Genomic DNA, 72089 nt, shown 5'->3' on the forward strand with positions numbered 1-72089 from the left:
GTGCAGTATACTATATGGAGGACTATGGGCTGTGCATTATACTATATGGAGGACTATGGGCTGTGCATTATACTATATGGAGGACTATGGGCTGTGCATTATACTACATGGAGGACTATGGGCTGTGCATTATAATTCTGCAATGGGCCCCATGACTTCTATGTTCGCCCCTTGAGAATATAATTGTTTATCTTTTTCTATACATTAAATAACAGCGGCAGAATTATTATTATTATTTATTATTATAGCGCCATTTATTCCATGGCGCTTTACATGTGATAGGGATATACATAGCAAAAACATTTACATAATCTTAACAAAACGAGTCAGCGACTGGTACAGGAGGAGCGACAACCCTGCCCGCGAGGGCTCACAGTCTACAAGGGATGGGTGAGGATACAGTAGGTGAGGGTAGAGCTGGTCGTGCAGCGGTATGGTGGAGCGGTGGTTACTGGAGGTTGTAGGCTTGTCGGAAGAGGTAGGTCTTCAGGTTCCTTTTGAAGGCTTCCATGGTAGGTGAGAGTCTGATGTGTTGGGGTACAGAGTTCCAGAGTAGGGGCGATGCACGGGAGAAATCTTGTATGCGATTGTGGGAAGAGGAGATAAGAGGGGAGTAGAGAAGGAGATCTTGTGAGGATCGGAGGTTGCGTGCAGGTAAGTGCCGGGAGACTAGGTCACAGATGTATGGAGGAGACAGGTTGTGGATGGCTTTTTATGCCGTGGTTAGGGTTTTGAACTGGATTCTCTGGGCAATGGGGACCCAGTGAATGGATTGACAGAGGGGGGAGGCTGGGGAGTAGCGGGGGGGACAGGTGGATTAGTTGAGCAGCAGAGTTTAGGATAGATTGGAGGGGCGCAAGAGTGTTGGAAGGGAGGCCACAGAGCAAGAGGTTGCAGTAGTCGAGGCGGGAGATGATGAGGGCATGCACTAGTGTTTTTGCAGAGTCTTTACTGATGAATGAACGGATCCAGGAGATATTTTTGAGTTGGAGTCGGCAGGAAGTGGAAAGGGCTTGGATATGTGGTTTGAAGGAGAGATCAGAGTCCAGGGTTACCCCAAGGCAGCGAGCTTGTGGGACTGGGGAGAGTGAACAGCCATTGACGTTGATGGATAGGTCAGATGGGGGATATGAATGAGAATGGGGGACATATACCAGGATGGGGGCCATATACAAGGATGTGGACCAAGATGGAGGGCGCGCACATATATATATTGTAACATACCTGGCGGCGTCCTTGCATGGTGGTCCATCTCCCACTGTGCAAGAGGGCGCACTTGATCTCCTGTCCAGAATGTCTCTCTGGCTTCCCTCCATGCTGTCTGTTTGTGTCTGTTTCTGCTGCTTAAGGGCGGCGCCCGATCTCTTCCTGCCTTTTGTACCTGCTGTGGGTCACACCCCTTGTGCGTCCTCAGCCTATTGCTGTCTGTCACTTGGTATATAGCTCAGCAGCTCCCTTCTATCCCTGCCTGAGCATAGTGTTTCCTTCAGTGTGTGCTTGCACTCTGAAGGTGCCAGGTCCCGTCTCTTGTCTCCTGCTTTTTGTATCAGTTCCCGTGTCTGAACTGTGTCCTGTATGTCTCCTGCTTTGCGGTATCAGCTCCCGTGTCTGAACTGAGTCCTGTATGTCTCCTGCTTTGCGGTATCAGCTCCCGTGTCTGAACTGAGTCCTGTATGTCTCCTGCTTTTCGGTATTAGTTCCCGTGTCTGAACTGAGTCCTTTCTGTGTTCTCTTGTCTGTCCTGTCTGAACACGCTCCTAGCCTGTTCCTCCCGCCTTCTAGGGGCCGATTACCTAGACCCGCTCCTGTATCTTGTCTGTCCTGTCTGAACACGCTCCTTGCCTGTTCGTCCTGCCTCTCTGGGGGCTGTATTCCCAGACCCGCTCCTGTATCCCGCTGCAGTGTCGGTCTCCTCCGTACACTCAGTTCCAGTCTGAACTCTCTCCTATCCTTTACCTGTTTTGCCTCTATGTCCGTTCCCTTCCTTTTTCTGCAGAGTCTGAACTCGTACCTAACTCCTGCCAGTTGTCTCTGTACTCCCGTTTGTGAGTTTGTGGTCCACTCGCTACTTCACTGCAAGTACCCTGTGGGTGTCTGGCTCTGTCTTTCCCTTCCTGTCTGTTCCGTGTGAACAGAGCCCTGTCCTCCCTGCTCAGCCTTGTCTGCACTCTAGCCGTGCTTGCCTGTAACCCTCTGCCTGTATTGTTCCTGAGTCCCGGTGTGTACTGGGTCCTATCCCGCCTGTGTTCCTACCTGCTAGTGCCTCCCTGTCTGCACTCTAGCTGTGCTTGCCTTTACCCCCCTGCCTGCATACCCGCCTGCCTGCATACCAGTCGTGCCTGCCTATACCCACCAGTCTGTGTGCCAGCCTACCAGCCTGTTCCTGTATTCCCCTGTGTGGGTCAACAGCCGTGTCCGGGGTCTGTCCTGGAGTAGCACCTGGTCCCTCTGCTCGGTTCCTCCTTGGTGCACTGGCGTCGTATGCCGTCGTGCGACCCTGGTCGGATCGGGTGAATACTTAGTCACGCCCCTCCAGGCATTCACTCTCCGGCACGGTCCAGTGGAATCACTACCAATCACACGCACACGCCGCTTAGCCCGGGCGTGTGCATAACAGCATGCTCAGGCCATGGTTCCCGTTGAGCCCCACGGCCTTCGCTCTTTGAGAAGTTTTTCCAGCGAATACATGCATTAAAATAAATAAATAAATTTTTTTCCCCCTTTAGCTGAGTTCCAGGCGAATTACGCACCCGTCCAGATGGATCTATCAGCTCTCGTTCCTGCGGATCCGCCACGTTACTATGGGGATCCAAGACAGTGTCGTGCATTTGTGGAGCAATGCATGCTACACTTTAAGGCCTACCCTCTCTATTTTCCTTCCGATTGGGCTAAAGTGGCCTTTATGATTGACTACCTAGCGGGTGATGCCTTGAAATGGGTCACCCCCCTATGGGAAGCATGGGATCCTGTCATCCTTGACCTGCAGGCCTTCCTGGTGGCCTTTCGTATGGTCTTCGAGGACCCTAACTCTGAAGTCCCTGCTGAAGCTTCACTTCCCAATATCCCGGAGCAGCCCCGACGGGTAATGTGTGTGGGTAGCGCAATAGTCCTCCAGCCCAATGAGACTACTGCCCACCCAGAATCCTCACAGGGTGACTACGCTTTCCGGAATACTTCTCTCAACCTCAAGAGGCAGTCCAGACGTGCTAGACTTAGAGGCAAGCCGTCACGCCAGGGTCTGTCCTCCCTGAGACCTCCTGACCCCAACCTTGAAGTCCCTACTGAAGCTTCATCTCCCTGTATCCCGGAGAAACCCCAATGGGTAATGTGCGTGGGTAGTGCACCAGTTCTCCTGGCCGAAGAGACTTCTGCCCATCCAGACTCCACACAGGAGAACTTCCTGCACCCGGCATCAGATGCTTCTTTCTCTTTAACCGGTGTGCATGTCCAAGGATGCTCCAAAGCTGTGGTTACCTCAGAGTCTGTGCACCTCTACTACCTGGCGGAGGATCCCCTGTTGCCTCCTGAACCCTCCGGGATACCACTCGATGACAAATGGAGAGAGACTTCTCTACACCCGGTACTCAATACTTTGTCCGCTTCGTCCTGTGAGCCTGACAATGGGTACCCCAAAGTGGTAGTTACCTCCGAGTCTCTACACCCCTCCGACCAGGCGGAGGATCTCCAGTTGTCTCCTGAACCCTTCGGGGTGCTACCTGGTAGCGAAAGGACAGAGACTCTCCTATACTCTGTACCTGATACCTCGCTCGCTTCGTCCAGTGAGTCCAACCTAGTGTACTCCGAAGCAGAGGTTACTCCTGAGTCTCTACACCCCTCCGACCAGGCGGAGGACCTCCAGTTGTGTTCAGAATCCTTCGGGGTGCCACCTGGTGGTGAATGGACAGAGACTTTCCTATATCCTGGATCTGATACCTCGCTTGCTTCGTCCAGTGAGTCCGACCTAGAGTACTCTGAAGCAGAGGTTACCCGTGAGTCTCTACACCCCTCTGACCAGGCGGAGGACCGCCAGCTGTCTCCAGAACCCTTCGGGGTGCCACCTGGTGGTGAATGGACAGAGACTTTCCTATACTCGGTACCCGATACCTCGCCTGCTTCCTCCAGTGAGTCCGACCTAGTGTACTCTGAAGCAGTTGTTTTCTCTGAGCCTCTGCACTCTTCTGACCCGGCGGAGGACCTCCAGTTGTTTCCTGAATCCTCCGGGATACCACCAGATAACAAAGAGACAGTGACTTTTCCTCATTATGTACCTGATAACCCGTCTATTTCTTCCTGTGAGCTTGACAAGATGTACCTCGAAGCAGAGATTACCCTTAAGTCTCTGTCCCCCTCCAACCCAGTGAACGACTGGTCCTCGAATTCCCTGCGGAAGATTCTGGCAGGCCTGAAGAAGAGGGGGCGTAAGGGGGGAGGTACTGTAACATACCTGGCGGCGTCCTTGCATGGTGGTCCATCTCCCACTGTGCAAGAGGGCGCACTTGATCTCCTGTCCAGAATGTCTCTCTGGCTTCCCTCCATGCTGTCTGTTTGTGTCTGTTTCTGCTGCTTAAGGGCGGCGCCCGATCTCTTCCTGCCTTTTGTACCTGCTGTGGGTCACACCCCTTGTGCGTCCTCAGCCTATTGCTGTCTGTCACTTGGTATATAGCTCAGCAGCTCCCTTCTATCCCTGCCTGAGCATAGTGTTTCCTTCAGTGTGTGCTTGCACTCTGAAGGTGCCAGGTCCCGTCTCTTGTCTCCTGCTTTTTGTATCAGTTCCCGTGTCTGAACTGTGTCCTGTATGTCTCCTGCTTTGCGGTATCAGCTCCCGTGTCTGAACTGAGTCCTGTATGTCTCCTGCTTTGCGGTATCAGCTCCCGTGTCTGAACTGAGTCCTGTATGTCTCCTGCTTTTCGGTATTAGTTCCCGTGTCTGAACTGAGTCCTTTCTGTGTTCTCTTGTCTGTCCTGTCTGAACACGCTCCTAGCCTGTTCCTCCCGCCTTCTAGGGGCCGATTACCTAGACCCGCTCCTGTATCTTGTCTGTCCTGTCTGAACACGCTCCTTGCCTGTTCGTCCTGCCTCTCTGGGGGCCGTATTCCCAGACCCGCTCCTGTATCCCGCTGCAGTGTCGGTCTCCTCCGTACACTCAGTTCCAGTCTGAACTCTCTCCTATCCTTTACCTGTTTTGCCTCTATGTCCGTTCCCTTCCTTTTTCTGCAGAGTCTGAACTCGTACCTAACTCCTGCCAGTTGTCTCTGTACTCCCGTTTGTGAGTTTGTCGTCCACTCGCTACTTCACTGCAAGTACCCTGTGGGTGTCTGGCTCTGTCTTTCCCTTCCTGTCTGTTCCGTGTGAACAGAGCCCTGTCCTCCCTGCTCAGCCTTGTCTGCACTCTAGCCGTGCTTGCCTGTAACCCTCTGCCTGTATTGTTCCTGAGTCCCGGTGTGTACTGGGTCCTATCCCGCCTGTGTTCCTACCTGCTAGTGCCTCCCTGTCTGCACTCTAGCTGTGCTTGCCTTTACCCCCCTGCCTGCATACCCGCCTGCCTGCATACCAGTCGTGCCTGCCTATACCCACCAGTCTGTGTGCCAGCCTACCAGCCTGTTCCTGTATTCCCCTGTGTGGGTCAACAGCCGTGTCCGGGGTCTGTCCTGGAGTAGCACCTGGTCCCTCTGCTCGGTTCCTCCTTGGTGCACTGGCGTCGTATGCCGTCGTGCGACCCTGGTCGGATCGGGTGAATACTTAGTCACGCCCCTCCAGGCATTCACTCTCCGGCACGGTCCAGTGGAATCACTACCAATCACACGCACACGCCGCTTAGCCCGGGCGTGTGCATAACATATATATATACAGTGGTGGCCAAAAGTATTGGCACCCCTGCAATTCTGTCAGATAATACTCAGTTTCTTCCTGAAAATGATTGCAATCACAAATTCTTTGGTATTATTATCTTCATTTAATTTGTCTTCAATGAAAAAACACAAAAAGAATTGTCCTAAAGCCAAATTGGATACAATTCCACACCAAACCTAAAAAAGGGGGTGGACAAAAGTATTGGCACTGTTTGAAAAATCATGTGATGCTTCTCTAATTCGTGTAATTAACAGCACCTGTAACTTACCTGTGGCACCTAACAGGTGTTGGCAATAACTAAATCACACTTGCAGCCAGTTAACATGGATTAAAGTTGACTCAACCTCTGTCCTGTGTCCTTGTGTGTACCACCTTGAGCATGGAGAAAAGAAAGAACCAAAGAACTGTCTGAGGACTTGAGAAACCAAATTGTGAGGAAGCATGAGCAATCTCAAGGTTACAAGTCCATCTCCAAAGACCTGAATGTTCCTGTGTCTTCCGTGCGCAGTGTCATCAAGAAGTTTAAAGCCCATGGCACTGTGGCTAACTTCCCTAGATGTGGACGGAAAAGAAAAATCTAGGGAAACAGTTCTTACCCAGTTTCTGTGGAAACTGTTTGGGTAAGAATACAAGGAGAGAACAACGGAAAGGACACCATTGTAGGCATTTACTACAGGCCACCTGGGCAAGCTGAAGATATGGATGAATTCTTTATGTATCAAATGACCAAGTTCTCCAAAAAATATGACGTAGTGGTCATGGGAGATTTCAACTATCCAGACATTTGTTGGGAATCTCTCTCAAGTAAAACTAACAGGTCAAGCAAATTCTTATCCTCTCTTGCTGACAACTTTATCTTCCAAAAGGTAGGGGAGAAAACAAGGGGATCTGCTACTTTGGATCTAATCCTTATAAACAGGGAGGAAATGGTTGAGGAGGTAAAGGTGGCTGGGACCCTAGGAGGCAGCGATCATGCTATTATAGAATTTTGGATAACTAGAGGAGGAAGACATGTGAAGACTCAAACTTCAAGGTTAGATTTTAGAAAGGCAGATTTTAAGAGACTCAGAAAGAGAATAGGAGGGATCCAATGGCTGGATGTCCTTAAGGACAAAAATGTCCAGGAAGGATGGGAAATTTTTAAAAATGAGATTCTCAAAGCACAATCGTTAACAATCCCGAAAAGTAGGAAGAATGGGGAGCATTTAAGGAAACCAGGATGGATGAACACAGAACTTAAACACATGCTAAAAAGAAAGAAAAAAATGTTTATTAAATGGAAAAAGGGATGCATATCTAAAGAAGATTATAATGCAGTCTGCAGATCCTGCAGGGCACGTATCAGGTTAGCTAAAGCTGACAATGAATTAAGGCTTGCAAGAGATGTCAAAAGCAATAAAAAAGGATTTTGGGGGTATGTCAAAAGTAAAAGAAAAGTCAAAGATGCTATAGGATTTTTACAGGATGAAAATGGAGAAATGGTAAGAGAGGATGTTGAGAAGGCCGAACTTTTTAATTCCTATTTTGCATCTGTTTTCTCTCAGAAAGAAAATGTAACATCAACTGATCTTCACTGTCCTTTTAAAGGAATAGAGGAATCCAAGTTATCTGTAAACAGAAAGATTGTGAGGGAATATTTAGCTAACATAAATGAGTTCAAGTCTCCAGGTCCAGATGAATTACACCCCAGAGTGCTGAAGGAGATCGTAGAAGAAATTTTAGAACCACTCTCCATAATCTTTGAAAATTCTTGGAGAACAGGAGAAGTCCCAGAAGACTGGAGAAGAGCAAATGTTGTTCCTATCTTCAAAAAGGGGAAGAAGGTGGACCCAGGGAACTATAGGCCGGTGAGTCTGACTTCTATACCGGGAAAGATCTTTGAACAAATTATTAAACAACATGTATGTAAGTACATGGATAAGAATGAAGTGATTAACCAAAGTCAGCATGGGTTTGTAACTAACAAGTCATGTCAGACTAACTTAATTTCCTTCTATGACAGAATCACTGACTGGGTGGATCAGGGAAATGCTGTAGATATAGTATATCTTGACTTCAGCAAAGCATTTGACAAAGTATCTCACACCATCCTTATTGAAAAAATGACCAAGTATGCAATGGACCAGGCAACTGTTAGGTGGATTCATAACTGGCTTAGTGATCGGACTCAAAGGGTGGTTGTAAATGGCTTCACATCCAGCTGGATGAATGTCTCAAGTGGGGTACCACAGGGCTCCGTCCTGGGACCTGTATTGTTCAACATATTTATCAATGATTTAGATGAAGGAATTGAGGGTAAACTGATTAAATTTGCTGATGACACAAAGCTAGGAGGGATAGCTAATACTAGAGAAGAGAGAGAGAGGATTCAAAAAGACCTAAATAAACTGGAGCAGTGGGCAGCAACCAACAGAATGGTTTTTAACAGGGAAAAATGGAAAGTACTACATCTGGGCAATAAAAATGAAAAAAGCATATACAGAATGGGAGGAATAGAGCTAAGCAACAGTACATGTGAAAAAGACTTAGGTATACTAATAGATCATAGACTGAACATGAGTCAACAGTGTGATGCAGCAGCAAAAAAAGGCAAATACAATTCTGGGATGTATTAACAGAAGCATACAGTCTAGATCACGTGAAGTCATTATCGGTCTTTACTCCTCTTTGGTCAGACCTCATCTGGAATACTGTGTACAGTTTTGGGCACCACATTCCACATTTTAAAAAAGACATAGACAAACTGGAGCAAGTTCAGAGAAGAGCGACCAGAATGGTGACTGGTCTGCAAACCATGTCCTATGAGGAACGGTTGCAGGATTTGGGAATGTTTAGCTTGCAAAAAAGAAGACTGAGAGGAGACTTAATAGCTGTCTACAAATATGTCAAGGGCTGTTACATTGTAGAAGGATCATCTTTATTCTCATTTGCACAAGGAAAGACTAGAAGCAATGGGATGAAACTAAATGGGAGGAGACACAGATTAGATATTAGAAAAAACTTTTTGACAGTTAGGGTGATTAATGAGTGGAACAGGCTGCCACGAGAGGTGGTGAGTTCCCCTTCAATGGACGTCTTCAAACAGAGGCTGGACAGACATCTGTCTGAGATGATCTAGTGAATCCTGCTTTGAGCAGGGGGTTGGACCAGAAGACCCAGGAGGTCCCTTCCAACTCTACCATTCTATGATTCTATGAGACGGACTCTATAACCCACAGAAGTTGCTCAGGTAGTGCAGCTCATCCAGGATGGCACATCAATGCGAGCTGTGGCAAGGAGGTTTGCTGTGTCTGTCAGCTTAGTGTCCAGAGGCTGGAGGCGCTACCAGGAGACAGGCCAGTAGACCAGGAGACGTGGAGGGGGCCGTAGGAGGGCAACAACCCAGCAGCAGGACCGCTACCTCTGCCTTTGTGCAAGGAGGAACAGGAGGAGCACTGCCAGAGCCCTGCAAAATGACCTCCAGCAGGCCACAAATGTGCATGTGTCTGCAGAAACGGTTAGAAACCGACTCCATGAGGGTGGTATGAGGGCGTGACGTCCACAGATGGGGGTTGTGCTCACAGCCCAACACCGTGCAGGACACTTGGCATTTGCCACAGAACACCAGGATTCGCAAAGTCGCCACTGGCGCCCTGTGCTCTTCACAGATGAAAGCAGGTTCACACTGAGCATATGTGACAGAGTTGAGAGTCTGGAGACGCCGTGGAGAGCGATCTGCTGCCTGCAACATCCTTCAGCATGACCGGTTTGGCAGTGGGTCAGTAATGGTGTGGGGTGGCATTTCTTTGGAGGGCCGCACAGCCCTCCATGTGTTCGCCAGAGATAGCCTGACTGCCATTAGGTACCGAGATGAGATCCTCAGACCCCTTGTGAGACCATATGCTGGTGCGGTTGGCCCTGGGTTCCTCCTAATGCAGGACAATGCCAGACCTCACGTGGCTGGAGTGTGTCAGCAGTTCCTGCAAGATGAAGGCATTGAAGCTATGGACTGGCCCGTCTGTTCCCTAGACCTGAATCCGATTGAGCACATCTGGGACATCATGTCTCGCTCCATCCACCAACGTCACGTTGCACCACAGACTGTCCAGGAGTTGGCGGATGCTTTAGTGCAGATCTGGGAGGAGATCCCACAGGAGACAATCCGCAACCTCATCAGGAGCATGCCCAGGCGTTGTAGGGAGGTCATACAGGCACGTGGAGGCCACACACAATACTGAGACTCATTTTGACTTGTTTTAAGGACATTACATCAAAGTTGGATCAGCCTGTAGTGTGTTTTTCCACTTTAATTTTGGGGGTGACTCCAAATCCAGGCCTCCATTAGTTAATAAATTTGGTTTCCATTGATGATTTTTGTGTGATTTTGTTGTCAGCACATTCAACTTTGTACAGAACAAAGTATTCAATGAGAATATTTCATTCATTCAGATCTAGGATGTGTTATTTGAGTGTTCCCTTCATTTTTTTGAGCAGTGTATATAGATATATATATATATATTCAGGATAGGGGTCGGTCCTAATCTTGCCCGGGGCCCATCAGACTTGTCATGCCTCTGCGCAGCCCTTCCTTGCACAGCTGTAGGAGCTTCTTTCCGCCCATGGTGCCCGCACACTGGGTTGTACTTTCCTCCTCCAGCTGTTCACTACTTTCCAGCAGGCTTCCATTGAAGTTAATAGGAAACCACCTGCAGCCCTCCTCCAGATATCTCCCAAGGGCTTGGCACACCGTGTGAGGGGCGGGGCCGGCAGCCTATGTCTTTCTGGTAAATCAATAGTATGCGGCTCGGTGGAAACAATGCGCCACACAGCCCATCCTGGTGACCCATCTGTCCCGAGCACCCGGAGCCGCTCAGTGTGGAGGCAGGAGAAGCGGCGGGACACCGTGCACACGGACACGTCACGGGCGTCTGGGCAGTGAGCACACAGGTCACCGTGTAGGTAGCGGAAAGCATCGCTGCGCGCCCCCATTCACCCTGGCTACAAACCCAAGGCCACGCCCACCACGGGGCGTCTTTGATAATCCCGCCCTCGGCAGCTCATTGGTTGCAAGTCAGACTTCCGGGTAGAAACACAGTGGCTGAGAGGAGAGCCGAGCAGAGGTGAGCTGAGGCTGAGGGCTTTGTGCATGGTTACCCAGGCTGTCGGGCTTCTCTCCATGTTGTCTGTGTTACCCTCCGTCTCGTTCCCCATGAGTGCGCAGCCCGTGCTGCCTATTGCCTTTCCTGACGACGCGGTCATGTGTCCTCTCATCCCGGGGGCAGAGCCGGCTGTCTCTGTGAGTACACTGCCATTGTTTCCTATGTCCTCCCTCTACCAGAATGGAACTTTGTCAGCTCATTGGTGCTTTCTAGAAAGTGTCCTGTAATGGCCATAGACCGAGCCAGGACATGGGAGCGCCCACTGCCGCCTGCACTTTGGCCAGAGTCATAAAGCAGAAGGTATCTCCAGTGCCGCCCTACGGCTTCTCCATGTGACATCGGTGGGAGCCGTACGGTGTGATACATGCCGAATGTGCATGGAACGGGACACCGGGACTAATGCCTAAGGCTAGCTACCTGCCGGCTGTGCCCAGCACTGTTCTCCACAGCAGGGCCGGCTCCAGGTCTTCGTGCGCCCCCAGCGAAAGTGGCTCATTGGCCCCTTTAACACCTACCATGATTCATGATGCACAGATACCGCAGAGAATATATATATATATATATATATATATATATATATATATATATATATATATATATATATATATATATATATATATATATATAGTACAATGCAAAGGATTTCACTTCTTACATTACATGAGATACAGTATATCTATTGTAAATTCCACAATAGCTCAGAAACCGGCGAATTCTCTCAATGCACAGTGCAGACTGAACATTATAGCCCTCCATACAGTATAATGGGCCCCACATAGCCCTCCATACAGAATAATGGACCCCACATAGTCCTCCATACAGAATAATAGGCCCCACATAGTCCTCCATACAGTATAATAGGCCCCACATAATCCTCCATACAGTATAATGGGCTCCACATAGTCCTCCATACAGAATAATAGGCCCCACTTAATCCTCCATACAGTATAATGGGCCCCACTTAATCCTCCATACAGTATAATGGGCTCCACATAGTCCTCCATACAGTATAATGGGCTCCACATAGTCCTCCATACAGTATAATGGGCTCCACATAGTCCTCCATACAGTATAATGGGCTCCACATAGTCCTCCATACAGTATAATGGGCTCCACATAGTCCTCCATACAGTATAATGGGACCCACATAGTCCTCCATACAGAATAATAGGCCCCACATAGTCCTCCATACAGAATAATAGGCCCCACATAGTCCTCCATACAGAATAATAGGCCCCACATAGCCCTCCATACAGAATAATGGACCCCACATAGACCTCCATACAGTATAATAGGCCCCACATAGACCTCCATACAGTATAATAGGCCCCACATAATCCTCCATACAGTATAATGGGCTCCACATAGTCCTCCATACAGAATAATAGGCCCCACTTAATCCTCCATACAGTATAATGGGCTCCACATAGTCCTCCATACAGTATAATGGGCTCCACATAGTCCTCCATACAGTATAATGGGCCCCACCTAGCCCTCCATACAGTATAATGGGCTCCACATAGTCCTCCATACAGTATAATGGGCCCCACATAGCCCTCCATACAGTATAATGGGCCCCACATAGCCCTCCATACAGTATAATGGGCCCCACATAGCCCTCCATACAGTATTATGGGCCCCACATAGCCCTCCATACAGTATTATGGGCTCTATACAGTATTATGGGCACCGCATAGCCCTCTATACAGTATTATGGGCACCGCATAGTCCTCCATACAGTATTATGGGCACCACATAGCCCTCCATACAGTATTATGGGCACCACATAGCCTGCCATACAGTATTATGGGCACCACATAGCCCGCCATACAGTATTATGGGCACCACATAGCCTGCCATACAGTATTATGGGCCCCACATAGCCCGCCATACAGTATTATCAGCTCCTCAATTTCCACGACTCCCTCACACTTGGCTCATGTTTAAGTGATAAATTTACTGCATCACAGATTCATCTCAGCTAAAAGTCTAGATCAGGGATCCTCAAACTTTTTAAACACGGGGCCAGTTCACGGTCCCTCAGACCATTGGAGGGCCGGAATATAGTTTTTTTTTAAAAAAAACTATGAACAAATTCCTATGCACACATCTTATTTTGACGTAAAAAACAATACAGGAACAAATACAATATTTAAAATGAAGAACAAGTAAAGTTAGATAAACCGGTATTTCAATAGGCAGGTAAAAGTCCCCAATAGGCAGCATACGTCCCCAATAGGCAGGTAAATATCCCCAATAGGCAGGTAAAAGTCCCCAATAGGCAGCATAGGTCCCCAATAGGCAGGTAAATATCCCCAATAGGCAGCATAGGTCCTCAATGGGGAGGTAAATGCCCCCAATAGGCAGCATAGGTCCCCAATGGGGAGGTAAATGTCCCCAATAGGCAGCATACGTCCTCAATGGGGAGGTAAATGTCCCCAATAGGCAGCATAGGTCCTCAATGGGCAGGTAAATGTCCCCAATAGGCTGCATAGGTCCTCAATAGGCAGGCTATTTCTCCCTTATAATGCCTCATGCAAGCTGTTCCCCCCCCCTTATAATGCCCCATGCAGGATGTCACCCCCCCCATATAATGCCCCATGCAGGATGTCACCCCCCCCCATATAATGCCCCATGCAGGATGTCACCCCCCCCATATAATGCCCCATGCAGGATGTCACCCCCCCATATAATGCCCCATGCAGGATGTCACCCCCCCATATAATGCCCCATGCAGGATGTCACTCGCCTGTCGTTGTAATGCCCCATTCAGGATGTCACCCCCCCCCCCATATAATGCCCCATGCAGGATGTCACCCACTCCCCATATAATGCCCCGTGCAGGATGTCACCCCCTCCCCCCATATAATGCCCCATGCAGGATGTCACCCCTAATATTATGTCCCATGCCTCCATACATTTAAAAAAAAAATGCAATACTCACCTCCTCACCTGCTGCCGCTGCTCAGGTCTGTACTCCAGCGTCGCCCCGCTCTGCGCTGCCTGTGATGGCTCAGGGGAGGGCGCGGTGTAAAGACGTCACCGCACCCTCTGACCTGACACGTCACAGGAAGTGTGCACCAGGAAGACAGCGGATCTGCGGAGGCACGGGGAGAGGTAAATATCCGGCTGCCGGGGCCCTGAGCGAGTGGGGGGAAGGGCGGGCGCTGGCACCGCTCTCCTCTGCTCACAGCTCGGCGGGCCGGATAAAAATCCTCCGCGGGCCGCATGTGGGCCGTAGTTTGAGGACCCCTGGTCTAGACCCTTAGATCAGGAACAGGACAGACATTTATAGGACATTTCATAACTTTCCCAAATTCTTATGAAAAAATATTCCCCACAAAGTACATTGAACTACTGTACCCAATTTATTATATATTTTAGGAGTTGGAGTCTGTCCATTTTATACCGACTCCCGATTCCGACTTCACCAAAATGGACATCAACTCCGACTCCACAGCCCTGGTTGTGGAAGACTGTTCAATTTAGTTTTGTCTTCTAAATTCAGAATGTTAAAGTTAGTAGAAAATTGTTTCTGCCCTTTTACTACTGTCTTACTGACCACAATTATTCACTGTTTTCCTTCTTCATCGGTTTCCTAGTCCTGTCTGTGGCACTTTCTCCTTACTATCCTCATGCCCCATTCACTGCCGCCATGAGTAACTCTACGGATCCTGGATCAAGTAATGTGGATGCTGATTCTATGGGAGGAATTGTTTTGGTACCTTTCTTCCTTATTACTGTGATTGGTATCATTGTAGCTGTGGTGAGTATACAAATGTTCTTCTCTTTTCATTACAGGCATGGATGAAGCTTGGCTAGATTTAGGGGCCCACAACAAAGCTTTATAGCATTACTGTGCAAGCAGTAAGTAACAAGTGATGTGTGAGCCTGGATTAACTTGTTACTAAGTGTTTAAACCATTCACTATGTCAGACTAGCGTTCTACATTGTTATTGTGCGTTGTCCTTTCATGACTCGGATTTTTCGGAGGGTTTTTTTTACCCCCCACCCCTCCTTTTTTTTTTTTTCCAACAGCCAAAACTATTTTATTTTTGGGCTGACATAGCCGTAAAGAACATGCTTAAAGGAGTTGGCCACTACTTTTTATGATTGCACCAATCAATGGAACCTGTGACCCTAAGTGTTTTTCTAATTACCTCCTGCTGTCCTTCTTGCCTGTGAGCGGCGCTACCGCTGGCCGCTCACAGGCATTACATGACCTGCCGCTGATGTCACGTCAAGTGAGGCGTGACATCAGTGACGCAGTCCCCGCTGTGGCTGATGGGCTGTGGGCAGGGTTACCCCGTACATCATACCCAGCATCCACCGCGCACTTTCCCAATGAATGGGGAGAGGGAGTGCGCGCGGTGGATGCTGGGTGTGACGCGCGGGGTAACCCCGCCCATAGCCCAGCATCCACCATGGAACGCAGCAATGATTCACCTCCGGCTACATCCGGAACTTGACGTTACATCAGCGGATGACAGAGTCGCCTGCAACTGGGGGTCACGTGATGCTTGTGAGCGGCCAGCGATAGCGCCGCTCACAGGCAAGAAGGACAGCAGGGGGTAATTAGAAAAACACTTAGGAGCACAGGGTCCATTGATTGGGGCAATCATAAAAAGTAGTGGCCAACTTGTGGTACAAGCTGTAGTATTGAATGACACCAGTGTGGGGGGTGATTTATTCGCCAATATTCGTTTTTTATGGCTGTCATCGAGGGGCCTTTTTCCTTAGTGTCACCTCTTGTGCCGATTTAACAATAAGTGTGTAGATCCTCATCCACCCCCAAACAGGGAAAAATGTAGCTGGTGTCGGCCATAAACTATAGCTGACACCCTCCAGTAGCGGCTATGATAAGTGTTGCGGACTATCACGGCTGTTTCAGTCTCTAGATGGCACTGTCGGTGGCACCAGAGGGAGACATCTAGATGGTTAACAGAGTTAGAGCTGTGTTGGCTCTGATCTCAATGCAGAGCTGTGTGTGATTATGAAAACAAAGTTTGTTATTCACTCTGTTGGGGTATGTGCACACGTTCAGGAATTGAAGCAGAAATTTCCTGAGCGTTTTTGCCTCTCCCTGGCAGAAAAAAAAATGCGTTTTTACTTGCATTTTTGAGCATCAATGAATGATTTTTGGAGCTAAATAAAGTTGGTGAGACATTGCTTAAGCCCTTGGATTACCATAAGAGCTGGGGTGAGTATATTGGTTCATTTAAATGATTAATGAACGTGTCTGATGTATTTCAAATAAAGTGTTTACACTGTGTCTGTCTGTTTCTTTACTTAGTTTGGTCATGAAAAGGTCTGTTTGACACCTTGACATCACCAAACAAAAGGGCTAGGTGTCAGCTGGTCCCATTCACACAATCTTCATTAGCATTTCTATTCACGTAATTTATGCGACTGCTGTGAGATGTTTTTTCTTAGCCTGGGAAGGTGCCAATAGGCAAACATTTCCCTGGCCATAATTAACATCTCACAGCTGGTTCGTGAGCCCCTATGTACCCCCGATCAGCACTCTGCAGCGCTTTGGACACAACGTATTTATGTTGCACCCAAACTTTGTGTTCTAATGCCGCACTTTTGTTGTCGTTATATGTGAATCCACCGCATATAATGACACTTCAGTCGGTCAAAATCTTCAGCGGAGACTAGCGTCTTTGCTACAGAAATTGATACGCTGCGAGTGAGTTTGGGTACGTGGCCACGGTCAGGAGCCGCTGCAGGTTTGACGCTGTGTGTATATACAGCGTCAAACCCGCAGCGTCCAGATGTTACAGCATAGTGAATGGGATCTCTAGAAATCCCATGTCCGCTATGCGTGCATCAGAGGCTACGAATCACCCGTGGACATTCACATGCGGCGCGTCTTTCAGGACCGCAGCATGTCAATTTCTCTTGTGGAGTCGCTAGTCTCAACAACAGAAATTTGACCACTAGAAAGTATTGAATGCGGTAAATGCACAGTGAACACGTGGATTTACCTGCGTTCAATAGAATGCAACGTTTTGAACACAGCTAAAATTTGCGTCCAAAGCACTGCTACGTCTGAATTATATGCACAAAGCCTAAAATTTAAAAAAAAAAAAAAACTGGCGTGGGCTCCCGCGTAATTTTTATAACCAGCAGAGGGAAAGCCGATCGCTGGCACTGTTGTCATAGCTGTAGAATACAGCACTGTATACTAACAGGGGTGTAAAATCACCATCAGTATACAGTGCTGCAGGAGAGGTCACTGGGGTTCATCAGCTGATGAGCTAGAGAGCGTGGGAAAATTCTTGTGAATCTTCCCACGTTCAGCATCAGAGACCGATCAGCTGATTACCGGCATGTATAGATATTATACATGCGGGATTGCTGCAAGTCAATGGGCGTGATTTTGCCGCAAAATCGCGCCTAAATTGGTTGTGCTTCGGTTTGTGCCGCAATGATTATCCACAGCGGAAATTTCCGCTTCATATGTACAGCACATGCGGATTATCATTGCTGTACATTGCAGACCTCTTACTAAGCGGCTCGTGTGAACTCTGCCTTAAAGGGTATCTGTCACCCCCCCCTGGGACCTATCAGACCGCTAATCTGGGCATACAGGTGATAGAAATGTGAATCTATACCTACCTGTATGGCCCATATTAGCGGTCTTTTTGCTGTGAAATTGCTTTTTATTAAATTATTTCCGCTAAGCTTGGGGGATGCCAAGAAATCCCCGCCTACTATCTTAATTTACACACTCACCCCACCTCCACAGGGCCCTGTGACGTGCAGTTTCTGGCCGGATCCCGCACCTGCGCAGTTTCCCCTGTACGGACGGCACTCTTCTCCCTGCCGTCTGTGTAGCATTGTGCAGCAGGGAACTTGTGCGCAGGCGCTGGGAAGGCAGAAGACCATTTCCGGTGACTACCTCTTGAATCTCATCAAGAGAATGCCAAGAGTGTGCAAAGCAGTAATCAAAGCAAAAGGTGGCTGCATAAGTATGGGCACCCTTATCATTGTCTTGTTTTAAATACTTCTACCTACTTTTTACTGACTTACTAAAGCACTTTTTTTGGTTTTGTAACCTCATTGAGCTTTGAACTTCATAGCCAGGTGTATGCAATCATGAGAAAAGCTACTTAAAGTTGCCACTTGCAAGTTGTTCTCCTGTTTGAATCTCCTCTGAAGAGTGGCATCATGGGATCCTCAAAACAACTGTCAAATGATCTGAAAACAAAGATTATTCAACATAGTTGTTCAGGGGAAGGATACAAAAAGCTGTCTCAGAGATTTAACCTGTCAGTTTCCACTGTGAGGAACATAGTAAGGAAATGGAAGAACACAGGGACAGTTCTTGTTAAGGCCAGAAGTGGCAGGCCAAGAAAACCATCAGAAAGGCAGAGAAGAAGAATGGTGAGATCAGTCAAGGACAATCCTCAGACCACCTCCAGAGAGCTGCAGCATCAACTTGCTGCAGATGGTGTCACTGTGCATCGGTCAACTATACAACGCACTTTGCACAAGTAGAAGCTGTATGGGAGAGTGATGCGAAAGAAGCCGTTTCTGCAAGCACGCCACAAACAGAGTCGGCTGAGGTATGCAAAAGCACATTTGGAGAAGCCAATTTCTTTTTGGAAGAAGGTCCTGTGGACTGATGAAACCAAGATTGAGTTGTTTGGTCATACAAAAAGGCGTTATGCATGGCGGCAAAAAAACACAGCATTCCAAGAAAAACACTTGCTTACCCACAGTAAAATTTGGTGGAGGTTCCATCATGCTTTGGGGCTGTGTGGCCAATGCCGGCACCGGGAATCTTGTTAAAGTTGAGGGACGCATGGTTTCCCCTCAGTATCAGTAGATTCTTGACAATAATGTTCAAGAATCAGTGACAAAGTTGAAGTTACGCAGGGGATGGGTCTTTCAAGAAGACAATGATCCAAAACACCGCTCCAAATCTACTCAGGCATTCATGCAGAGGAACAATTACAATGTTCTGGAATGGCCATCCCAGTCCCCAGACCTGAATATCATTGAACATCTGTGGGATCATTTGAAGAGGGCTGTCTATGCTCGGCGACCATCAAACTTAACTAAACTGGAATTGTTTTGTAAAGAGGAATGGTCAAAAATACCTTCATCCAGGATCCAGGAAATCATTAAAAGCTACAGGAAGCGACTAGAGGCTGTTATTTTTGCAAAAGGAGGATCTACTAAATATTAATGTCACTTTTCTGGTGAGGTGCCCATACTTATGCACCTGTCAAATTTTGTTTGAATGCAGATTGCACATTTTCTGTTAGTACAATAAACCTCATTTCAAGGCAGAAACATTACTGTGTCCAACAGTTATTACATATATCAAACTGAAATAACTGTTGCAAAAACACCAATTTTTTATAAAACATTAAGCTTAAGATTAATAGGGGTGCCCAAACTTTTTCATATAACTGTGTGTGTGTGTGTGTGTGTGTGTGTGTGTGTGTGTGTATGTATATATATATATATATATATATATATATATATTTATAAAATATGTTGGACAAAATAATGGCAACACCTTGAAACATCAACAAAAGTTTGTTTAATATAGTGTAGGTCCACCTTTTGCGGCGATTACAGCCTCAATTCTCCGAGGTATGGATTCATACACGGTGTGAATTGTTTCCAAAGAAATTTTAGCCCTTTCTTCAGTTAATACACCCTCCAGTTCTTTGAGCGACGATTTCTGCGGAAATCGATGTCTAACTTGAATCTCTAAATAATAATGCTCAATAATGTTGAGGTCTGGGGATTTTGGGGGCCAGATGAGATGCTCAACTTCATTAGAATGTTCCTCGTGCCATGCTTTAACGATTCTAGCTGTATGAATTGGTGCATTATCATCCTGAAAGATGGTGTCCCCATCCGGGAACAGTGCTTGAACCATAGGATGCACTTGGTCGCCCAAAATGCCTAAATAATCTCGGCTGTTAATTCTTCCATGAGGGGATATCATTGGCCTGGCGGATCTCCACGAAATAGCACCCCAGATCATCACAGAACCTCCGCCATGTTTTACGGTTGGGAGAAGGCAGTCTGGATGGAAGGCTTCTTTTGGCTGTCTCCAAACGTACACTCGGCCGGAGGTTGGAAAAAGGGTAAACGATGATTCATCGGAGAATATCACATGTTTCCACTGCTTGAGGGACCAATTCTGGAGGTTTCTACACCACTCTAAATGCTTGGAAACATTTGTCATTGAGAGCAGCGGTTTTCTAATTGCAGCTCTTCCGTGGAATCCAGATTTGTGCATCTCCCGACGAACAGTTTTCGTGGAAACTGGGTTCTGTAGGTGTTCATTGAGCTCAACAGTGATTTTCGGAGCCGTGGTCTTGCAATCCTCTCTCATAATTCGCTTTAGAGTCCGACGGTCTCTCTGTCAACTTCGACTTTCGGCCGGACCTGTGCTTTGCTGCGGACTTTTTTCCTTCTCTTTCAAACACAGTCATTACTTTGGAGACAGTACCTCTTAACACGCCAAGCATTCAGGCACTTTCGGTTACACTAGCGCCTGCCGTACGAGCACCAACAATTTGTCCTCTTTGAAAATCCGAGAGGTCTGCCATTAGTATCAGGTTCTCATCAATGTTCTTACAATTCTGCAAAACAAACAGTTAATTTACATACACATATCACAAATAATCAACTACAAAACATTACCATATGTCACGGGTTGCATGTTTATAACATGTTCAAAGATTATGATGCCAAAACATTAGGTGTTTCCATTATTTTGTCCAACCCCTATCTATCTATATATACATATACACATACACCCCCAGCAACACTCAGACTATAAGACGCACCCCCCATTTTCCTCCTAAATAAATTAAATAAAATAAACGAAATTCCTAGAAAAGGGTACATGCACAAGATGTCTTTTAAACTCCGGTCTCTGGTGAACCCGCCAAGTTTTTATAAGCAAAAGACACACTTTTTTTTTTTTTTTTTGCAAATCCAACCAAATCTCACAAATATCTTTTATTCCCCTTCCAGTTCTTTTCTCCTTTTTGCAGTGTAGTCTTGAGTCCAGATTGTCTCTCAGTTCCCACAAAGGCCAGGCCTTGGCTATCATTTTCCAGATGAACTTTGCTTCAAATCAAGACTTTCCTTCAGGGAGCACATTCGATGCCAGTGTCATGCGAACTCCCCACCTTCTATACCCCTGTGTCCATTGGACCTGAATTGTGGTTTTGTACACCCCTCAGTTCCCACCTTTTGAGGTAATCAAAGGCATCTCTCTGCTCCTGCTTCCCTGGAAGATGGTGTTCCTGATAGAATTGATTGCTATTAGGTGAGTCTCGGAACTGGCAGCTCTCTCCTCTTTTTGGTCCTTCACTTGGATAAGGTGGTCTGGCGCCTGGTACCCTCTTTTCTCCCTAAGGTGGTCTCTGCCTTTCACCTTTAATGAGGTAATAGTTCTTACTTCCGCCTTTCAATCTCTTATCCCTCTGAGAGGTCTTTACACAAGCTGTACTTTTCTGTCATGGCATTATTCAGATGCCTTGCTTGTCATCCCGGAAGGCCTTCGATTAGGCCTAGCTGCCTCTAAAGCTACCATTGTTTGTTCAGCTTACTGGTCATTTTGCCATTAGGTGTCTGTTCAACAACTCTGTAAGGCTGTTATTTGGTCATCAGTCCATACAATTTCAAAGTTTTATAGAGTTCATAACCTTGCATCAGCAGACGCAAGTCTTGGCAGAAAGGTGCTGCAAGAAGCATTTGCTTGGGTGGTATCCTGAGAGATTGATATTCTTCCTTTTAGAACACTGTTGTATTTCCCACTAAAGGGACTTCTTTAAGACATCACTTGTTTTCCTGTGTCCCACCCTCCCCAGTTAAGAATCCTAGAAAAGAGGACTGTATGCACTCACTGTAAGTTCTTTCTCGTCATCTTCATTGGGGGACATTGCACCGTTGTGTGTTTGCATTTCTCTTCTCAGTGGCCATTCTTATTTTGGTTCTCATACTTCTTTCTCTGCTGGTAGGCCTGGTGTGGCCTCCTGGGAAAGAGCCAATTAATTATTTTTTTTGCCAGCCTCCTGGTGGCCAAAGACTTCACTAGTGGTTTTCTGTTTCTTACAATGAAGACTGAGGGATTTTACAGTTGCAAAAATCCTCTAACTGCTGCAAGCTGCTACTGTGACAGAAGACAAATAGCTGAACAAGCACAGTTAGTCACAATAGTGGTACAGAGTAGTAAAATTAAATTCCTATGACAAAGCCACCCTTGAATATACTATCCTCAGCTTTTTGCCTTCTCTACAAAGAATCTAGGAAATGCTTTTACAGTTGAGTGCAGCTACAGTGGCAGGAGAATAAAGATTGACTTCGTATGATTGACCATTTAATATTGGTTACATACACAGATTCAAAAGGCAGTAAGTATTACTAATTCTATAGGCAACATCTTTGTGATAATATCTTTATAATCGTGTATTTTTTTTGTATACTCTCTACCCTTAACATTATTGGCTCCTCACATGGTGCCGATAGTTGCCACGATTCTTTTCAGCTTAAGGATCGGAAAATGGACAGTCTGTTAAGAAAATCCTGGGAAACTTGGGCAACTTTACTGAAAACAAATGTAGTTTCTATATCTGTGGTGATTTCTGTTCTGGTGGCTGCGTCAATTAGAAGGTCCTCTCAGTATGGTCACTCCCAGAGAGGATCTAATAGCTTCCGTGCCATTTTTTTTTCCAGAAGGCCACAGGATTCCGTACAGATGCGTCGGCAGAGTCAGTGAAAGTGACAGTGAGCTCTTCAGTTCTGTCAAACTCCGTGAGGCGAGCACGCTGGCTGAAATCATGGAATAGAGATGTGGTTTCCAAAGTTCAGCTTTGTTCCATTCCCTTCCAGGGAGAACACATGTTTAGCCGGGCACTAGATGATTTAGTAGAAAAGGCTTCAGATAAGAAGAAATCTTTGTCTGAGCTGAAAAATTCCAGAAGGAAATCCTTTCGTCCACCACAGAAGTAGCCCCTTCAATACAGATGGAAGGAAAAATCAGGACGATTGAGTTACCCCCAAAGGGGGACGAGACAGAAATCTTTCTCTTTCTCTCGCTGAACCAGCGACCGGCTAAACAATGATGCTAGAATGGTAGGGGGCCACAGCTCGAGATTCTTTCCCCAGTGGCAGACTTTGTTCACATAAGTGGATCCTGAAATCTGTCGGAGAAGGAATAAGAATAGAGTTCTCCTCCTATCCCCCGCAGAGCCTGAATTAACTCTCCTTTCTTCCCAGGAGCTTCGAAATGCCCTGATGTCCGATCTTTGGGAGTAACCTCTCCAGTTCCAGATATAGAAAGAGGTAGAGATAATTGATCTCCGTTATTCCTTGTAAGAAAACTAAGCAGAGTTTACATAATAACCATAAACGTAAAGTCTCTAAACCAATACATGCAGAGTAGTGAGTTCATTTCATCTACGGTATATACAGGGGCATCTCACTAAATTAGAATATCAAAAAGTTAATTTATTTCAGTTCATCAATACAACAAGTAAAACTCATATTATATAGTCATTACAAACAGTGATCTATTTCAAGTGTTTTATTTCTGTTAATATTGATGATTATGGCTTACGGCCAATGATAACACAGAAGTCATTATCTCAGTAAATTGGAATAATTAACAAAAAGCACCTGCAAATGTTTCCTAACCATTTAAAATAGTCCCCTGGTCTGTTTCAGTGGGCTCCACAATCATGGGGAAGACTGCTGACTTGACAGATGTCCAGAAGGCAGTCATTGACACTAAGTAAATGCAAAGTAAATTTTGCATTTCGTTTGGAAATCAAGGTCCCAGAGTCGGGAGGAAGAGTGGAGAGGCACACAATCCAAGCTGCTTGAGGTCTAATGTGAAGTTTCCACAATCAGTGATGGTTTTGGGAGTCAGGTCATCTGTTGGTGTAGGTCCACTCTGTTTTATCAAGACCAAAGCCAGCGCAGCCGTCTACCAGGAAATTTTAGAGCACTTCATGCTTCCATCTGCCGACAAGCTTTTTGGAGATGGGAATTTCATTCTCCAACAGGACTTGGCACGTGTTCACACTGCCAAAAGTACAAATACCTGGTTTAAAAACAACAGTATCACTGTGCTTGACTGCCCAGCAAACTCATCTGACCTTAACCCCATAGAGAATCTATGCACCTGTATATTTTTTATGAACTAATACATCACCTACAGAAGGTTCAAGATGCAGTCTATAAAATCTACCGTCCCACTGATAGGGGAGAACTTTGTCATGGCAACGATTGTTTTACTAGACGCCTATTATCATGTTTCCATCCAGCCTACCGGAAATTCTTAAGATTTGTGGTTACCCAAGGAAGGTAGTTCATTGTTCTGCCATTTGGGATATAATCTGCACCAAGAGAGTTTACAAAGATGATCGCGGAGGTAGTAGCATTCGTCAGGAAGCAGAACATCTGCATTGTTCCTTATCTCAACAATTTCCTACTTGTGGCTCCTTCTGTACCCCTGCTGTACACCTCAGAACTATTCAGAATCTGACATCCTTAGGGTGGCTGGTGAACTCTCAGAAATCGGACTTGGTCCATTCCACCAAGAAAACCTTCATTGCGTTGAATTCTCTGAAGCAGACTTCCTTCTTACCAAGAGAGAAACCAATTCAGATGAGGTCCAAAATAGCTTTCCTGCGGAGCCAGAGGACTGTGTCCTTAAGTTTTGCAACGTCAGTCCTGGGTTCCATGATGTCATGCATTCAGGCTGTGGCCTGTTCCAGGTCCATAACATTGTTCTGCAAAACTACATCCTTTCAAGCTGGGACAGAACCTCAAAGTCCCTGATCAATAAGATCCCTATCAGTAAGGTCCTCGCTTGGCTGCCTCCACATGACAGCATGGATAATTCCCACCCTTCTGGGTTTTTTTTTTCCTTGTGTTTTAATTCGGTGTTAAATTAAATATTTAAACTATTCATACCTTGGTGGTCCTTTATAGAAAAACACCGGAGAGAGGGTGTGTTAGGAGTTATTTACCCTCTGTGTTTCCTGTCCCTAATTAGGATGGGGAGTCAGTCTCCTGTCATGGAGGGTTCTTAGAATTAGACTTACCGGTAATTCGGTTTCTATGTTAGACTGACCTCTCACTAGATCCATACCCATAGATCTCAAAAGGGAGGTATCCCTTCCATGTACAACTCGCTGAGATACTTCTATTGAACACATTGATGTTGCTGCTTCCTTTTGAGATTTATAGTTGACCTAGTGATGCTGCCTAAAAGGGGTGGAGACTTTGACAGACTATTACTGCAAAGGGAGACTAAATTGGTCTTCCCTCTGCATACCTCCAACCCTCCGGGACTTAATGGACAACTACATTTTAGCTGTTTTCTGTTCCGGTGGGAGAAAAAGTGAAAGGTCATGCAGATGCCCCCACTGTTACTACCACTTTGTCATAGATGACACTGGAGAGATCGACCAGATCTCACCACTGCTGCCATTATGTCAAGGAAATGCAACTCCTCTGCCTCCAATCATCAGGACCATTACACAATTGAGTGATGGACGAGGCCGTGGCTGGTTATTGGGGATCTCTTAGTGAACATATCGTATATACAGCTCCATCTGCAATGCATGGAATACAAGTATATACCCCCGTACACTCACTGCCAACTCCACAAAGAACTACTAGCTGCCACCACGAATCGTTTATACAGGCCGATTGGACACTGGTACAGGTGTATGGCTTCAGGGGTGCGGTTTGCAGATCAAGAGGAACAGAGCTATTAAATTTTATATTTAATCCAGAAAGATAGGCAGTGTTTATAAAACGATAAAATATATATGATGGTACAGAATGGGAACAAAACTATGGGGGCTGTTTGTGGGATGTACTCAGCCCTTCAGAATTTTATGAAATTCCCACCTTACGGGATATCTTCACCCCTGGAGGTTCCAGGCGGTAGATATTGTCGTCAAATTTCATGACCTGTGATTTCATGATCTTCTGCGCTGGTGAGTCACTCTGCTTTCCCAGCGCCTGCGCAGGAGATCCCTGCTCCACAAGGATACACAGACTGCCAGAATTACCGCTCCTTGCGTACCAGGTAAATTGCGCAGGCACGGGATCCGGCACGGGAACTGCACGTCACATAGCCCTGTGACGTGCAGGGGAGGGGGGCAATATTGAAATGAATTAAGTAGGCGGGGATTTCGTGATGTCCCCCGGACGCCAAGCAAAGGTAAAATGATTTTATAAAAAGCATTTTCAAAGCATTCGGATCTCTAATATGGGCCATACAGGTAACTATAGATTCACATTTCTATCACCTGTATGCCCATATTAGAAGTCTGATAAGTCACAGGGGGTGACAGATTCCCTTTAAGTTGGAGGGGTTCTAATGGCCTTACAGTGAAAATATCTCCCATAAATATTGGATCTATGCAAAACCCCCAATATTCATATCTGGACAACAGAGATAAAGTCAAGAACACTCTTGGAAAAATCCTTTAAACAAATGATGCTCCTAACTTGGAACAATGGAAGCCCCTACACTACTGCGCCTCTGTAAACAGAGCTCTGCCTAATTGTCTGTTCCCCATAGAACTTCCTGTTTAATTACCTCTATACTGCTTCAATGGAGGTGTCAGCTCTTTCTCATTTCCCTTGCTTTATTCACTCCCTCTGTTCTTTGGTCTAATTAATCACAGATGTTCAATGTGAGGGGGGTTGGGGATACGTCCACTCTCCGGAGATGTCTTATCGATTCTTAATTTTTCTGACACACCTTCCCACCCCTTTTATTCATATTACATCATTTCTCCCCGTGTCCCACTCTCCTTCGTCAGTCTTCACTATTTAAATTTTTCTTTGGAATTTTTATTCCATTCTGTTTATCAATACTTTCTATTTATACTTTGATTTTACTTTAATTTGGGCTTTCCTTCTTGTCTATATACCACTCTCCATTTAGCATGCTAATAATGCCTTTGGCCAGGTCTGGCTGCCTGGCCAAAGTACGTAGCCTTTCTTTCCAACGCCCACACTTAAGTTGTCATTCATGGGTTACACCCCCACTATGGGGTTGAACAGGTGACCTCTGACGTCGACCTATGCCCCTGTGGGCATTTCTATGTTGGGCCTCTTTAAACAGATGCCTCACTTACGCCCTGTAGACACAGTATCCAATCCACAATGGAAGCGTCACTGGCTGGTGGTCTATGGAGACTCATTGTGGCCATGGCCCTTATGGCAGCATCCATTACATTGGGAAGGACTAAGTGTTACATTTAGTTTAGGTCTATACTTGAGCACTGCTCTTTTGAGGGCAGGAGCCATTACATGGGGCACAACAGGGGACAATGGCAGATGTCCAGTTATCCCCTGGCCTCAAGCTTCTGCCTACTGCACATTGCATCCTTACCAAAGGATACGAGTGAGACCTTTCCGTTTCTCTCCTGCACTGGTTGTTTTTGTGCACTTTATATATTGTACATGGTCCAGATCATATATATAATACATTTATTCCATTTCAACTCGTCCTGCGATAAGAAAGACAGACCTCGCACACCTCTGTTCATAAAATATAAATAAATTAAAACTTATGGCAATGAAATTCTTTAAAAAAAAAAAAAAAGTTTGATCGTAGCAGAACAAGATATAAATCTGTAATCTCACTGACCCGTAGAATAAAGCTGTCTTATCACTTATACCGCAAGAGAAGTGGCATAAAAATATAAACTATTCTTGTACTGCTGTTTGTTCATGTTTTTATCCTTTGCTGACCGCTTATGTTGGGGTTTGTGTAAATTCCCAAAACCCACGATTCAGACAAGGCTCCCGACATAAGCACTCATTATGAGGCAGAAGGTGCCACTTTGGAGGCCGTCTGGTCTCTGTTCTGGCGGTGTCCCATCATTTTAGGTGTCTTTTGTAGGCCACAAGTGTGGACAACCACAGTTCTGAGAGCACCTAAAAAGACGGACAACCAGAACAGAGTCCAGAGTGTCTCCACTTGCCTCTTTATAGTGAGGGAATTTATCTGAAACTAATTTTTGTACGATTTGCAGAGAAACCGCATTGTAAATGCACAACGTAGAACACAAGAATCTGATCCAAGCCTTATGCCGAAAGCGATTGAAAATAAAAGTTATGTACCCCAAAATGTTGTTTATAAAATCCCTAATTTATCCCACACAAAACCAGCCCCCACTCTCCTCCTTCATCTGTAACTGGAAATATAGGAGGTTCCCATGTTACTGGTAGAACCATGGCTCCCAACCCCTTAAATAAAAATTCACTGACCTCTGCCCTCCCAAATTCCCTTCTGAGCCCCAGTGTGCCTAAACTGCTGTAAACTACCTCATGTCAAGCATTACTATAGCGGTGAGAGCCCAATTAACATTTTATCGGGTGTGTGTCTCCAGAAGCACAAGCTGGGCACTAAACTGGCACAAAGTGAAGGCACTTGTGGGGTCAAAATAGTCACTGCAGCTCTAGATGGATTCATTGAGAGGTGTCCTTTCTAAAATGCTTGGGTTAGGGCCTCCCCACCACTCCCCTTCCCCATTAGTGCATTCAGAGCTCAACAAATGTCACCCTCAAATTATTCCAGCAAAATCTGTGTGCTTCTTCCTTCTTAGACACTACAGTTAGGCCACCCAGCAGAACTGACAACATATGGGGCATCACCGCATTTGGGAGTAGTTGCGCAACAAATTGTGTGGTCCAGTTTCACCTATTGGCTCTTGTGTAACGGAAACATTTACAAATTTAAAAAAATTGCATTTTTGCCATTTAAAATGTTATATTTCAATGTCTGAATTTTATAACATTCTGTGATCTAGTTTGGGGGTAAAAAGTGCTCACTATACCCCTAGATTACTTCCTAATGGGGTCACATTTGGGTGTTTGTGGGTTTTTTTGGAGCACTTCAGGGGCTTGGCAAATGCAACACTGTCCAAATTTTAGATTTCAGAAATGAAATTGCGCTCTTTGCTTTCTGAGTTTTTGCCATGTGCCCAAACAACATTAATTTTTGATCACATATTGGGTATCCCTCTGTTCGGGAGAAATTGCATAACAAATTATGGGGTTTATTATCCCTCGTGGAAATTATAAATTTGCAGCTATAACAATATTTTGGTGGGGAAACAAACTTTTTTTTTTTTTTCAATCCATTTTGCCTTAACCCTTTAGATGCTACACAGAAATGAACAAATTCTAACAGCAGTTGAGAATAATTTGAGGGGTGCAGCTTTTAAAAAATCACTTCTGTAGGTTTTCCGATAAAAGTACCTTTAAAACAGAATAGGTTCGTTTTTAAAAAATAAATGTATTTGTAAATTTCCTTGAAAAATTGCTTCTAAATTTTACCCCTTCTAACTTCATAACAAAATTAAGGAAATGATGTAAATGTATGAGAAATGTTGTTTAACTATTGTGTGGAATGACTATCTGGTTTTAAGGATTTAAGCATTGATAGTTAGGAAATCACCTAATGTTTTCTAAACTTTCATCAAAATTCAGATATTTTCACACAAAAAAAAACTGAAACTTATCTACCTAAATTTACTGTTAACCTAAAGTACATATATGTCATGAAAAAGTCTTAACTCTGCAATGCTTCTCTATATCCCAGTGATTATTACCACATAGTGAAATTGGTCAGATTTGAAAATCGGGGCTTGGTCATTTAGCTGAAAATTGACTGTCACTAAGGGGTTGCACTTATATATTTGTGTGGGTCCCCCTCTTAGGGAGCTTGAAACAGTGATTGTTTGATACCAATACAGTGTACTTGACGTTCAGAGGCTGGGCTTCATATGAGGACTAGGTTGGCAGCCATAGGCACCTTCAGCTGGCCCCCAGACCCCTGCTAACCGATTGACTTCTCTCGCTTGCATTCCTGGGGACTGATGAGAGCTGATGCATGCATGCGTGTCCTGTCAAGCAGGCCTTTTAAATACGGTGGTCAGGGATTGACAGTGACATTTAAATGAGTGATTGGAGCTTTCTCTGGTCTCTACTGGTACAAGCGGATGCTGGCTGGGTAAAACTGCCAAGATCTAAACATTATTGGGTTGGCTCAGAAGAGCACACTCCATACACACCACACACGACCTGTGATGAAAATGTACGTTACAAGTCGTAAGGGGTTAAAAGGTTGTTGGCATCTTCTAGCTGCAGTGAACGGACCAGCTACTAAACATTGTGGTAAAAGCTTTCATGCACTCTGCTGCTTGTCTAGTAGACTGACTAGCCACCATTGATAGTCTACAAAGGTAGCTGGTAGCCTTGCAAATAAAGTACCGTATACCTGCATGATAAAGGAGAAAAATTACTGTTTGCTTGAGGGAACAGGGGCCTAAGGCTGGGGCAGACATATCATTGGTGCAACCTGTGCAGCTGCACAGGGCCCAAGCGGTTAGGGGGCTCATTTCCACCTCCAAAGCTGTAACAGCCAGTGGTCTGAGGATACCGTTTTGACGTGGTAGCTTTGCTTTCTTAGTGCATATGCCAAATATACACTGCTCTCCCTTCTCACAAAACACAGAAGCCACAGCAGATTTTACAATAGACACAGCTTCACTTCTCCCCACTCCCCTTCTGTAAAATGTGTCATTGCAAGCCCTTTTTAAAGGAATTGTTCCCTTTTGAATTATTTCTCCTATGGACATAGTGGGTGTACCTATTTTATTTACACACAGTGCTGTACTCCCTCTCCCCAGGCCCACTGGAAAGTCTACGCCATTCTTCTCCGTGTCTGGTGTTGGCCGCTGATGTCACTTTGACAGTGCAGCAGTCAATTGGTGAGCTCAATAGGAAGTGCACCAGGGGAGAAACTTAATTGAAAGGGAACAACCCCTCAATTCACATTTATGCTGACATAATTTGAAGGATTATCGACCGTTAATGATTCATTGGTGACCATTCGCCCTGCCAAAGACCGGAGTGGAAATTCAAATCCTAAATGGGTATGGCTTTCAGCGATTGGTTGACTGTGTTCCAAGGCAATAGTTCAGTAGCAGTTGGAGCATTGAAACAAGTACATAATCATGTAGTTTCTTTCAGCGTTATTGAAAATGCTAATGTTCATATAAAATGTTGAAATCAATTAGTGAATTTCTCATCAGTATTTCAATTTAAACATTTCCGTTGATTTTGAACAAGTAGAATTTAAGCTATTTATGATGCAATCTTAACTTAATAACTAAGGATTATTTTCTCATATAAATGAACCCTTAGTTTAACCCACAATCTCAACCTGTCGTCAATAACGTGTATTCCTGTTGCTGTCTATTGTATGTAGCCCAGTATATCTCCCTGCTAAGGAGGAGCGAATTTTGCCATTAGACAAATGCTGGATGCTGTCAGGTCCATGTACTGTGCAGAATTATAGAGCTGCTGATTGGATAAATGTCAGGAAGCAAAAACTGGTTCCATGGGTGACTGAGCGTTATCTAGCCTTGTTATACTGTTTTGTAATTCCTAATTCTGTATGAATATGTTGCTTTAGAACATGAATCTGTATTAATGCTGATAAGCTTCTAATATTTCTTCTTTCTCACTTAATAGATCATGTATGTAAAGAAGAGAAAAAGGTAAACACACAAGGTTATAGTATTCTTGTTTTCTTGTGAACCACAATCTGCTCTAAAAGATGGTTGGCCACCAAGATACTCAAATTGTAGGGATGGCATATTAAATGTTAAGGGCAAAAAATGAAATATTTAGAAGAGTGACAATAAAAAAAATTATATCTGCCAAATTTTAATGCTTTATTAGTAATTGAAAGAAAATGCATAAAAATACATAATTGTAAATGGAGCAACAACAAATTTACCCACCCTTCCTCCTACAAAAAAGAGGGAAATAGCGTTGTGTGCATGACCAAATCCGCCTGAAAAAGCATTGCAAAAATAAATTTATGCACAGCAAGGTGAAAATGATATTACTATGTACAATTTTTTTTGTTTTTCTTACTACTTTACCAGCTTCAGGGTTTACAAACTGTGAAGCGATAAGAGTATGTGCCCACGATCAGGCTATAGCAGCACTTTGGATGCATCGTATTTTCGCTGCGTCCTATCCCGCAGGTAAATCCGCATGTGTTCATTGAACACATGCAGAGTTACCGCACACAATACATTCTATTGGGGAAATTTCTGTTATGGAGACTAGCGCCTTCGGAACAGAAATTGACATGCTGCGGCTCGTAAAACTGCGCCACCAGTGACTTTACGCTACGTCAAATAGAAGCACAGTGGGCATGGGATTTCTATAGAAGCACAGTGGGCATGGGATTTCTATAGAAGCACAGTGGGCATGGGATTTCTATAGAAGCACAGTGGATGGAATTTAATGTAGAACGCAGCGTTTCAGACGCAGCGCAGGTGAGCTATGTTCAAAACGCTGCAAATACTGATCATGGGCACTTGCCCTTTAAAAGTAGCCTGTTCAATCTTCATGTGGCTTCCTCTATGAAGCTACTCACTGGTTATAGTTTGAAATTGCAGAAAGAGGATGGTGACTACATAGCCTCAGCAAAAAAAGATCAAAACTGCCAGTGAAGCTACTTAAGGAAAAATGCAGCCTTGCCTAAGAAAGCCTTGGTGGGTCTGCCAGCATTTTAAAAATGCTGTGTGCACATATCCTAAAAAGTGTTTACGATGAGCTGGACACCCAAACTTTCTATAATGTACAATAACTAAATCCATTTTCTTACCCTCCCAAGGTCCAACGTGGAAATTATACAACCACCCCCCTCCTCCACCGCTCTAGTCTTTGTGTTTATGATGCAATTTCAACAGCTCACATCACTGCTGCAGCCAACCAGTGAGCTCAGTGGCTTCTGCTGTCTCCAGTGGAACGCCATCACTACAGCCGGAGAGGGGAGAGTATTTATCTGAGGGTTTTATGATTGTTTTTTTAGATTACTGTAAAAGTTTGGAGTCCACTTTTCTAAAAAATAAATAAATGTCCACCGTAGAAAAAGGAGGAGAAAGAAACAGAGAGCGCACAGATCTAAATGTAGCTGCCTCACTAAAATGGGTGCATACGAATCAATATTGTACTCACCGATTTATGGATCTTGCAGTCTTGCATATCGATCCTTAAGGATCTCAATAGTGAGTTTTCCTTCTCTGCTGGTCTGCTGCACGTTCCTGGTAGCTATTGAGAACCCCTTCAGAGTTGTCATAGGAATGTAATGGACATCAATTTCTCTCCAGGCTAAATGCGCTCCCAATAATCGATAATACAGGGAAATATAGGCAAATATTATTTCTGTACAATTTTTATTTCACCATATGCGTTTCGACATAAAATAGTCTTCATCAGGTATATTTATCTAAATGAACAAAAGCCATGACTGCTTTATATAGGAAGCAGAAACACGTCAGATGGGGCGGAGGCCGTGTCTAGCAAATCAAGGCACACCCATTTAAAATCCCTCTTACATGGGTAGTCTAGTCCTAAAAAACTCCATATCTTTATATAAACAAAAAAACAACCTTTTTTTTTAAAAAAAAAAAATATATGTATTCATATTAAAACGCCAACATCAACATGCCGTTAAATATTTTTCTTATACATAAAACACACATAAATAAAATCTTATTAAAATTATATTTCTTCATATATGTCAGAAACATTTAAATCTGATAAACCCTGGAATTATTTATCGTACATTCTTCATATTCCTTCTATGACATCATTTAGCCCATCAGGGTACAATGTCTCCAATCGGAAAATCAAAAACGATGCCTTGCGATTTAATTTTTCATCTCTATTTAAACAATTTGCAGGAATTTGTTCCACTGGAGTAACAGTTCTATTGAATATTTTATTATGTTTTAAACATAAATGTATTGACAAGCTATGTTTGAGAAATCCATTCTTTGCATTGTGCCTGTGGCCATTCATACGTGTTCTTAAGGTCTGTGTTGTGCGACCCACGTATTGTAGACCACAGGCACAAGTTATAACATATACTACATATTCACTATCCCATGATGGTGTCTGTGTGATCGGGATTTTTTCTCCGGTGTTTGATATACATAGTGATACATAGTTTGTAAAGCCGAATAAAGACTTGCGTCCATCAAGTTCGACCTGTAAGTTCTGTAGTTGCTAAAGTTGATCCAGAGGAGGGCAAAAACCCCAAATGATTTAGCCAATCTTCACCTGAGGAAAAATTCCCTCCCGACTCTGAAACCAGCAGTCAGAATAAATCCCTGTATCAACCTACTATTTTATTTTATTTTTAAGTATATGCTGAAATCTGCCTGGTATCTAGAAATGCATCCAGTCCCCGCTTGAACTGGTGTAGTGAATCCGACATTACCGTCTCCTCACTCAGTGAATTCCATATTCTCACTGCTCTTACCGTAAAGAACCCCTTCCTATGCTGGTGCTGGAACCTTTTCTCTTCCAGTCTTAGTGAGTGCCCTCTTGTTACCGTAATATCCCTCCTTTTGAACAAATCCCGGGCAAGATCTCTATACTGTCCCCTAACATATTTGTACACATTTATTATGTCCCCCCTCAACCTTCTCTTTTCCAGGCTGAATAGTCCTAGTTTTGCCAACCTCTCTGGGTATTGCAGTCCCTCCATTCCCTTTATTAATTTTGTTGCCCTCCTTTGTACCTTTTCAAGCTCATTTATATCCTTTCTATATATTGGGACCCATAACTGAGCACAGTATTCCAGGTGTGGTCTGACCAGTGCTTTGTACAGTGGAAGAACAATGTTCTCATCCTTTGCAGCTATACCTCTTCTGATACATCCCATTACCCTGTTTGCCCTTACAGCAGCGGCCTGACTTTGGGCACTCCAATTTAGTTTGCTATCAATCAAGATGCCCAAGTCCTTCTCCATCTCTGAATTCCCCAATGATTTCCCATTCAGTGAGTACTGGTGACTTCCATTTTTCCTTCCCATATGTATGACCTTACATTTCTCCTCGTTAAACCTCATTTGCCATTTAATGCTCCACCTACCCAGCTTATCCAAATCCCTCTGAAGGTCTTCACTATCCTCTTTTGTATTAATTGTTTTACATAACTTTGTGTCATCTGCAAATATTGATATTTTACTATTTATCCCGTTGACTATGTCGTTAATAAAGATATTAAATAACATTGGGCCTAGTACAGACCCCTGTGGTACCCCACTAGTGACGCTTACCCAATCTGAGTATATTCCATTTATAACCACCCTCTGCCTTCTATCCTTTAGCCAGTTAGCTACCCACTTGCAGACATTTTCCCCCAGCCCCATCATTCTCATTTTGTATACCAACCTATTATGTGGCACGCTATCGAACACTTTTGAGAAGTCGAGATACACGACATCCACTGGTTCCCCCTGATCTACTCGAGAGCTAACCTCCTCGTAGAAGTCAATCAGGTTTGTTTGGCAGGAGCGATTCCTCATGAATCCATGTTGGTTCGGGGTTAATAGATTATTAGCGTCAAGATGCTCCATGATTGCCTCATTAATAAAGCCTTCAAAAATTTTGCCCACAACGGACGTCAGACTCACCGGCCGATAGTTTCCGGCGTCACTTTTTGCTCCCTTTTTGAATATTGGCACTACATTCGCCTGTCGCCAATCAAGTGGTACAGACCCAGTCTCAACAGAGTCCTTAAATATAAGATATAACGGTCTGTCTATCACATTACTTAGTTTCCTTAGTACCCGTGGGTGTATGCCATCTGGTCCTGGTGATTTGTTTATTTTAATGTTACTGAGGCGTTTCTGTACCCCAGCTTGGGTTAGATTTGTCATACTTAGTGGAGGATTAAGCTTGTCACTTCTCATTTCGCCTGTTAGTTCTTTTTCCTTTGTGAAAGTTGACGAAAAAAATTTATTTAATAGATTAGCTTTATCCTCATCTTTCTCTATGATTTTGCCTTCATCACTTTTTATCGGTCCAATTTTATTCGATTTAATCCTTTTACTATTTATATACGTAAAGAACAGTTTGGGATTTGATCTACTTTCCCTAGCAATACGTCTCTCTGTTTCCTCCTTTGCTATTTTTATTTGTTTTTTGCAGGTTCTCGTTTTTTCCTTGTAACACATTAGTGCCTCCTTGCTGTTTTCCTGTTTTAATCTCTTGAATGCCTCTTTTTTGCTATTTAACGCCCCTTTTACGTTCTTATTCAACCATATTGGTTTCCTCTTATTTCTGGCCCTTTTATTCCCATACGGTATATACCTCTCGCACTGAGTATTCAGAATTCTTTTGAAGGTTTCCCATTTACTATTCGTATTTCCTTGATTAAGAACTTTGTCCCAGTTTATAAGTTGAAGGTTTTCTTTCAGCTGATCAAACTTCGCCCTCCTAAAGTTTAAGGTTTTAGTTGTTCCCTTATTGATAACCCTACTGAAGGGCATTTTGAAATTGATAATATTATGATCGCTATTACCTAGGTGCCCCCCTATCTGTACCTCAGTTATTCTATCAGGCCTATTAGTCAATATTAAGTCCAACACTGCCTTCCCTCTCGTTGGTTCCTGCACTAGTTGGGAGAGATAATTATCCTTGATATTTGTCAAGAACCTTTTTCCTTTCTGCGATCTACAGGTTTCTGTTTCCCAGTCAATATCCGGGTAGTTGAAGTCCCCCATTACAATCACCTCATTATGTTTTGCTACTTTGTCTATTTGTCCTAATAGCAGTTTCTCATTCTCCTCTGTTATATTGGGTGGCTTATAGCAGACCCCCAGTAATATTTTATTATTATTTTTTGCCCCCTCTATCTCTACCCACATGGACTCGACCCCCTCTTCTCCCTCTCCTATATCTTCCCTTAGTCTGGGCTTTAGACGTGACTTTACATATAAGCAGACTCCTCCGCCCTTCCCCTGTTTCCGGTCCCTTCTAAATAAACTATAATCTGTTAAATTTACCGCCCAGTCGTAGCTATCGTCTAGCCAAGTCTCTGTTATACCTACGATGTCATACCTCTCCTCCGATATAAGCGCCCGCAGCTCATCCGCCTTATTGGTCAGGCTTCTTGCGTTGGTCAGCATGCAAGATAAAACTTTGGGGTTATTTAGCATCCTATTCTTCTCTAACGATCTAACTGTACTATCCCCACCCCCCTCTCCACCCTCATTATATTCACTTCTCCCCTTCCCCCTTGCTTGCCTCACATCCCACCTATTTCCTTGGTTTCCCCCCCCCCGTCTCTAGTTTAAAAACTCCTCCAACCTATTAGCCATCTTCTTCCCCAGCACCGCTGCACCCTCCCCATTGAGGTGCAGCCCGTCCCTACGGTAGAGCATGTAGCCGACAGCGAAGTCGGCCCAGTTCTCCATGAACCCAAACCCTTCTGCCTTGCACCAACTCTTTAGCCACTTATTCACCTCCCTAACCTCCCGTTGGCGCTCCTGTGTGGCTCGCGGGATTGGTAGTATTTCTGAGAAAACTACCTTGGAGGTCCTTGCCCTAAGCTTCCTACCTAGATCCCTGAAATCATTTTTAAGGACCCTCCATCTACCACTCGCTTTGTCATTGGTGCCAATGTGGACCATGACCGCTGGGTCTTCGCCAGCCCCACCCAGTAACCTGTCAACCCGATCCGCGATGTGCCGGACTCGAGCGCCAGGGAGGCAGCACACCGTTCGGCGATCCCGGTCTTTGTGACAGATTGCCCTGTCTGTCCCCCTAATAATAGAGTCACCCACTACCAGGACCTGTCTAGCCTGCCCTACACTTCCCCCCTCCCCCTCATTACTGGAGCATACACTCCCCCGGCGGTCAGAGGATCTGTCGTGCTCCAATAATGCCGGTTCTGAACCAGCCTTCCTATACTTCTTCCCTCTATCCCTTCTAACCGTTACCCAGCTCCCTGCCTGTTCAGCCTGCGCTTCCCCACTAAGCTCCACCCCCAGTGTTGACCCATTGAGTGTCTGCTCGGTGAGCAGCAAACTCCGTTCCATGTTGTCGATGCTCCTCAGTACTGCTATCTGAGCACTTAGATCCAGGATTTGGGCTTCCAAGTGCACGATATGCTCACATCTCTCGCAGCAGTATGGATCCCTGAGCGGTAGCTCAGGGAATGCATACATTGCGCAAGATGTACACTGCACGGCTCCGGCCAACATGGACGTCATTCTAAATATGGGGATAGGGACTGGGGATGAGTAAAAGTGGACAAGGGGGATCAATCAATTATGGAGTTCACATTATGACTAATAATCCCACAACAGCAGCATTTTCTAGACTGACATTTTAAAACACCTTTTTTTTTTGGCCCTTTTGATCAGCTTTTTTTACTGTCCTTTGGGATTAGCTGTAAATTGCTGGGGGCGATGATGCCCTTTATAGTTTGTCCTCTATGGAAGGTGATATTCGGTTTTTCTGGTATTACTTTTTTCAGATACACATCTTTTTTAAGTAAATACCAGTATTTATTCAGGATTTTTCTAATATCGTTATTACTTCGGGTATAAGCTGTTATTAAATTATACCGCCATCTGTTTTCCATATTCTTAATTTTCTCTGACATTTTTGTTATTGTTTTTATTTTTAATAAGGCACTCATCCTGCGTTTTTTTTCAAGTTCACTTTATATGCACCTAGAAAATATCCTAAAAAATTAATTATCGTTGAATCTGTCTGAGTATTTTCGATTGCTTAATATAATCCTCCTTTGTCGTATTGTTTTTTTTCTTATGCGATGAAATTGACTAAAGGGAATATTGCATTTCCATTTTTTATAGTGCGCACTACGGTAGTCTAGAAATCCATTTGTATCTGTTCTTTTGAAATAAGTTTTAGTAATAATTTTTTTTATAAACAAGATATAATTCAAGGTCCAAAAAGTCTTATTTTTTTTGTTCACATTGGCAGTAAATTTGATACCCCACTCATTATTATTCATAATGTTTATAAATTTAACCCCTTAAGAACCTTGGGTTTTTGCGTTTTCGTTTTTTGCTCCCCTTCTTCCCAGAGCCATAGCATTTTTATTTTTCGGTCAATATGGCCATGTGAGGGCTTATTTTTTGCAGGACGAGTTGTACTTTTAAACGCCATTACTAGTTTTACCATTTCGTGTACTGGAAAACGAGAAAAAAATTCCAAGTGTGCTGAAATTGCAAAAAAAAAAAAAAATGCAATTCCACAGTGGTGGTGTTTTTTTATTTTTTTTTACCACGTTCACTGAATGCTAAAACTGACCTGCCATTTTTATTCTCCAGGTCATTACGAGTTCGTAGTCACCAAACATGTATAGGTTCTTCTTTTATTTGTGGTGAAAAAAATCCAATGTTTGCTATAAAAAAAAAAAAAAAAAAAAAAAAGCGCAGCATTTTCCAAGACTAGTAGCGTCTCCACTTTTCGTGATCTGGTGCCGGGTGAGGGCTTATTTTTTGCTTTCCGAGCTAACGTTTTTATTGATGCCATTTTGGGATAAATCAGATTTTTTGATCGCCCGTTATTGCATTTTATTGCAATTGCGACGACCAAAAAAACGTAATTCTGGCATTTAGAATTTTTTTCTCGTTACGCCGTTTACCGATCGGATTAATTCTATTTTTTTTTTTTTTATATATTGATCGGGTGATTCTGAACGTGGCGATACCAAATATGTGTATGTGGGAAATTTTTTTTATTTTATTTTGAATGGGGCGAAAGGGGGATGATTTAAACTTTTTTTTATTTTTTTTTTAATATTTTTAAAACCATTTTTTTTACACTTTCTGCATGCTTCAATAGTCTCCATAGGAGACTAGAAGCTGCAGTTTCCTGATTGTTTCTACTGCATACAAGCAACTAGCAGATTGCCTGTATGCAGAAGAAATGCTCCTGTGCTATGAGCGCCGACCACTAGGTGACGCTCATAGCTAGCGAGACACGACAACCATAGGGGTCTGCTGCAGACCCCGGGTTGCCATGCCCACCCATCAGTGACCCGCGATCACGTGACGGGGTCACTGATGGGCAGGGCTAACGCTGCTGTTAAATGCCGCTGTCAGAGATTGACAGTGGCGTTTAACTGGTTAACAGCCGCGGGTTGATCGCGATTCCACCTGCGGCTGTTGCGGGCACGTGTCAGCTGTAAGAATCAACTGACATATATGCCCGGTTCAGTCCGGTCTCAGCGCCGGAGCCCTCACTGAATCGGGGGTGATGGCCTGGGGCGTACTAATACGCCCCAGGCTTTAAAGGGGTTAATTGCTTCTTCTTCAATGCCCCTCCATATAAACACTAAATCGTCTATGAACTGACGGTACAGCACTATATGTTCACTGTAAGGCTTATGATGTGCAGGCGATGAGGACTCGAATAGCCCCACAAAAAGATTTGCAAAACTTGGGGCTACCTGAGTCCCCATTGCGGTACCAAGCTGCTGGAGGTAAAGTTGGTCCTGGAATATAAACAATTATGTTCAAGTATGAATTTTAAACCCGCTAATAAAATTTTCTTTTTATTTTTCAGGCATATTTGTTATTTTATCTAAATAGTGCGCTACTGCCTGTAGCCCAAGGTCATGTTTTATGTTTGAATACATAGCATTGGCATCCATCGTTATGAATAGCAAATCCTCTTCCCATACAATATTTTTGAATTCTTTAATAAGCTGATTGGAATCTAATAAAAATGAAGGAAGATCTCACTAAATCTTGCAAAAAAAACAAAACAGGTCAATATAGTGTAACAATTGACTTGTTAAGGCCCCGCCCGATAGGTCGACCTGGTGGGTTTTCCAAGTTTTTGTGAACTTTGGGGAGGTGGTAAAACACCGCTGTATTTGGATTTTTATTTGTAAGGAACTTTTTTTTTTTCTTTTTTCTTTAAAATATTTTTTCTAAATGCACTTTCAATCAACCTATGATATTCTATATATTTCTTAGAAGGGTCTTTATCTAACTTTTTATAGTATTTTTCATCAGAGAGGATATTATATGCTTCTTTTAAATATACTTTTTTGTCCTAAAGCACAATCCCACCCCCACCTTTATCGGCTTCTCTTATCACAATATCTTCATTTTCTTTTAATTTTGTCATAGCCTGTCTTTCAGTTTTGGCATATTATTTTTATACGCATATTCCTTTTTGTTTTTCCCTCCCAGTTTGTTTCATTTTTACACTGTCTTGTGAATCCCTTGTACAAGCACCTAGGTTCCGAAATTCTTCCACAACCAGGGAATAAAAAGTATCTAAATTACTACCCCTGTGATAAACGGGGTTAAAATTAGATTGTGGACATACTTCCTTATGCAGATATTCATTAATTTTTTCAGACCCTTTTTTTTTTTTTGTACATATTTGCAACCCATTGTGCGTTCTTGTATAGCAAAGTGCCGCACTAATGTCAGCTTACTTATATATATTTGTTTAGCTCTATAAATAAATCAAATGTGTTTGCTTCCTGTGTTGGGCAAAAGCCAAAACCTTTTGAAAGAATGGCATATTCTGCGTCCGATAGTGAATATTTTGATTGAATATCTTAATTGTATTCTTATTATCATCCTTATTTTTATTTTCTATAGTTTCTTTTCCTTCTCAGTGTTCAGCACTTTTTTTCTTCCTTCTCTAGACCCCCTGGGCCTCCTTTTTCTTTTTAATGATTTTGTTGTAGTTTGAGGGAAATACTTTAAGATTATGTTTCTTCCTCCCTCTTGTAATTGCATCGGAGCCGCTATTATGGAGCCTTTCTCTATACTGGGTAGTAATATTTCTGTGAGTGGAGGTCGCTTTGGTACCATTTCTAAAAAAGCTTGCATCACTGTACTGAATAGATTAGGTGAACCAAATCTATCGGGTGTAGTCAATTCCCTACATATTAGTGGAATTTCAGATATTTCTTTTTGAGGATACACTGTTTCCTGGGTCCTCGTAAGAGACGGTACTGAATTCAAAGAGAGGGTTATAAAGTGAACTTGAAAAGAAACGCAGGATGAGTGCCTTATTAAAAATAAAAACAATAACAAAAATATCAGCAAAGAGAAAAGAATATGGAGAACAGATGGCGGTATAATTTAATAACAACTTATAACCGCAGTAATAACGATATTAGAAAAATCCTGAATAAATACTGGTATTTACTTAAAAAAGATGTGTATCTGAAAAAAGTAATACCAGAAAAACCGAATATCACCTTCCGTAGAAGACAAACTATAAAGGGCATCATCGCCCCCAGCAATTTACAGCTAATCCCAAAGGACAGTAAAAAAAGCTGATCAAAAGGGCCAAAAAAATCAGGTGTTTTAAAATGTCAGTCTAGAAAATGCTGCTGTTGTGGGATTATTAGTCATAATGTGGACTCCATTATATCAAACACCGGAGAAAAAATCCCGATCACACAGACACCATCATGGGATAGTGAATATGTAGTATATGTTATAACTTGTGCCTGTGGTCTACAATACGTGGGTCGCACAACACAGACCTTAAGAACACGTATGAATGGCCACAGGCACAATGCAAAGAATGGATTTCTCAAACATAGCTTGTCAATACATTTATGTTTAAAACATAATAAAATATTCAATAGAACTGTTACTCCAGTGGAACAAATTCCTGCAAATTGTTTAAATAGAGATGAAAAATTAAATTGCAAGGCATCGTTTTTGATTTTCCGATTGGAGACATTGTACCCTGATGGGCTAAATGATGTCATAGAAGGAATATGAAGAATGTACCATAAATGATTCCAGTGTTTATCAGATTTAAATGTTTCTGACATATATTAAGAAATATAATTTTAATAAGATTTTATTTAGATGTGTTTTATGTATAAGAAAAATATTTTTATCTGCATGTTAGCGTTTTAATATGAATATTAACAGGCATCTATATACCATATTTTTCGGACCATAAGACGCACTTTTTCCCCCCAATATTTGGGAGGAAAATGGGGGGGGGGGTGTCTTAAGGTCCGAACGTTACCTGCGGTGGTGGTGAAGTGGGATTGCAGGGCCCTCCAGGATCGCGTTGGTGGTAGGGGCAGCAGAGGTGAGGCAGAGCGGCTGGGACCTTGACCTGTGCCCGGCCGGTGTCGGGCTGTGAGCGGCGAAGCAGTGCAGCCTGCGCAAGTTTCCGGTGTGCACAGCCATCTTCCTAGAGCTGTGATCTATAGGAAAATGGCCGCCCGAGCCGGCGTATGCGCAGACCGGTGGCTCCAGCGGCCATTTTCCTGTAGATCACAGCTCTAGGAAGATGGCCGCTCACACCGGAAACCTGCGCAGGCCGCACTGATTCGCCGCTCACTGCCCAGCACCTGCCGCAGCCCGGTACAGGCCCCAGCCCGAGGTCCCGGCCTCAGCACGGTAAAGCCCCGGGCTCAGTCCGGCCACAGCCCCGGCCCAGCACAGGCTCCACAGCATGTGACCTCTTCTGCTGCAGCCGCCGACTTCCTGAGGTACCCTGCCTCCTGTGACCCTCGCTCCACTGACCCCCCCCCCCCAGGTAAGATACTGTACCTATTCAGACTATAAGATGGACCCCCATCTTATAAAAAATATTTTTTTCTGTTTTCCACCCCAAAATATGGGGTGTGTCTTAAGGTCCGGTGTATATATATTTTTTTACAATTTTTGTTTGTTTATATAAAGATATGGAGTTTTTTAGGACTAGACTACCTATGTAAGAGGGATTTTAAATGGGTGTGCCTTGATTTGCTAGACACGGCCTCCGCCCCATCTGATGTGTTTCTGCTTCCTATATAAAGCAATCATGGCTTTTGTTCACTTAGATAAATATACCTGATGAAGACTATTTTATGTCGAAACACATATGGTGAAATAAAAATTTGACAGGAAATATTTGCCTATATTTACCTGTATTAGCGATTATTGGGAGCGCATTTAGCATGGAGAGAAATCTATGTTCAAAAAAATAAACTTTTTATATGAGCCCCTAAGTATTTTAAGGTCTTATCTTCCATCTTTAAAATAGCTGACTCTGTACTGTAATCTTTCTTTCATAGACATGATCTGTGGCTTCCATAACATCCATAGTTTCCTTACATTTTATTTTTTTAAATTGTTCACATTCAATATTTTTTACTGTCTTTTTTTCCCCTCACCCATGACAGCACCAGAGTGAGAGAGAAATCCGCCCTATCGCTGGACAGGAACCCAAGAGCAAAAAATAAAAAGCCACTTCCTCCTTTTAATGGTTTACGGTCCTGTGTAAAGACTCCTTGAGCAACCATGGATCATCGATCACCCTTAGGGTGCTCTGTAGCAAGAAGTGGGTACATTGGCCTAGTTGGGCACTGAAATTTTTTTCGTTTAGGAAAGCTAGATTTCAGGTTTACAGTACTTGCTGCCTCAAATTTGATATCTGGCCTACATATTCATGGTATGGGGAGCCTACATAGCTGGTGCCTGGCCTGCTCAGTGTTCATGGTGGCCTTGTGTTGGCCCTTGTTTACCTGCAGCCTTGTGTTTTGGCCTGCAATCTCTGCCTCATGGCTAGGCTTCATGTGGCCTTTGTCCGTGAATGACCCTCAGCGATGTGCATTAACTTTGGGCTATGTGGCTTTCCCTGGTTAGGCAGGTGCCTCATGGCCTGGTAGGTTTCTTTTGTTTTTTTATACTGCCTCACAATGTTTTAGCTTCTATTTGAGGAGTTCCAGATGATACCGGAAATCTGCTTAATTAAGGAGGGGGGCCAAAAGGCAGTCCTGCAGGAGTCATCAGATTCCCGATCTATCCCTCCTACTTGGTAGTGCATATTGCACTGAATCAAATGTAACTTGTCAGCCCAGTCATTTCCCTTATGTCTGAAAGCATAAAAGGAACCAGTCAGCATTTAATCTGGAAAACTCCTGTGCCCTTTAATTTGTCCTTCCAGATGGAGTAGTTTTATAAGGGCAGGGCTATGCCAAACAGAGTGAAACCATTGTACGACCAGATAATCCTCCTACTTTAAAGCCAGAAGATGGACTGGTCGCCATTTAAATTGATAAACCTCTGTCCCAGATTATCCTCCTAGTTTGACATGGAGACACTGTTAATCCTTCAAGTCTCAAGTCAACATGTAGGTTGATAAACATTGATGTCCTAGTTACCTCCTGGTTGGAGTTGAAAAATGGATATGGTTGTGCTAACTGAATAAAAACCATAGTAAATCAAGTAGAACCTCCTAGTTGGAGTCCTAAAATGGACTGGTTGGCAGTTAGGTTGGTAAACCTCTGTTTCAGTTTATCCTCCTAGTTGGAGTTGTAAGGTAGACATGGTGGCGACAAGCCAAATAACCTTTTTAACCACTTCGCGCGAGAGCCTGTTTTTGCCTTCGTGACCGGGCCAATTTTTTCAATTCTGACCACTGTCACTTTATGAAGTAATTACTCTGGAACGCTTCAACGGATTCCCCTAATTCTGAGATTTTTTTTTCGTGACATATTGTACTTCATGATAGTGGTAAAATTTCTTCGATATCACTTGGGTTTATTTGTGAAAAACTCGGAAATTTGGCAAAAATTTAGCAATTTTCAAAATTTGAATTTTCATGCCCTTAAATCAGAGAGATGTGTCACACAAAATAGTTAATAAATAACATTTCCCACATGTCTACTTTACATCAGCACAATTTTAGAACCAACATTTTTTTTTGTTAGGAAGCTATAAGGGTTAAAAGTTAACCAGCAATTTCTCATTTTTCCAACAAAATTTACAAAAACATTTTTTTAGGGACCACATCTTATTTGAAGTGACTTTGAGGGGCCTTTATGACCGAAAATACCCAAAAGTGACACCATTCTAAAAACTGCACCCCTCAAGGTGCTCAAAACCACATTCAAGAACTTTATTAACCCTTCAGGTGTTTCACGGGAATTTTTGGAATGTGGAAGAAAACAATGAACATTTAACTTTTTTCACAAAAATGTTACTTTAGACCCAATTTTTTTTATTTTCACAAGGGTAACAGGAAAAAATGGAATACAAAATTTGTAGTGTAATTTCTCATGAGCACGCTGATACCCCATATGTGAGGGAAAACCACTGTTTGGGCGCACTGCAGGGTTCGGAAGGGAAGGAGTGCCATTAGACTTTTTGAATGTAAAATTTGTTTGAATAATTAGCGGACGCCATGTTGCATTTGGGGAGCCCCTGATGTGCCTAAACATTGGAGCTCCCCCACAAGTGACACCATTTTGGAAACTAGATCCTTTAGGGAACTTATCTAGATGTGTGGTGAGAACCTTGCACCCCCAGGTGCTTCACAGAAGTTTATAATATTGAGCCGTAAAAATAAAATTTTCACATTTTTCCCACAAAAAATGTTTTTCATTCCCTAATTTTGCATTATCATAAGGATAACCGGAGAAATTGCACCATGAAATTTGTTGTGCAATTTCTCCTGAACACGTCAATACCCCATATGTGGGGGAAAACCACTGCTTTGGTGTACGGCAGGGTTCGGAAGAGAAAGGAGCGCTATGTTGGCTGGGATAGGTTGCAGACACCATGTCACATTTGAAGAGTCGCTGACATGCCGAAACAGCAGAAACCCCCACAAGTGACCCCATTTTGTAAACTACACCTCTCAAGGAATTCATCTAGGGAAGTAGTGAGTATTTTTTAATTTTCAAATTTATACCATTGGACAGTGAAAAAAGCATAATTATATTTTAACCACAAAAAAATGTTTTACCCTCAGATTTTACATTTTCACACAGGGCAATGGGTAAAAATGGTGCCGAAATGTGTCACACAATTTCTTCTAAAAGTGGCAATACCCCATATGTGGCTGTATCGTACCGCTTAGCCATATGGCGAGATCTGGGAGGGACTGAGCGCAATTTGACAATTGTAGAACAAATTATTGTAGAATAGGCATTTGGATTTGGGAGCACAAAATTTTCTGAATTTCCTTTGGGGGGCAAGGGCCATTTCGCTTTTCTAGAGCCTTTCTGCTACCAGTAACTTGGAATATTTTTAACAGATGACGGACCTGAGTGGGGACTAGCTTTTTTTGAGGACTGAGTTGAAGCGTTTATTGGGAACATTTTACGTAACATTTATCCGGCGCTCGAGGCTGAGCACTTACATCGGGGTTTCCATCTAAATTTCCAAGTGATGTAATTCAGATGAAATCCCTGCGGGATCCATTCACTGTAATGAGGCAGCAGAGTTACTCTGGACTCCGTCTGGACTCTGTTTAGCGGTGTCCTTTTTTTCAGAAGTGTACAAAACTGTGGCCAACCGCACTTTTATGCACGCCTAAAAAAACTGACACTGTGGGATCACAGGCCAGATGGCATCCACAGTGGCCTATATCTGCCTCATTACAGGGAATCTTCCGTCATGGGTTCCGTCTGAATCACGTATTTCAGAGATTTACACGGAAACTCTGGTGTAAGTGCTCAGCGCAGAGCGCAGGATAAATGTGAGCAGAGCCTTACTGCGATCTTTGGGAGACATAATAAACAAATCAGTAGCAGGTGAAGAATTGGTTTTATTTATTTTTTACGCCGTTCCTCGTGCGGTATAAGTGATGAGATTACTTTATTCTTCGGGTCGGTGCTATTACAGAGATACCAGATTTTTATCGGGTTTTTATGATTGACAGCTGTCACACACTAAGACGCTTTTTTTGCAAAATCTAGTTTTTGCATCGCCATATTTTGAGAGCTATAATTTTTCCATATTTCGGCCGACAGAGTCATGTGACGGCTTGTTTTTTGCGGGACGAGTTGACATTTTTATTGGTACCATTTTTGGTTACGTGACATTTTTTGATCGCTTTCTATTCCGTTTTTTGGGAGGTAAAATTAACAAAAACAACAATTCAGGAATTATTTTTTGATTTTTTTTTTTTTTTTATGCCGTTCTGAGTGTGGTAAGTGATCAGGCAGCGTTATTCTTCGGGTCAGTACGTTTACAGAGATACTACACTTACTATATTTTTTTTTATGTTTTGGCGCTTTTACACAATAAAACAATTTTATAGAAAAAATATTTTTTTTGCATCGCTTTATTCTGAGCGCTATACCTTTTTTATTTTTGGGCTGATAGAGCTGTATGGCGGCTTTTTTGTTGCGGAACAAGATGACGTTTTCAGCGGTACCATTTTTATTTCCATTTTGCTTTTTTGATCGCATTTTTTTCCACTTTTTGTTTGGCGATATGATGAAAAAGCATAGTTTTTTGCTCCGTTTTTTATTTTTTTATTACGGTGTGCACAGAAGGAGTTAATTAGTGTGACAGTTTTATAGATCGGGTTGTTTTGGACGCGGCGATACCAAATATGTGTACTTTTTTTTTGTTTTTGCATAAATATACGGATTTATTGGTTTAATATCTTATTTATTTATTTTTATTTTGTGATATTTTTATTTTTTTTTTTAACAGTTTCAAAACATTTTTTTTACTTTTTTTTTTACATTTTTACTTAGTCCCTGTATGGGACATTGATTTTTATTTTTCTAATCACTGATGTCATGCAATGTAATAGACAAGTATTACATTGCATGACATCTTTTCTGACTGTTTCACAGTCAGTGTCTCCTGTTGGACTCAGCAGGACACCATATATGGCAGATCTGGAGGCGGTCATGTGACCTCCAGCTGCCATAACAACGGAAGGTCCTGGAAGCAATCAGGGGGCCGTCAGAGAGGTAAGTTGGCGACCCCCTCTCCTCTCACTATCTTCTATGTGCCGCGATCACTATAGATCGCGGCATATAGAAGATAGCAAAGGGTTAACATCATTGGGACCTGATCCAATCAGGTCCCGATGATGTCCCCTGTTAGAGCTATCGCTCTGCACCGGAATCGCAGCGCTTGCAGGACCCTGGGGGTCCTGAGCGCTGCGGGACCTCCCACCGTTTTTAAACGCCGCTGCACAGAGCCCAGCAAGCGCCGACGTTTATGTACAGTGGGCGGTCCTGAACCGGTTAAGTCCAGTTAATCTTCCTAGTCTGTAGTCATAAAATGGGCTGGTCAACATTTAAGTTGATAAACATCAATGTCCCAGTTTATCCACCTAGTTGAAATTGTAAGATGATCATGGTTGCACTAGGCTGAATGAAACCAGAGTAGTCCAGTTGATCCTCTTAATTGGAGTTCTAAAATGGGCTGGTCAGTATTTAGGTAAGTAAACATCTACAGTCATGGCCAAAGGTGTTGGCACCCTTGAAGTTGTTCCAGAAAATGAGGTAACGTATTTCTTAAAGCAAATTTAACTATCTCTCCATGGGTGTTCAATGGTATTTAAATCCAGACTCATTGATGGCCACTTCAGAACTCTCCAGCGCTTTGTTTCCATCCATTTCTGGGTGCTTCTTGAAGTATGTTTGGGGTCATTGTCCTGCTGGAAGACTTGTGACTTGTGACCTAGGACGCACAACCAGCTTTTGACACTGGACACTACATTGCGACCCAAAATCCTTTGGTAATCTTCAGATTCCATGATGCCTTGCACCCAATGTCAGAGGCAGCAAAACAACCCTAAAACGTCTTTGAACCACTACCATATTTGAGTGTAGGCACTGTGTTCTTTTCTTTGAAGGCCTCATTCTGTTTTTGGTAAACAGTAGAATGATGTACTTTACCAAAAAGCTCTGTCTTGCTCTCATTTGTTCACAAGACTTTCCCAGAAGGATTTTGGCTTACTCGCATACATTTTGGAAAAATGCAGTCTAGCTTTTTTAGGTCTGTCAGCAGTGAGGTCCTCCTGGATCTCCTGCCATAGCGTTTCATTTAATTCAAATGTCGATAGATAGTTCGCGCTGAGACTGATGCACCCTGAGCTGGCAGGACAGCTTGAATTTCTTTGGAACTTGATTGGGGTTGCTTATCCAACATCCGGACTATCCTGCATTGCAACCTTTCATCAATTTTTCTTCCGTCCACATCCAGGGAGATGGGTTGTAAACTTCTTGATTATGTTGTACACTGTGCACAAAGGAACATCAGGATCTCTGGAGGTGGATTTGTAACCTTGAAATTGTTGATATTGTTCACCAATTTTGGTTCGCAAGTCCTCACAGTTCTTCTTTCTGTTCTCCATGCTTTAGTGTGGCACACACAGAGCAAAGATTGAGTCAACTTATCTCCTTTTTTATCTAGTTTCAGGTGTGATTTTCATATTGTCCACACCTGTTACTTGCCACATGTGAGTTTGAACGAGCATCACATGCTTGAGATTAAGTTATTTACCAACAATTTTGTCCTGCTTGCGTTTTGTGTGTTTCAATACATAAAGGAAATTAAGCGTGTCATTGCAATATTTTCTTGGAGAAATACTTCATTTTCTGGAACAATTTCAAAGGTGTCAACATTTTCGGCTATGACTTTGTTTCAGCTTATCCTCCTAGTTGGATTTGAAAGATGAACATGGTTGTGGTAAGCTAATTAAAACATTGTAAGTCCAGTTTATCCTTCTAGTCTGGAGTCATAAGGCAGGTTTTGTAGACCTTGATCTTTGAGACATTGAAGGTTTAATAATTCAATCAATCCTCCTAACTTGGAGTGGTAAGATGGACATAATTGCATTAAGTCTGATAGCACTTTTCTAAATACTAGTTTACTCTTCTGGTCTGGGGTTGCAAGTTGGACTTGTTTGTAGTAGATAAGCTGTCAACATCCCGGTCTGTTCTTAGTTGGTGTTGTATGACAAAAATGGTTATGCTATTTCTGGCAATAATCCAAGCCCAATAACTCCCCCTAGTTGGAGTTGAAAGAAGGGCACACTGGAGTGAAGTCATTCTAGCCAGTCAATATTCTTAGCTTGAAGTCGTTAAAACTAGTAAATTTGGCTAAGTCTTGTGGCGCCATTTAAAAGTAAAGTCAGTGCTCTTTTTGAAGTCGTAACAACTGCAAGTCTGCAATAAGCCTTTTTAAACTGAAGAAGTCATTGGATGGATTAAAGTATCTCCTTAGCTGGCAAACACCTAGCGAATGATGAATGTCTTTACTAGTTGATGGGATAGAGGTAAGACTGTTCTGATTATTACACAAGAACAGGATGAACATCATAATGCAACATTGTTGAAGGTGTAGAGTTTTAAATACCCTTCGATTTAGACCATCTGAGCTTTGACCAATGCCATATGAGTTCTCTATCTTTCTGAGTCGCTTCTTCAAGAGAAAAAAATAGACTAAAGGGTAATGTTTAAAAAAAAAAAAAAATTATTTCTTCAGTTCTGTTTAGTTTCATAGGGATAATAATTATAACTTGGTTTAGCTGTATCTGTTGGCCTGAAGACTAATCTGTTCGGCATTTATCCTTTTCAGCTAACAATCTTCATGGCTGGACTATATTACTAGCATCCGTTGAAGTTGGAGAATTCATGCCAGTACAGTAAAGAGGATGAATTCTATAATGTCTAAATGAGTGATCTTGACTCTTCTTTATATTGAAAAGCTCAGAGCATTTTCTTCCTGTTCTAAATTGTCAGATTTTTATGGGCTACAGGCTAGGATTCGGTAATCAGAAGTTCTCCATGATGGAATTCTTTGACTGTAGTGTTTTTTTTGGCTTAAGCACTATTTGACTGTCTTGGGGAACTTATTGGGTGGTGCCATAATGGACATTGTTGACATTTCTGTTTTAAAAAAAAAAAAGAATAATAATAATTTGATCAGGTGCAGTTGTTTGGCCTGTCACCCCACTTGGAACCCTACTCTGCCATGATAGACTTACCAGGTTCCTTGGATCACTTGACTTCTGCCTCCATTAACAAACTTAGTTTTAGTTCCGGTTCACTTCAGTTATCAAACCACTTAACAAATAGAGAATATCTTACTATATCCAGGAAGTTAATCAACAATACATATCAGTAAAGTCTATAAATATAGATCCTCTCCTTTTTTTAGAAAAAAAAATGTCTAGATAAGGTAGAATTTGAATAGGTTACCATTATCAGGTCAGGTGTCTCCAGTAAGTTTGTGGGCACTTTATCAGAGGTCCGGATCAAAGAAAAGTTATTGTCTTGAAGGAATAATATCTGAAGTTTCATTATGTTTTCATTAAGCACTATCTGGTAAACCAGGATATTCTTGTGATCTTTCTTTAGGTGTAGGATCTTACAAGGGGTGTTCCCTCCCTATCAGAAGACTTCTTAGGCTGTGTGCCCACTATGCGTTTTTTAAGCGTTTCCGCAGCGGCAATTCCACTGCAGAAACACTTAAACGCATGGTAGAAGGCCTGCTATGTTCCTCAATAATAATCCTCATGTGCTGTGCACATTCTGCGGAAATTTCCGCTACGGATTATCATTGCGGAAAAATCTGCAGCACTACCAATTATTTTGCGTAAATGCGGCGTTTTCGCCGCCGTTGACTTGCATTGGAGCGTATGGATTCCGCATCACTGCATCTGTACATGCGGAATCCATGCGTTTCAATGTGCGGATGGTACCCGTGTGTGGAGGACAGGAGACTCTCTTCCGGTCCCGAGTACCATAGAAAATGTGAAAAAAAGAATAAAATAAAAAATAAATATACTTGCATTCTAATGGCCTCCGGTCTCCATAGCGATGCGTCCTGGCTTTCCGGCAACTCGCGATGGTCTGAAAAGGACCTGCCGTGACGTAATTTAATCATGTGACGGGTCACGCGACCGCTGACGTTGGCAGGTCCTTTAGTGTACCGCAAGCTGCCGGCAAGCCGAGACGCATCGGATAAAGATTCCAGGGGCCATCGGAAGGTAAGTATAGATTTATTTTTTTATTTTTTACCATTCTTTCGGTCACAGTATATAAAGCCATGCCGGTTACATGGATTTATATAGTGTGACCAAGTTGACAAGCACTTTCCAAGTGATGCTAAAATCGCTTGGAAAGCCCTTGTCAACCCGCATGCGGAAATGCAAGTGAAGAACGCTTCACATCCTCATGTCCCTGGCAGGAAAACGCATGTACAATCCGCATGTACAATCCGCATGCGTTTTTTCTGCCAGGGAGATGCAGAAACGCTCAGGAAAAATCCAGAGCATTTCGGCATCGTGGGTACATAGCCTTTATCATCTCTTGCGTGCTGTCGTGAGGGGGGTAGGGAATAAATGAATTACTTACTGGACTTTTAGTTAACTTCTTGGAAACTACTGAAGGACGTAGGAATGGCCTTTTTTATTTTTGCTCTTTGCTTCCTGTGCAGTGATAGGGCGGATGTCTCTTTTGCTGTCGTGGGTTTCAGGTGATTACTTACCAGTAATTTTAATTTTCTTTTCTTTTTTTTTTTTTTTTTTCTCCTACTCTGGAGTTGTTGATTCCTGTGCTAACCATTTACTTCCTAATAGTAGACAGGCAATAAAGTCTTACCACCAACTGCTTCTGTCCTGAAATAAGGTATCTAAAACCTGAGGCTAATGCCTTGGTGTGATATTTGGAAGTTTTGTTGCACCTTTTGGCGTGTGGAATTTGTTGTAGTGCTATAGCCACAGTACAGAGTCTTCTGGTAGTTAAATGATATCTGATACAAGACTTGGGAGCAGGGGATATGAGCGCTGTACACAATGATTGGTGTGTAATCTCATTACCAATTTAAAATAATCCTCTACCCCAGAACATAAGTTTGACTGGTGACTACACTTGTGAAATGTATACACTGAGTAATCTGTTTTCTTGCTACTGCCTTCCTCATTCAAATCAGGGGTCTATTCTCCTCTTTTCTAAAATAATAAAATGAATCCCTAAAGAGGTATGTGGAGCATTTTGGAAATTCTGAACCACTTTCCTGTCTTTCTATCGGTATGGGTAGACCTAAACGATGGTGTGTTGTCCATCCCACAGCAGAAAAAAGGCAATGGAGGTTTGGGTCAGACTTTCCACAGTGATGCACATTTCTCTGCAGTGTCCATTTTGGAGAGGAGGAGAAGAAAAGGGCAGCGGACAGTGATCCAACAGAAGAACAAAGGGCACCAGGTATAGCAACTGCACATGGAGAAATGCATAGCTACACTTTGGTTCTTGGTGGAGGGTCTCTCTAAGCTTACGAAATACATGAAGAATTTAATAAAACATTTTGAGTGGTAGCCTATTTATTAATTGTACCAATAATAATACGAGCAGGTCAACAAGTTCATGACACGATCAAAACCTACCAGTACTTCTCTTTGGATTCTGCGATTACATCATGTAAAATAGAAAGTGTCTTTTTATTGTAAATCTCTTCTTGTTCTCCTTTCAACTGTTGCAGATGGAAGATTCTAACATGCCACTTCATATTTTTCTGTAAGCTAGAGTCGTTTGAACTCCTTTATAGTAATACATTTCCATATGTTTAGAGTTGACAGGCTTAGACATCATCTACTGCCCCTGTATAGCTATGATCCTGCTGAAGAGATACATGAAGCCGAGCAGGAACTACTGGGACAAGAGACTAAGGTATATTAAATAACTAGTGTATCAATTAACTTGCATTGTTTTCCATTGACAAGTTTCATGATGTGTCAATGGCCTCTGGGAATGAAGGCAAATTAGGGCTCATTGAAAAAGATTTGGGGGCTAAATGACTAGCTATTGACCTCTGAAGAGTTGGGTAACAAAGATCTCAACAAACGGGATAGTTGAGAGTGGTCGTATCATTTCGATTACTAATCTTTAACCATGCACTTGTGGTGTTTTTTTGGGAATTGCTTGCACATGATTTCTGAACACATCAGAATTGTCCTTTTTGATGCTTGGTTGTAGATGCCAGCTTTGTCTTCATCTGTATACTGCACATGTGCTGGAAGCTGCCGCAGTCATCTAGATTGACTATTTATATAATATGTGACATATCTCATATTCTATACAGAATAAAATGCAATTGTATATGATTGTGCACATAGCATACCACATGTGTACAGTAGAATACATGACTGGAATATGGTGTATACTGTGGCTACACATATCAGACCGTCTGTAAAGGATAATCTGACTGGTACACTGTGCACACAGACAATATTGTACCAGTCACATACTATCCTATATAGACCCTCTCATGTGTGCAGTCACATTTTACCATATTCCAGTCATGTAGTATACTGCTTACAGTATAATATGTGCACAGACATTGTTCTGTTGCATAGTTTACAGAATGTGATTGGTATGATATGCTGACTGCAGAACATCAGAGTATACAAGCTAATATGGGATATATTATACTATGACGTCAGAACACTGGAAATTACTAGTTACACATTATCCTGTATATAACTTGAGATGCCTGTGCACATAGTATACCACATCCAGTATGCAGTACAATATGACTGGAATATGATGATATAACTACACACTTCAGGCAGTCTATACAGGATAATATTTGGTGTACTGTATATATTGAACTACGACTACAGACTTTCAGTTGGACATATCCTATGTATGTGATATATCAATCACATGGTCTATCCGTAAGTATATATACAGGATGGTATATAAGTGGTCATAGTTGAATACAAACCAGTTCCACATCTTGTATATGATATTTGATGTAGCCAGGTTCCGTCAGTCTGTATTTTCATGGATGCGGTTGTTTCGCAGAGGCTTCTTCTGAGTTACTTCAGCAGACTGACCTTTTCTGCAGATGGGGTGACGTTGCAGCTGATGACCTTACCCTAACAGCGGGACACACGTGTGTGTGTGTGTGTGTGTTGGATCCAGCTGTGGTCCTTAGCAGAGCAGCTGCAGACAAGACATTGCTCATCTCTGCAGGACTGTGTAGTGTCCTACCGCCTCCTCCCCATATAAACCTCTCCCTTCGATAGCGCTGTTGCACTGGGTGCTTCCTGCACACACAGTTGCTGCTTCCACTGTTCCAATGTTAATGGCAGGTTTTAATTCTGACCAAAATCAGAGTCCTGGGGAAGACTGTAAATTAATCTCATTAATCACCCAGCATTACACATGTAAAACTATATACCATATACCGAAGTTTTTAGTTTGCCAGATTCTTACAGATAAGACTTTGTTTAGTAAAGACTGTGTATGGCATAAGCAGCAGCTGTGGCTGTTTTGTGATGGGTGGGCAGGAGCACCACTCAAGAAGTTTCCATTTTTCTCATCTAGATTTACCTGGAGTCACTGCATTTTTAGCCTCCCTTTTCCAGTCACCTGGTGCTATATAGTTTTCACCAGGTTACCAGGAAGCGGTACAGCATCCACAATTAAAAATGCTGGCAATGCTCACTATTTGGGAATTAAAATGCTGTGTACTTCTTTTACTTACATATAACAGACAATCATAGCACCGCTTTCATCTTGTACACACTTCTGGTGAATTGGATTGAGATCTGATTGACTGCCAGTTCGTGCAGGAAAGTTATGAGCTGTGGGGCTTGAGTTCTGGAGAGGAGGCCGTATGAGGAAGGTGTTTCTAACAAGAACTAGAGTTCTTATTAGGGGAAAAGGAGTTATCACTCCATGCTGTTGGGATATTCTGTTACTTAGCTGACCCTAGTCTGTGGGTATAAAAGGGAGCAGTCTAACACCTCATTAAAGCGCCACCCCAGTGTTTGTGTTTTTTTTTTTTTTATTGCAGCGCTGCAGTTGTGCTAATAATGTAAAATCCCTGCATCTAATATACTCGCTACCAGCTGTTCCCGGTGCCATTCCTGTCCTGTGCCACCATACTGTGACCTCAACCTCTTACTGACCAGAAGTCAGAAGAGGTAATGGTCGCAAGCTCTCAATGCAAGTCTGAGAGCCAGACCAAGGCTCTCAATGACTTGCATTGAGGTGTGACTTGTGGATTGCCCAACAAACACCTGTGTGATCAAGCAGGTCACAAACTGCTGGAGACCGACTGAAGAAGCGCAGAAGATGGCAAGTATAAGACTAAGGACAGGGGTCTTGCTTTAGTAGCACCACTCCAGCGCTGCAATAAAAAGAAAATGCTGGAGTGGTGCTTTATGTGCTGTACTGTGGTATTTGTGGCTGACCTTTATGGCATATCCACGGGATGTCTCAAACATGACCAGCTTATCTCTGCACTGATTGAAGTCAACTCAACATAATCTATCCCAGCCCCGCCAACACACATTAGATGGTCAGCTGATCCCATTAACCTCCTGGGTATGGATGACTCCTATAATGTCTATGGGGCCGTTAGATGAGCATTTCCCTCTACTCGAACATACCAGGAAAGCTGACAGCACTTATAAACTGTCCACCTTGTGTGTGTCATCTTTTTGTGATGGGGAAATGGCAACATTGAATATGGGGTTTATCTGCCTTGGCTAATGCAGTCATATGTAATAGGCCTAAAGGAGATATTTGAAAAGTTGCAATTAGGAGGGCAAATGAGCAATAACCAGAAACAAACTGGGTTATAAATGGAAGTTAATTTTTTTGCTTAAATTCCCTTTTACAGGTTGTGCATGGCTGGACAAGTGGATACCATCAGTACAAAAGGGCATCATTAAGGGATGTGACAGCATAAACATTGTTTGCTTGGAAAGCAGTCTGAACATGGATTGGAAGAGCACAGAATCCTCCACCTGTCAGAGACCTTCAGCATTTTTTTATTTGCAGCCAGTTTAATGTTTTATTTAAAGAAATCTATTGTCTTAATATATCTACTTGTAGAATAATGCAGTCTGGAAGTTTGTATGTGAATATATAATTAAAGTATGCTTATCTGCATACACTTTTATATGGGGGTAAAATATGGACAGCCTATTTAATATCCTCTAAGATAAATTTGCATAAATGTTATAAGGTTTTTTTTTTCTTTTTAGCCACTTTTTTCTTCCTCTCCACAAACAAATAAATATAATCTGCTCCCGGGGGAATGAATCTTGAGCTGCATTTACAAGGCTATATTTGCTGTCTGAGTTCCAAATCTGCTTCATGCCAGTAATGGAATATTGGATCTTATTTTAAAGAAACAGAAACTTTTCCTGCTTCCATTTTAACAATATCTGATTCTATGGCACTTAACAGCTTTAGAGCCATGTAAATGTAGCCTCAATGAGAATGTATCACAACCTCTTGGTCTTGATGAGGCTGGTGTAGTTACTTTAAAAAGTCATACAGTCATTCTGACATGGATTTTTAAGCATTTTCCTACTTGAGCCACTTTGCCAGAGCTCATGAGTCTTAAGTGCATTCATAAACTAAACTCAATCTTTAAAAGAAGCTTATTGGGCTAGGTGGCCAGTGTCTTTGCCACTAACAATCTCACAAAGCTGCAGCTCTTCTGTCAGGCTGTGTGGACAGAGATTAAGCTTTTAAAGAGGACCTGTCACCAGTTTTAGCATGTTAGATTGGCCATCTCATTGAATAATGGTGTGTGCTCCCCCCTCTGCATTACCCAGTTATAAGCAGGAGGTGTTGTGCAGGAAGAAAAAGAAGTCCTCAGAAAGGGTCAGACTTGGCTTTCTTTCGATAAGACCTGTAGTAACACACACAGCCCTGCTATCCTCTTTGAGCTCACTGCTGGCATTGACATTGATTACAAGTGGGCTACCAAAGTAGAAGAAGTTAGATGACTTTGAAATGCTTTGACATTACACTAGCTTGAATAATGTTCTGGTTTGTGGATTGTTTTCGGAATATCTCAGCAGTGCAGAGAAAACGCACCATCTCATTTCTACTACTGTATTTCTTACCCACACCTACTTATGTGAAATGAGGTGTTTGTAATGATTCGCAGGTCTGTTATCTACCAACCCCAGCCACCTTCCCTTCCTGTTCCATGTGAGACTTCAACAGCTGAGGAGGAACACTAAAAGAAGCCTGTCAGGCAAAGTTCATGGAAAAACTAGAGCTCTGGTAGTCTCTAGCTGTGCTTGGATGGAAACACTTTCAAATGTATGTTGTTTGTATTGTGAAATTTGGCAACAGATCCACTTTAAGCTTTACTCACATAGGTGTATGGACAGTCTAGGTAAATGTCTTTTGACATTTTTTTTTCCTGTCATAAGAACCACTCTAATTTTTGGTTACAAACCATATTGTGAGTGAATACTAACTACATGGGCCCGATTCATTAAGACTGGCATTCTGCACGCTAGTCTTGATAATAGCATGGAGGAGAAGATGTGCCTAATTTATTAAGATGTGCAAATAGCATCTTCAGAGAGGAAGAGGACTTGGTGAGGCCATGGCCTTAGAGTTTATCAGTAATTTTTTTCCTCAGGACTGGGTGATAAATGCAGAATTGGTGACTTGTTTCTATTATACCTTTTCTCTGATTGTTCCTCACCTGGTTTTGGCTTCCACTCCTGAAAAAAAATACTGACCGAATACTGATACGCCTTGAAACATGGAGGCTGTACATGGAGTTTCTGGTTTAGCTTCTTATCCTAAGTCATGTAGCAAGGCTCATTAAAGGATGGATATTAACTTTTAAGATTGCTGCCTCCAGTAAGTGGCTCTAGAGTGTAAATTCTTTTCCTCTCTGCAGAAGCTGTTTGCACTTAAATTCACAGAGGAGCACTGCATGGTCTACAAATCTGCTCAACAAGAAACGTAGACCACCTAATTGATTAAGAGGTGCACACCACTTAATAAATTTATGCGCTTCTTACTACTAGTATGCAGCTCCAGCAGAAATGTTTTGCCACTTGGGGAGTAACCTTCTTGATGCAAGTTATACCACAAATTTTGATGAATTTGTTGGTCTGGCTTTGTCACGGCCTGTCAACTATGGAGGAGTTGGTCACAACGCCAAAAGTTGCAAAATTTTGACCCAAAACACCTTCGTCATTTGGGCCCAAAGTGTATCTAATGGGTCGTATTTAATTCAAAATATAACAGTTTTACTTTGTGGGTAAATATGCACTGTTGAAATACTATTATAAATGTATGCTGTTTCCCAAAGCTCCAGTGCCCACATTTTGACTTTATCATAGAACTCCTGCTAACAGTTTATTTTCTTTAATACAATGGCTTTGTTCCCAATTTATGTTTTTCTTTCATTTTATATCCTATTTTTCTTGATTCTGGCTTGTGAGATGGTACATTTACAAGTGCCTTATGACTTGGGCAGTCATTTTTGACCAATTACATTTTATCATTTCAGTTATATATGTTTTATATAAAAACATACAGCTAGTCTGGTCCTTTTTACCCATGTTTGGAAAAGCATCAAGGCAGCAATATTTGTATTTTCTCATAATGAATATATACTTTAAAGATATTTATCGTTCAGCCCTGAAGACTGTTTTTGAAAACATTTGAAACACCCTTTGCCACTTGGACAGTAATAGTAAAGTCTGACAAAGGGATATCTCTATCTTAAAGAATTGTGTTGGTCCTACCTCTATGAGCTTCGATAAAGACGACCCACAAAACTGCCACTCCCAGGGGTGAGACTGGTGCCCGTGAATAATGTGGTGTTGGATAAAATATATTTGCTCTGCTGGCATAATAATATTTTGTAATTATGGAAACACTTAAGTTATTTTATATAATGTATGATGTTAAATGTTTTGTATTGTGAACATGATAAAGAAAATGAAATAACTTCTCTTTATGTAAAGGTATTGCAAAAGTAAAGCTTGCTATTTGTCAAGAAACATGTTAATGATCTTCTGTTTGGGTCCAAGCCTGGTGGGTTCAGTTTATTTGTAGAATAGCTTATGTTTAACAATGGAAGGAGAACAGTACTTTTCAGCTGCTTGTGGCGTCACTACAACGATTTTATGTGGAGGATGATTTGTATATTAAAACTGGGATGAAGGTAACAAAAACTTGTAGATCTGGAGTAGGAAATACCATCAAATATGTCAAATTTAAATTGAAGTCAACAAGGCAAATAAAAAAAAAAAAAAAGTCAAATATGAGCACGCTTTAAACATCTTCCATTTTTTTGATAGCCATTGTCAAAATAAAGGGCATGGTCTAGGTGTAGCATATAGTCAACATTCACACAATTCAGCTGGTCATTTATGGTGGAGCTCAGAAATGTACAACTATCACAGCAATAATCATTGCAAGCAGCATTACTTATGTACAAACAATTTGTCTTAGACTGCATTTACACATCCGTTTATCAGTGCCTGTGTACGGACTACGATTATCAGACTGGCCGAAAGTCTCTATGCTGTCTAATTCGAGTCAGAAGACCTGCAGCTGGGTCCATACATCAGTGTATAGTTGGATTGCAAAACACGGAGGTGTGAAAACTGCATAAGCACCTGTGTACAGGAGTGTATATCTAAAATCTATGCTCTGTAGAAAAAATGTAATGTTTACAGGAGTGTCAACTTCTCTGCATGAAAACATAGAAATCAGATCTGATGAGGATTTTGACGAGTCGTAGCATTTTCTCTGAAGATTGTATATCGGACTCTGGTGGAGTGGGCCTTATCTCATCTTCTACAGTGTCTAATGTCTGTTGTTAATAAATGTCAGCACCCCTTTAGGGGTAAGAGATTCTAAACAACAAATTACCCAGAGGGTAAATAGACCCTGTTTAAGGGATACACAAAAATGACTTATTTATTCTCATTTAAAATGGTCTATACTTAAAATTACTATAGTGGACCTGTAATATTCCAATATAGAAGAGAGTTACCAACTGGAACACTCCGACAGCTACAGGTATTAAACCCTATTTTGTATATATATGCTTTCCTATCTATATTATTATGCCTGCAGCCCATGATATTATGTATTCATCTATTTCATTTTCTTTCCTACAGGTAACCCTTGAAGGAGTTGTCCAGTACTTTTTATTATATCCCCAATGTATTCACCCTGTGCCCATAAGTGTTTTTATAAATACTTTTGGTTGTTCTTCTTGCCTGTGAGTGGCGCTATCACTGGCCGCTCACAGGCATCACATTATCCCGTCTGCAGCCGTCTCTGACATCCGTTGATGTCATGTCAAGTTCCGGATGCAGACAGGCGTGACTCAGTGCTGCATTTCATGGTGAGTGATGAGCGTCACATCCAGCATCCACCGCCCTCTTTCCCTCTCTTCATTCATTGGGAAAGCGCACGGTGGATGCTGGGTATGGTGCACGGGGTAACCCCGCCCACAACCCAGCATCCACCCTGTGGATCACATCACTGATGATGCTCCTCATTTAACGTGACATCAGCAGAAGAAAAAGCCGGCTGCAGCCGAGGGTCATGTGATGCCTGTGAGCGGCCAGCAATAACTATGCTCACAGGCAAGAAGGGCAACCAAAGGTATTTACAAAAACACTTATGGGCACAGGGTGAATACATTGGGGGGATAATAAAAAGTACTGAACAACTTCTTTTAAGATACTAAAAAACACACATGTATATAGCTTCCCCAACCATTTTCGCCTATAGAGGCTTCAGCTGGGGGCTAGAGCTATAAAGTAGCTTTTACACTAGTCTAACTCCTGGCATTATGCTGTCCGAAATGAGTCAATGCTCAGGGATTTAATACCAACATATCAATCCTTCCTAATTCTTCCTCCTTTTAGCACTGCCTTAGCATTCCTTCAATCTGTCTATTCTGTCTCACAACTGGGAAGCAAAAGAGTCCCAAATTCTGTCTGTGCTAAAACTTAGATCAATGAATTGTGGAACTCCACATCTTTAGCCCTTGACCTTAATCCAGCTTCTATAGTATTGTACAAATTTGTCATTGTCCCTTTAAAGAATGCCCTTCAAAAAATTATTTGGTTTCTTAATTGTCATGACTGAAAATGACATCTTCTTCCATGCTCCTGCTGTGCATGCAATGGAATTCAAGCTCCATGTTTTGCTCAGTTAACAAATTGAATTTACCGACTAGCGATTGAATGTTCACTGGCCTTCCTAACTTCATTATTTTTTTGGTGATGTTCCTGTGACTTAGTATGTTAAAGCTCCTGTCTGTTTTATAAACAGGAGACCCGGAGTTTGAATCTCAGTAGTGCCTATTTTTCATCTAATCACTAAGTTTTCTATCCAGCAAAGGGAAATTTCTCTTAACTATGACTTTAACTCCTTCACCACCCATCCTGTTTTCACCTTCCTGACCAGGCAAAATTTTACAATTCTGACCAGTGTCCTTTTTATGAGGTAAAATCTCTAGAGCGCTTCAACGGATCCCAATGATTTCTGAGATTTTTTTCGTGACCTACAGTTGAAATCAGAAGTTTACATACACTATATAAAAAGACACATGTGCAAGTTTTTCTCAATACCTGACATGAAATCAGAATAAACCTTTCCCGTTTTTGGTCAGTTAGGATGACCATAATTTTTAATTTTTGCCAAATGCCAGAATGAGAGAGAGAGAGAATGTTTTAAGGCATTTTTATTACTTACTGCAAAGTCAAAAGTTGACATACACTAAGATTACTATGCCTTTAAACAATTCTGGACTGCCCATATGATGATGTCATGTGTTTGGAAGCTTCTGATAGTGTTTTGTTTTTTTGCAACATCTCAGTTAATTACAGACACACCATGGATGTATTTTAATGCACACCTGAAACACACTGCTTCTTTGTGTAGCATCATGGGAAAGTCTAAAGAAATCTGCCAAAATTTCAGGAAGAGAATTGTGGACTTGCACAAGTTTGGCTCATCTTTTGGTACAATTTCAAGATACCTGAAGGTGCCTCGTTCTTCTGTACAAACAATTATATGCAAGTAGAAACAAGATGGGAATGTCCAGCCATCATACCATTCAGGAAGGAGACGGGTTCTGTGTCCCAGAGATGAACGTGCTTTGGTCCGACATGTGCATATCAACCCAAGGACAAAAGCAAAAGACCTTGTGAAGATGATGGTGGAAGCTAGTAAGATTGTGTCACTATCCACAGTGAAATGAGTACTGTATCAACATGGGCTGAAAGGCCACTCTGCCAGGAAGAAGCCATTACTCCAAAAGAAACATAAAAAAGGCAGATTAATGTTTGCAAATGCACACAGGGACAAAGACCTTAATTTTTGGAGACCTGTCCTGTGGTCTGATGAAACAAAAATTTAACTTTTTCCGCATAATGACGTTGTGTTTGGAGGAAAAAGGGAGAAGCTTGGAAGCCTAAGAACACCATCCCAACTGTGAAACACGGGGGTGGCAGCATCATGTTGTGGGGTTTTGCTGCAGGAGGGACTGGTGCACTTCACAAAATAGATGGCATCATGAAACAAGAAGATTATGTGGCAATACTGAAGCAACATCTCAAGACAACAGCCAGGAGGTTAAAGCTTGGGCGGAAATGGGTCTTCCAAATGGACAATGACCCGAAGCATACTGCCAAAATGGTAACAAAGTGGCTTAAGGATAACAAAGTCAGTGTTTTGGAGTGGCCATTACAAAGCCCTGATCTCAATCCTATTGAACATTTATGAGCAAAGGTGAAAAGGCAGGTGTGTGCAAGGCGACCTATAAACCTGGATCAATTACACCAATTTTGTCAGGAGGAATGGGCCCAACTTCCGACCAACTATTGTGAGAAGCTTGTGGAAGGATATCTGAAATGTTTGACCCAAATCATTCAGTTTAAGGGCAATGGCACCAAATACTAATGAAATGTATGTAAACTTTAGACTTTGCAGTAAGTAATAAAAATGCCTTAAAACATTCTCTGATTATTCTGGCATTTGGCAAATATTAAATGTTATGATAATCCTAATTGACCTAAAAAGCGAAAGGTTTATTCTAATTTCATGACAGATATTGAGAAAAACATGCATATTTCTTTTTATATAGTGTATGTAAACTTCTGGTTTCAACTGTATTGTAGTTCATGTGGTAAATTTAGGCTGACATTTTTTACATTTATTTGTGAAAATATCAGAATTTTAGCGAAAATATAAAATTATATTTTATATGCCCTTAAACCAGATGGTTATATCACCCAAAATAGTTAATAGATAACATTTATCACATCAGCACAACAAAGAAGCACACATGATATGTTATTACTCTACGATGGTTAATAAAGCCTACAAATATGACACAATTTTGTATGCAAGTATGATAAAATATAACCTTTATTGATAGTATAAAAGGATAAAAAGCAAAGAAAGAAATGGCCAAAATAAAACATAAGGGTGTCAGCAATAAATTGACATTATGGTACTAATGAATAAATAGATGTTACAGCACATATCATAAGTAATCATACAGATTTGATAAGCTCAGCAATATAACAATAGAATGGCACATTACAGAAATAATTTAATAAATAAGAAGATAATTAAGTAAAGTGAACAGTGCTTTATCATAATATATGGTACCAAAAGGTACTGAACACCATGGCACAGTGTGCTAAGTATATTCTAGTGTCCAACAATGAATGTGAATCGTAATGTAAGTATAGCGCTAAAGGTAAGTATGATGTTAAAGATACATGCTGAGATGTGCCTATGGCTAAAAGAATATTCACAAATATAAACCAAAACAAATGTACTGACCCCAAAATGTCTATCCAATGCGCGTTTCGCCTTGTGCCTTGACGAGGATATACTAGTCTATCCTAGATGATGGATATTTAAGGGGCCTCGAGCCAATCATGTATGGTCTAGAGATTGTAATCCAGTGTGGACATAGCACCATACATGGGGATGCCGGCGTCACGCTTGTTGGGATGGCCGCGTTTCCTGAGAGCGCAGCCCGTCCGGTGAAAGTGACGTTGGCGTGCATATCAAGGTGTAGTGCAAGGGGGCTTGTTTGTGCATGGCAGCCTCCAGAGCTCAAAGTGGAAGTGGTGCGCAATCTAGGATGTGCTGTGTAAGTATGCGTTCCACAGTGGAACGCACGTGACGTGCAGTTTGTGTCCATATATGGAGCGGAAATGAAGTGCTGGGGAACTATGCAATGCAATGGAACTATGCCTCTCAGCTTAAAGGGAATCTGTCACCACTTTGGAGTTATCAGACCTCTTCTATGGCCATACAGGGTATAGGAAAGTGAATCTAACATAGTTTTCAAGGTTGAAGGAAGACTAAGGGCCCCGTCACACTTAGCGACGCTGCAACAATCCCGACAACGATACGACCTGTCAGGGATCATTGCTGCGTCGCTATGTGGTCGCTGGTGAGCTGTCAAACAGGCAGGCTCACCAACGATCAGGGGAGCAGCGACATCGTGGAAAGAATCTTTCCACGATGTTCTGCTCCTGGTTACCAGCCTGCTGAAGCAGGAGCAGGCTGGTAACCATGATAAACATTGGGTTACTAGGGGCACACGCGCACCTAGTAACCCGTTGTTTATCATGGTTACTGCTCACTGTGCCCCTAGTAACCCGATGTTTATCATGGTTACCAGCCTGATCGCTGCTCCCGCTGGTCACACACAGCGATGTGTGCTGACCAGCGGCAGGGCAACGACCAATAAATGGTCCAGGACACTTTGCAGTGATCAGCGACCTCACAGCAGGGGCCTGATCGTTGCAAAGTGTCACACACAGCGACATCGCTGGTGAGGTCGCTGTTGCGTCACCAAAACCATGACACAGCAGCGATCTCGCTAGCGATCTTGCTATGTGAGACGGGCTTTAGTCCATCTAGTTCAACCCATAGCCTAACATGTTGATCCAGAGGAAGACAAAAAAAACGCATGTGGCAAACAATAAGCTCCACATTGGGGAAAAAATTCCTTCCTGACTCCACATACGGCAATCAGACTAGTTCCCTGGATCAACGCCCTATCAAGGAATCTACTATATATAACCTGTAATATTATACTTTTCAAGAAAGGCATCCATGCCCTCCTTTAATTTTAGTAGTGAATCACTCATTACAACATCATGCGGCAGAGAGTTCCATAGTCTCACTGCTCTTACATAAAGAATCCGCATCTGTGATTATGATCAAACCTTCTACGTCTGGAGGAAAGAAGATGTCCCCTTGTCCCCGTCTCAGGCCCCAGAGTAAAAAGATCAGTAGAAAGGTCTTTGTACTGTCCCCTTATATACTTGTACATCGTAATAAGATCACCCCTAAGCCTTCGTTTTCCCAAAGTAAATAACCCCCAGTGTAATAACCTGTCTTGGTATTACAGACCCCCAAGTCCTCTAATAACCTTGGTCGCTCTTCTCTGCACCTGCTCTAGTTCAGCTATGTCTTTCTTATACACCGGAGACCAGAACTGTACACAGTATTCTAAGTGTGGTCGCACTAGTGACTTGTATAGAGGTAAAATTATGTTCTCCTCATGAGCATCTATGCCTCTTTTAATGCATCCCATTATTTTATTTGCCTTTGCCACAGCTGCCTGACACTGGCCACCAAACGTGAGCTTGTCGTCCACCAATACACCCAGGTCTTTTTCAGTTCCAGTTTTTCCCAGTGTTTTACAATTAAGCATATAATTATACATTTTATTTTCTCTGCCCAAGTGCATTACCTTACATATATCCCCATTAAAGCTCATTTGCCATTTATCAGCCTAAGCTTCTAGTTTACATAGATCCTCCTGTAATATAAAATCATCCTCCTCTGTATTGATTACCCTGCAGAGTTTAGTGTCATCTGCAAATATTGAAATATTACTCTGTATGCCCCCTACAAGGTCATTAATAAATATGTTAAAAAGAAGCGGGCCCAATACTGACCCCTGTGGTACCCCACTGTTAACTGAGACCCAGTCTGAGTGTGTTCCATTAATAACCACCCTCTGTTTCCTATCACTGAGCCAATTCTTAATCCACATACATATATTTTCCCCTATCCCCATTGTTCTCATTTTATGTATCAACCTTTTGTGTGGAACCGTATCAAAAGCTTTTGAAAAGTCCATATACACAACATCCACTGCATTTCCTTGGTCCAGTCCAGAACTTGCCTCCTCATAAAAGCTGATCAGATTAGTTTGACAGGAATGGTCCCTCGTAAACTCATGTTGATATTGGGTCATGAGGTTATTCTTCTTCAGATACTCTAGTATAGCATCTCTTAGGAAACCCTCCAGGATGTTACCCACCAGTAGAGGTTAAGCTTACTGGCCTATAATTTCCAAGTTCGGTTTTTGTCCCCTTTTTGAATATTGGCACCACATTTGCTATACGCCAGTCCTGCGGTACGGATCCTGTTATTATGGAATCTTTAAAGATTAAAAATAATGGTCTATCTATGACGTTACTTAATTCCTGCAGTACTCGCGGGTGTATCCCATCCGGGCCCGGGGATTTGCCAACTTTAGTGATTTTTAGACGCCGCCATACTTCCTGCTGGGTTAAGCAAGTGACATTTCATGGAGAATTTTTGTCATCACTAATCATGTTTTCTGTCATGCGATTTTCTAGTGTAAATACTGTTGAAAAAAAAAATTTAGCATATTGGCTTTTTCCTCATCCACCATTTCACCCAGACTATTCTTAAGGGGGCCAACACTATCATTTTTTAGTTTCTTACTATTTATGTACCTAAAGAATATTTTGGGATTATTTTTACTTTCTCTGGCAATGAGTCTCTCTGCCTCAATCTTTGCTGCCTTGATATGTTTTTTTACAGAATTTATTTAATTTTCTGTATTTATTAGGTCTAGCAGTGCCCCCCTTCTTGTTGGGTCCTGAACCAGTTGTTAAAGGTAATTGTCTCTCATAGTTGTCAAAAACCTATTACCTTTGCTTGAACTACAGGTTTCTGCTCCCCAATGTATTTCAGGGTAGTTGAAGTCCTCCACAATAATGACTTCTCCTTGAGTCGCTGCTTCATCTATTTGATTTATGAGAATATTCTCCGCTGCTTCCATTATTTTTGGAGTCTTATAACAAACCCCTATCAGTAATTTACTATCTTTTCCCTCTCCCCTTATCTCCACCCACAGGGACTCTACATTTTCATTAGATTCACATATATTCACACGCAAGATGGGTTTTAAGGATCATTTTACATATAAACACCCCCCTCCCCCTCGCTTGTTTGTACAGTCATTCCTGAACAAACTATAGCCCTGTAAATTAACTGCCCAGTCATGGCTCTCATCCAGCCATGTCTCAGATATCCCCACCATGTCATAATTATTTTCCAACAAGATTAATTCTAATTCCTCCATTTTGTTGGTGAGGCTTCTGGTATTAGTGTACATGCATTTTATGTATCTCTCTGTACCTCTATTCCTTCTTACTATATTGACTGTTCTAACCCCACCCCCAATTTCTTTATTTGTGCCCAGGTCACTATCTTCACTAACTTCCCCACCTATAAAATGAATACCCCCCCTAATCCCTAGTTTAAACACTCCTCCAACTTTCTAGCCATTTTCTCCCCCAGCACAGCGGCACCCTCCCCATTGAGGTGCAGCCTGTCCCTAGCTTAGAACCTGTAGCCAACTGAGAAATCGGCCCAGTTCTCCAGGAACCCCTCCTTCCTACACCAATTCCTGAGCCACTTATTTATCTTCCTAATCTCCCATTGCCTCTCTGGCGTGGCACGTGGTACAGGCAGTATTTCAGAGAATACCACCTTGGAGGTCCTTGCTTTAAGCTTGCAGCCTAATTCCCTGAAATCATCTTTAAGGACCTTCCACCTACCTCTAACTTTGTCATTTGTGCCAATGTGCACCAAGACCGCTGGGTCCTCACCAGCCCCTCCCAGTAATCTGTCAACGTGATCAGTGATGTGCCGGACTCAAGCGCCAGGTAGGCAGCACACTGTTTGACGATCCCTGTCTTTGTGACAGATTGCATTATCTGTTCCCCTAATAATTGAGTCCCCCACTACCAGCACCTGCCTGGCCTGCCCTGCTCTCCTGTTTCCCCCCTTACTGGAGCTGACACTCCTCCGGCTTTCAGAGGACATGCCTTGCTGCATCAGTGCTACCCCTGTACTGACACCCCCCTCATCTGCCAACTTTGCAAACTTTTTGGGGTGTGCCAGATCAGGACTAGCCTCCCTGGCACTCTTCCCTCTACCCCCCCTTCTAACTGTTACCCAGCTAGCTGCCTCACTGTCCTGCAGCTCCCAACTACCACCCTCCCCCACATCTACCCCAGTGAGCAGCAGGCTCCTTTCCATATTGTCAATGGATCTCAGTGTTGCCAGCTTCTCATTTAGATCCAGTACGTGGGCTTCCAAACACAAAACGTGCACACATCACGCACAGCAGTATGCACCAACGACCGGATGTTCAATGATTGCATACATGTGGCAAGATGTATACTGGATAGCATTGTCAATAATGGAGCTAATTTTCTAATGGGGGTGGCACTAGACAGAAATGTTAAGTAAAAACAAATGTAAAGAATTAATAAAATACAGACAGCAATTCAGTCCAAATTCCTCCCTTCCAAACTCCCTAAATCAAAGTCACTGAAAAACAAGTCACACACTTACTTCTGTTTGCACTGACGCTCTGGTCACACTCGCTAAGGAAGAAGATTTAAATTGTTTTGTTTTTTTTTCCCTTTTAGCAGCAATACAACCTACAGCTCAATGCACTTCCAAAGGACTGGATGCCCCAACCAGCTGCCCCTTATAAACCCCTAATTATGACCCCTCACCCTTAATTAACCCCTTGTGAGTATAGCTACACCTCAGGATTTAAGTGCAATGTAGTTAACGCTTAAATACACAGGTAGTAAAATAAGAGACTGTAAAACTGTAGAGAGAAAATTAGTTTTAATGGGCTCTTTAAAACCTAACAGGTAGAAAAGCACTCAGCAGTTCACAATTCAGCAACTCGCAGCAATTCACACAGGTATTTTTTGCAGGATTCCCAATTACCTATTCACTGAAAAACAAGTCACACACTTCCGTTTGCACTTACGCCCTGGTCACACTCAGCTCGTTCACACTCGCTAAGGAAGAAGATTTAATTTATTTTTTTTTCCCTTTTAGCTGCAATCCAACCTACAGCTCAGTGCACTTCCAAATACTATCCATACCTCTATGGACCAAAGTAGAGGTATGATTGCAGAGAAAAGCACTTTATTCAATTCTGTTTTGTACAGGCTTGGCGTCCGGCGGACGCTAAGCAATCCCCGCCTATGTGCTTATTATTTCCCCAAATCCCCACCTATCTGCTTAATTATCATATTCACCCCTCCCCTGCATATCACAGGGCCCTGTGACGTGCACTGTGCTCCTTGACCTCCCTTGTGACGTGGAGGGGAGGGTGGGGGCAATATGATAATTAAGCAGATAGGCAGAGATTTGGGGGAATAATAAGCACATAGGCGGGGATTGCTTGGCTTCCCCCGGATGACAAGCCTGTACAAAATAGAATTGAATAAAGCGTTTTTTCTCTGCAATCAAACCTCTACTATGGGCCATACAGGTATGTATAAATTCACTTTTCTATACTCTGTATGGCCATAGTAGAGGTCTGATAACTCCAAAGTGGTGATAGATTCCCTTTAAGATATTTCGCCCGCCGATTCCCCTCTTTATGCTGGCTTCAGAGTTTTACACCATTTTATCAACTTCCATTCATCATTACATGTCACATGGACATTATATAAATATATATGTATATTCTGATGAAAAAACTTTTAATATTTGTAATCATGCGTTCCACAATGGAACTAGGATGCAATGTATTCTGTGACCTACTGGTGCATAAATATATAAGAAAAATAGAGAGTGAATAAGTAATGAAGGAAAGGGAAAAATACCAAACACGACAAATATTCAAAAACATTTTTCATCAAAATATACATATTTATATAATGTCCATGTGACATGTAATGATGAATGGAAGTGGATAAAATTATGTAAAACTCTGGGGCCAGCTTAAAGAGGTGAATCATCTGGCGAAAGATTTTAAGCTGAGAGGCATAGTTCCATTGTAGAACGCAAGTTTTCCCCCCTAGCACTCCATTTCCGCTCCATATACCATGGGGAAAAAACTTATTTAGTCAGCCACCAATTGTGCAAGTTAAAAAGATGGGGGGCCTTGTAATTGACATCATAGGTAGACCTCAACTATGAGAGACAAAATGAGAAAACAAATCCTGAAAATCACATTGTCTGATTTGGAAAGAAATTTGTGTTCAAATTTTGGTGGACAATAAGTATTTGGTCAATTACAAAAGTTCATCTCAATACTTTGTTACATATTCTTTGTTGGCAGTGACAGAGGTCAAACGTTTTCTGTAAGTCTTCAAAGGGTAGCACACACTGTTGCTGGTATGTTGGCCCATTCCTCCATGCAGATCTCCTCTAGAGCAGTGATGTTTTGGGGCTGTCACTGGGCAACACAGACTTTCTACTCCCTCCAAAGGTTTTCTATAGGGTTTAGATCTGGAGACTGGCTAGGCCACTCCAGGACCTTGAAATGCTTCTTACGAAGCCACTCCTGCCTTGCCCTGGCGGTGTGCTTTGGATCATTGTCATGCTGAAAGACGCA

The 72089-nt window shown here is 42.7% G+C and overlaps 1 protein-coding gene across 1 annotated transcript; it reads left to right on the forward strand.

Annotated features, from left to right (window-relative positions):
* The first annotated feature begins 10804 nt into the window (after positions 1–10804).
* SMIM29 (small integral membrane protein 29) lies at positions 10805–60393 on the forward strand. Its single transcript, XM_073666517.1, has 5 exons — positions 10805–10948; positions 14590–14753; positions 31550–31575; positions 54178–54277; positions 57243–60393. The coding sequence occupies exons 2-5, from the start codon at positions 14643–14645 to the stop codon at positions 57309–57311; spliced, it is 306 nt and encodes a 101-aa protein (XP_073522618.1). The 5' UTR covers positions 10805–10948; positions 14590–14642; the 3' UTR covers positions 57312–60393.
* Positions 60394–72089: the final 11696 nt, after the last annotated feature.

Source organism: Phyllobates terribilis, unplaced genomic scaffold, assembly GCF_046119375.1.
Source record: "Phyllobates terribilis strain yellow unplaced genomic scaffold, ASM4611937v1 Scaffold_2__4_contigs__length_985480577, whole genome shotgun sequence".
Lineage (NCBI taxonomy): Eukaryota > Metazoa > Chordata > Amphibia > Anura > Dendrobatidae > Phyllobates > Phyllobates terribilis.

Excerpts from the sequence above, each read along its gene's own strand:
- SMIM29 (XM_073666517.1), top strand. The coding sequence starts at position 14,643 with ATGAGTAACTCTACGGATCCTGGATCAAGTAATGTGGATGCTGATTCT. Across the intron at positions 31,576-54,177 it reads TATGTAAAGAAGAGAAAAAG|AGTTGACAGGCTTAGACATC; the intron begins GTAAACACACAA and ends CCATATGTTTAG. Across the intron at positions 54,278-57,242 it reads TACTGGGACAAGAGACTAAG|GTTGTGCATGGCTGGACAAG; the intron begins GTATATTAAATA and ends TCCCTTTTACAG.